Genomic DNA, 70,119 nt, shown 5'->3' with positions numbered 1-70,119 from the left:
AATCCCTCCCCTGTGTTAGGTGCAGTGCAAATGCTTAGAGAGAAAGAAAGTTTCCTTTACAACAGCTTTGCGGTGCAAATAGACCAAAGTAGACACAAAGCACTTCATTGCATTTGGGGATTTGACTGATACTCAGGGATATTAAGGGCCATATTTCCATCATTTATCTTGAAGACTAAAACTGACTGGGAATGCCACTCATGTGGTACCTGAATTCAAGAGGATAAGTTCAGCTGTTTTCCTAGGCAATGGACCCAGAGGGTTGTTCATTATGTTAAATTCTGAGTACCAGGGATACAAAAGTAACTCAAGATCTTGCAGGAGAAGCTAACAGAGAAGGTGTTTGACCTGGGAACAAATGTATCTTAGGCCATTGTTCTAGCTGCAAGGCCCTCCTCTCAGTCCTTTCCTTTGCCCACTTTAATTTGCGCAAGGTATGCCCCATGTGAAAACAGCTTCTTTTTTAACTAAACTCTGCACAGCTATGTCTGTCTCTTGCTGCCTCAGCTGCTGGAGCAGGCAAGGTGACTCAAGCTAATTCATCTATTTTCTTCTCCTTTCTCTAGAACATGTTTTTGGCCATCATCAATGACACCTACTCAGAAGTCAAGGAGGAACTTTCAAGCCAGAAGGATGAGCTGCAGCTCTCAGACATCCTGAAGCAGGTGATGAATAGCAAAAGCTGTTCTACTTTCTAGCCAAATCCTGAAACATTTTCTTGGAGTTCCTGACCTATGTGGAATTTACTAGAGAAAAAAATGGTTGCCAGCTCCAGGTCCACCTTTCTAACATGCACAGTAGCAACAGGAGTCACAGTTCCCTTTGGGATAGATCAAGCTTCCAGATGCTTTGGCAATCGGAAGACGATAAAGCAAAGGTTGGGGGAATCCTGTTGCTTGAGAATGCTGGTAGAGTTTCTCAGTGACTTTCCTTCCCTGGATAGTCTATTGACAAAGCTCCTTCAGTCCTTGATATAGTTAATACTGTGCACTTTGATCAATAACAAATAAAGTGACAGGTTCTGCTTTGATGATCTGAGCATTTTACAGTGATGCAAATCTGGTGGGTTACATCTGGATTTCCCATGGGCAAATTCCAGAAAAGGTCCTGAAAGTTCACAAGTGTCTATGCTTTAGAACCAATATTTTGCAAAGAATGGTATTTGAGACATTATCTTAAGCAGTTGATGAGTGGAAGGTCAGGTAAAAGGCAGATTCGGAAGGAGAAAAGCAGACAACAAATTTTCTCATGGAGACTTTGGGTACCGTGTTGGTGTTGCTTTGAAGAAGTGATGCTAGTTTAGAAATGAGGCATACTTTATCGCGTTATATCTGTACTTCTGGAAAGCTCAAAATCCCCTTGCATTACTCAGCATCTGCTCCACCCATATTGTTTTCACTCATATGTGTTTTCAATTCTTTCTTGTTTTTCACTCTTCTGCCTACATGATTCCATACCCATTTACACCCTTATTAACAGAGTTACAACCGGACACTCATGAGGTTGAAGCTGAAAAAGGAGCGGATTTCTGATGTGCAGAAAGCGCTGCAGAATGGAACTAAAGAACTGGACTTTGAGGACTTCAAGAACAGTTTGAAAGAGTGAGTGAGTCCACCTGAGGGATAACCATTTATCCCTTTCTCTCAGTCACACGTGTAATTTAAATTCTGTGGTATTCAAAACCTAGAGAGCAGTTAGCTCAGACTGGGGCAACGCCAGATGCACACACACACAAAATAGTTCTTATCATTTTTCCTCACATGTTTAATCTCCTGATCTAAGTGGGGTTGTGTTGCTGTCTCCTTCCTATTTGGGATATTTAAGTTTGTCCCTTGCAGGAGGCAGCAATACACTGATTTCAAAACGGGTGTTCCTGCACAGTTAGAGCCTACCTGTGTAATTCAGTGCCTTGAGCTTTCCCTTTCTGTTCTTTTGCAGACTGGGCCATGCAGACCATGAGATCACGGCAGCTTTCTCCAGGTTTGACAAAGACGGCAACCACATCCTTGATGAAGAGGAGCAGCAGCAGATGAAGCATGACCTAGAGGCAAAAAGGGTAAAAGAAGGGCAAGGAAAGAAACTTTCTGTTTGGTAGAGATCATTCCAAAGTGGTCACAGGACTATTGGGGCTTGTGGTGTAAACGAAGCAGGCAACACAGCTCCAGTTTTGTCTGAATAGCAGCTGAGTATGTGACCTGCCTGTGAAGCTATGTGTTATTCAAAGTGAAACTGTCACACAGCTAATATCCAGTTTTGTAGGAGTAACTTTATCTATCTTCCAGGTTGCTCTGAATACAGAGATTGAAAATTTGGGGAAATCCTATGGTGGCAACAACTTAGATGAGAGTCTGACCTATGTGGAAGCAAAGAATAACCATGCCAATAAGGCCAGCTGGGTCTCCAAAGAAGAGTTCCAAGTGTATGTTGGTGCTGGTATTAGTTTAACCCCTCTGCAAATAAGAGTCTGATCCCTGCTGCTTTCTCCCCTGATGTAACTGTTCACACTGGTGCTGAGCAGTTGCAGTAAGATCTTGTCCCTTTTTATCTTGCATACGTGTAACTGATCAGGTCAGGAAATAATCAAGGCATTTCTTGTAATGTGTTTTGCTTGCTCGCATAAAAGATCAGGCTAAGAATTTTTTTTTCTGCCTCTTGAATAAACTCTGCAGCTGTCAGCTGGCCACAAGCAATATGCTGTCATGTTTCAGGTCAGAAGGTAGCCTGGATAACCTGCCCAGGGAAAGTTGATACTTTTACAGAGTCCCTGTGGGAACAAATATCCTTGGTTTATAGCCTAGCTAAATGTCATCCTCCATGCCAGAGAATAACATGTGGCTGCTTGTTCCAAGACAGGAGCATTGGATAAATACAGCACAGAGAATGAGGGTATCCTGATTCTGCTACTGAGAAACACTAAGCAATTCACATAGGGCCACATGAAAAGAGAAGAGGGTAAAACATTAAATAATAATGTGATTATAAGGTGTCTGGACTGTAATCCAAACTGGTTGGGATCCATCCCCTGCAGAATCACTGATTACAGATGAAAATCCAGTGCAGCAGGGAGTTATGTGTTCAGTGAGTATGAATCAGCATCTCTGATGTGGAGCATTCACTCCTGATTGAGATCTGGCCCATTGCCCATGGGATACCTGCTGCAAATCTTAGTGTTCATCGCAAGAAAAAAAGTTGTAAAAGTTCTTCATGTCTTCCCCAGCCTCCTGCAACGTGTGTTGCATCTGGAACAGTCCATAAACAGCATTGGCTCCAAGATTGATGCAGTGGTGAGCAAGCTCGAAGTCCTGGAAAGAAACAAGCTCAAGAGGAAGGACCTGATGGGCAAGCCACTGGATAGTGGTAGGAAGGTTGGTAGCACTCCACCACTCGTTTGAACCAACTTCAGGGTAGGTGACCAGCCCTGCTGTGTGAATGGGCCTGGTATCATCTTTGCTTTTCAAATCCCCATTGATGCAAGACAAAAAGGGTTGGGCAGGGTCAGAATTTTGCATGATCCAGCCTCCTCTGGTCACAAGCAGTGACACAGGATTTCTGTGAACATTATTGTAGAGGACAAAAAGGGTTGTCTCTCTTCTCATCTGTCTAATGCTTGTTTCTATATTCATCAAAGCATTGCAGCAAACGTTATATTGGATCTTTAACAAATGGGTTTTTATTAAGTATCATGTACACCTTGTCTCTCTCCTGGAGTGCTGCTAGACTTCTTGCTATGTTGCTAACAAAGCAGGTCACAATTTCTTCTGGTTAACAGGAGGAAGAACCCAGTCAGGAAGAAGTGCTCCCCAAGAACCTAGACCAGCTGGTGAACAAAGAAGCAGAAGGCTGGGGAGTGGAATGTCTACAGGGAAACAACCCAAGTGGTAGCTCTTCCCAAAATGGGGTCTACCCCATCTTGCCCAGGTCAAGTGTACCAGGGTCTCAGGTGCCCAAGAACATCCAACTGCAATCTGACGTGCACTTCTAGTGAACAGCCCAGTGCTCTCAGTCTGGCTCCCACAGTACTAAGTCACTGTCAGCTCTTTTCCCCGCTGTTAGAATAGTCAGAACAGCTGAACACAGACACCGCTCTTGCCAGGGACTGATGACGGGAAAAATCAGGGATGCTCTTTACCAGTGTAATGAAGTGTGATGTCACAGACCTGAAACTTCCGGCCCCACTGTCTCTGGACTAGGTGGAAATTTGGAACCAGGCATTGTACGAGGTTTCTGTCTCTAAACAGGACAACTTAAAGTACTTTTACCTATACTTTTCCAACATGTAAAGACCTCAGAGCTCTGGAAACACTTCGATCCAAAGTGTGAAATTGCAACTTGTTCTCTACAATGTATGCTTACTCTCAGAACTGTCTGCAGGAAAAGAGGTGGTAAATGTAAACAAGGCAGAATATAATCATTAGTGTGAGATAGAAAGGAGAGAATAGTTATTTGCATCTACCTGGTTACCACCAACTTTGTTCTGTTGTAATTTGTTTCCAGAACACATTGGTAACCCTCTCTGTACCTTAGATTCAGAATTTGAGAAAAGGGGATACAAACATCTAACTCAGGATAATTAAAACGAGATTTGACTCCCAGTGTAACTAGGAGGAGATCTGAAATACAAATGGAGAAACAGCTGTTACTGGTAGAGTCCTGGGTCTGAAAGTTAGGGAACAGACTTCATAGTTTCTAACACAGGTGTTGGCACCAAAAAAAATCTCTATGTTGTCTATTTTGACACTCCTTAAATTGTATTTCAAGATACTGAACAAAACTAGCACCGTATTTACAAGGTTATGACACTTCCCATTTTTCTCAAGGTAATGATTTTGCTTGCAGTTGTGGGTACTGACACCAATTTCAGTTTAGGAATATTGTGAAAATTACGATGAACATAAGTTTCTCAATCACATGCAAGATGCTTCTTTCCCAGGCATTTTTCACTTGGAGACTCCTGTTTCCTTGCAGTTGGGGCAGATTTTGTAGCTAGTATAAGTCAGCACCTGATTTATACCTTTGGAGAATCTGGCCTGTTGTTCTACATTCCAGCTCATCAGTTCAATTTTGTGTTGCTTATGTTATTGTAACCCTAACAAGCACATGAATGGTTAATATATTTGAGGAATGCTGTCACAAGATCATCTTGTGAAATGAGCAGGGGCAAAACTTTACTTGTTGGCTACACTATTTTCCATTTTTTATAGTAAACTTCATCCTAGGGCTGCTGTGAAGTTTAGCTTAGAGATCACTTCACCACTGAAAGGCAACCACCTACAGACTGAAAAAAAAAAAAAAGTCACTTGGGGAAAAAATTCAGGACAGGACCACTGTAAAGGTTATTTGAAGTATGTTAACTGCTGGTATTCCACAATAGTTAACAGAAAGTAGGTTCTGTAGTCTCAAAGCCAATGGAAGTGTGAATTGTACCAGACCACTGCTAACAAGTCAGGTGAATGCTGCGCTGTTTAATGTGCATGCAGCACAGTGAAAGGCTTAGTGGGGATATTGTGCAGTGGCATTTGGTATTGCCATACTTCCAAGATGGATGCGTCCATCTGTTCTGAGAGAAAGCCTCCCTGGGAATGTCTGAGGGACCTCAGGAGGATCAGCCCTGTCCCAAGATGGCCTGAGCTCCAGTCACAGCTATTCAACATCACTGACAAACTGAAGAAGAGGGTCATTCAGCTGCAAGAGCCCAGCAAGAGCTGTGAGACCTTGTCACCCAGCCCACAGGGAGCTTGAAGTTCAGCCAGGAACTGTGGATCCAGGACCTGCAGGTCACACAGCTCTAAGTCCCATCAGCTGCTGCTGGGGATGAGATTTCCCTGTGAGACATTGCCATGGTTCTTGATTCCCAGTTCCATTCAATGCAGAATTGAGCAAGAGCTCTTTGCCTTCAGCTTTTCCAGCTGAACACAGAGCAAGGATACTGCTTATTTCTTTCTACTCTCAGCACTGAAGCTATTGTCTTACTCAGGAGAAAATGGCCTATGTCAGAGACATGAGAAACTCTTGAAAATTTTAATTAAACAGAAAATCTATTTGCAAAATTATAATCCATCAGAACTATGTGCTTCTAATTAGATTGAATAGCACACACAGCCCCTTAAAGATGTGAGAACTGAAGCATGTTTGTGACTGCAGGTGGAAAGTTTGTGGTTAATGAACTGGCTGCTCTGCATCTCAAGAAGTAGAGAGGAAAGATCTTCTTTAAAATCATTTGCTAGACCTTGTTTGAGATCCTGCCTCAATAGCAGACAATGATTACTGAGACCTAACTGAAACAACAACAAACAAACAAGCAAAACACACTACCAAGACGCTCTTTGAAATCTCTGGAGGGGTGCCTACCTCCTCCAGAAACTTAGAATAGCAGGAGAGGGACTGGGCATTACTGCGTAGATATCAAATAATTTGGAATTTGTGAAGAACTAAGCTTGGCACCATGGAAGACATCCAAGCAGCAACTGTCTGCTTCAGGTGGTTGATGCTGTGCTGGTAGAGTCGGTGGAAGATATGTTGTTGGATGAGGCTCTGCTCCTCAGCATAGCAATTACCATGAGGACAACAAGATCCTGCATCCAGGTCCCACCAGAAACAAGAAGGTGAGGCCATGCTCTATAAAGTCTCAGATTTCTCACAGGGGGAGTGTTTCTGCCCAGCCGAGAAGCTGGCATGAGACCTCCTTGTTTATTGGCACCACCCGGTGTTCCTGTTTCCCTCCTGCAACTCACCCACAGGGGCAGGGATGCTGCAGCCACTGCAGGGCAGCACGAGAGCCCTGCTGTCACTGCACACCAGGAGCCAACCTCTACCCAACCTCTCCTCTCTTTCAGAGACCCCTGTAAATGTCAGGGAAGGTAGTTGAGGCAAAAAGATGATGGTGTGGCAACAGGGCAGGGACAATCGTCCTCAGGCAACCAGGTCATGTGTAACATAGGCTGCTATTTAGGGCAGTAGGCTATTGGAGGAGCAAAATGGTGATGTTTCACTATTGGGCTTGTTCATGCCCAAGACCTGGGAAGCCAGCTTTCCCTCCAAAGTGAGAGTGTGGAGTCTCCATACTCCTCTGCTGAGAAACTTTGGCAGGGAATCCTGCCAGGGATCAGATGAGAACCCAGGGTCTCCTGGGTCTCAGCCAGAATCTGGTCAATGAGCTCCTTTCTCCCTGCTTTTAGTCAGAAAGGCCACTCTCCTCACCATGTGCTGTGATTTTGGTTGTGTCAGTGTCACTGGGTGTAAAACCAGCTCTGTTACTATTAGATTCCTGTGCCTGTATTGACTTCTCTTACATGTACATCTCCATGCAATTGTGCCTGGTCTGTTCCTTGACATGCTGTCACGTAAACAATGTGTCCTAGAGCAGAGCAAGGCAATTACTTGTTCCAAGCAATCACTCATGTGTAATACTCAATTGTGTGTTCAAGCTGGTTGAGAAACAACATAAATACACTGAATGGTAAGTTCATGTAGTTGCTGTTTTCAGATGCACATTGTTAGGCCTCCAGCAGCAGCTGGTATTATTTAGATGACAAATGTCTCGTGAGGAAAGTAAAGTGTTTTTTTCCTCAATAGTGGGAGCATGGATGTGTTTTGTTCCAATCTGGAAGGTGCCCCATACAGACTGCAGCGTCCTGCTGGGGAGCTCCTGTCTCACAGAGAACTGCTGTGCATTAGGGTGGTTAATGAGCTCACAGAGCCAGCTGGGAGGAGAAAGCAGTGTCACAACCACAGTGTCAAAGCATGAGTGAGGCATGGGGAGACTCACTGGCTTGTACAGGGGGAGGCATAGCAGCAATGTCTGAAAATGGACTCAGGCTAGTGAGAGGTAGCCCCAGCCAGCAGTGGCCATGAGCAACGGCAGCTCCTGCAGTGTCTCTTTGCTGTGTCTCTCAGGAACATGGCGTGTTTGCCTCACCAGTGAGCAAGTCCAACTTGGCACATTTGAAAGGAACACATGAATCCCCATACCCTGACAAATACAGCTGAGCTTCTGGAGATACCATAAGAAAAGTATTTGGTGTTCCAGCAGACATCATTCAGCACCATTAACAGACACACCTGCGAACTGTCCTCCACTGTTCTCAAAAGACCTCTGCTGCAAGTGTCACGTTTACCTTACTGAGGCAAACTGAGGCACAGAAAAATGACTTTCTCAGTGGCAAAAAGACATAAGCAGAACCCAGGGTTCCCAAAACACACTTTATGATACCAGGTTTTCCCACACACTTCCCACAAACACTTCATAGCAGAAGCTGCTTACAAAGTGACACCAGGGGACAACTAAGAGTATTAAGCTACAGAGTTTGTTAGAGACCTGGGAAAAGGGAGGCGAGAAGCTATCATCATGCGATGAGCCAGCTGATCACAAACCCACATAAAATGCCAGTTAGGGCCTCCAAACCTGAACGCAAGAAGCCAGGTACTGGGAGAGCAGTAGTAGTAGGAGGAGGAATTTCAGTGGGTGCGAGGCCCAGCCTTCCTCCTGAGCTCAGACATCAAGGGGGGCGTTAAAAGGAATGCACTGGATTATGGAGAGGACTTTTTCAGGACTCTTGAACAAGGACACTGCTTGAGAAACTAACTAGGAAGTTTCACTGGTAGCCCGGGTTCAGAGGTGGGAAATGCCAGGCATAGCTGACAGCCAACCACGCAGGTACTGTGAGCTGAAGCGGGCAGCTGAAGGGTGCTGGCCCCTGGGTGCGGTGAGCTGGGGCTGCACCCCGCCTCTGAAAGAGAAACACCAAAGTCAAGCTGGTAAAACAAAATGTAGTGTTTGGTGACAGGCCTCTGGCCTCGGGTCACGCTTCAAAGCCGGGCTTCACCGGGGCACGCCATGGCATGTCACCAATAGAGCCTGCACACCTGGCGTTGTGACAGGGCCCTACAGCACAGGGTGTCCCAGACCAGCTCTGCCTGGTCCTGTATCCTGACCACTGCCATCCCCTGAGGACACCAGCCATTTCTCAGCTGCCATGCTCACCTCCAAGGGCCAGAAGGGGCAGCAGCCTGAGGAACAGCCCATCCAAGCAACAGGCAAGGCCAAGGAGCCTGAAGCAAGCCGGGCTTGTGCTGCCTGAGAAAGGGCTGAGAAGCCATCTCAAGCAATCATTTATGTTGGCTGTGATTACTTTCAGGTTCCCCTTCTGTGAAAGGCACCAGAAATAACAGCAAATGGCTTTCTTAGAGATGGAGAAACTGCATATGCACGTGCTCACATGTTGCTCAAACGTGGCAAAAGGTTGTTCAGACACGTCTGGAGTTAGCCGAACAAAGCAAGATTTGGAACTGTGCACGAAGATTTATAGGACAAACAAAAGGGCAGAACTTTTCCTTAGTTTCATAAGGAATAGACAGCAGTTACATAAATGGGAGATGGCAGTCTTTCAGAATCTTTTCAGGAATCAACCCGTCCTGCCTCAGCAGGTTTTGTCCTGTACAGCCCCAGAAGAGGCCCTGCCACAAGCCTGCCTTCTCCACCACAGCCATGTGGCGACAAAGGCAGTGGACCAGCTGAAGTGACAGAGCGCCAGGGTCTTGTCCCTGAGCTGCTTACTGGATCACACTGAGGTGTGTGACAGGGAGTGTGCCTTTAAAAGAAGAGGTAAACAGTGGTGGAAGGAAACTTGTGGCATCCAACCCACTTTTAGACTTTCCAGAAACATCAAAGGTATGTAGGGCCTTTGATGAAGGCCTTTCCAGCTCTGATTCACCAGCCTTGTCATGTTTATCCAAATGGACTGTTGGCTGTTCAGAATTTGAGCACCAAGACCTGTGTTCAGGTGATGTGGTCAGGGGTGTCCTTGTTGAGGACAGAGAGCAAGGAATGACAGTTGTCGAGTTCTCATGTCTCCTGGTTTCCTCTTAGATGAGTGAAAATGGTTGGTCTTGCAGGTGCATTTTCATAACCATACCCTTAAGAGATGATAGTGTCCAGTTTCTTATCTTGTCATGAGTCATTAATGTGAGTCATTAAGATATTGTCTTGTTTCTCTCCCAGTCTGAGTGCCCAGAGAAGCTACACCTAGATGTGTTGATGTCCTGATGAGTTGCTAAGCTCAGTGCTATCAACACCTGTGACCCCGCCTGGTGTTCCACACTCAGACTCTCATTTACTCTCCATTCATACCTATCTTAGACTTCCTGATATGATTCTTTATTCTCTCTGCCTCTCTTGAATTACAGTCTCCTGCCCTAGGACAGCCGGTTGCCATTCAGTGATCCCTGGGGTCCCTGGGTAGCTCTGGGCTCTCTCTGCTCATTTTGCATGCATTAGTCATCCCCAAAGGGGATGCATAAAGGTTTCCAAACTAGGAGAGAAAATTAGGTCTGGAGAGGAGCAGAATGACAACGTCAAAAAAAAAAAAAAAAAAGAGATTCAGTGGCTAAAACAAATACCAGACAGTGTCTTTATTGAATGAAATTGTTAAGTATTGAGATGCACCTGGGACATAGTAGGGTGTAACCAGTTGGATCAGCCAGAAGGTAAGCACAAAGAGGTCTGGGATAAGTAATGCAGGAGTGTGGAGCTCTTTCCTGTGGCATATCTGGGTGAGCTGTGCAACCAAGTGCTTCTTTCTTTTTGTTCTCCCCATCATCCATGTCACTACCTTCCTCTTGAAGTCAAACATCTAACCTGGCCCACTGTTTTGGATTCTCTTTGATAATGCATGCTACTTGGTGATTCCCTGTCTTTCTGCCTTGGTTTTCATGTTGTTGAATGCTATTTTCCTGCAGTCTGCACCAGAGGAGGGGACAACTGTAATTTCTGAGTCTTTGCACTCTGTCTTCTTCTGCCATCTAATGCAAGGCTCTGTCCTGTGTTGGAAGGATGTGGTGCAGTACTCTGTCAGGGTCATACAGCACTGTCAGGCATCTAGGAAAGTGCAAAAGAAGGGAGAGGTTATAGCAAATCAGAGCTGTTTTTGTTTCTCTCTCCTCTTCCTGCATACAGGCTGTTTACTGTCATGCAGTCTCACGTTCTGCTGTTGTGCAGTGTCCCTTCGGGGAGAGACACTCTGCGCCTCTGGGTGTATAGCACCTATTGAAAAAAAGGTTCAAATCTGTCCAGGGCTGCAGCAGCAAATGCTACTGAATCAGGCCAGGGGAATGTATAAAATTTAAACTGCTTTTAGGAATGGCTGGTAGGGTAGCCTGGACTTTGCTCCTGAGGAAGGAGGTGAAATGCCTGCGTAATGTTGTGTATGTCAACATTCATGCCTAGGGACAGAGCAGACCTCTGGAGAGCTGACTTTGGACAGATAAAACACACTGCAAACCTGTAGACTGCTGCGGGCACTGAAGCACTCAAACGGGAAGCAGAACTGCAGAGTGGCCATGCCTGACTTGCAAATGGCAACATGAACTGCACTTGAGGGAGTCCTGCCCCAGGAGCTCCTGGTGAATGTGGGAGAATTTGTGTGCCTGCCTCTGCTTACCTCAGGTCCGCTTCACCTCCTGGCAGTCTGCAGTCCCAGGCTTCATCCTAAAGATGTAAGAGCATGGGGCAGTCATGGCTGGTGTCTCTTCATATCTGCTTTTTTAGAGAGGACATGGGGGCTTCCTTTCTTAGCAGGCTCTCAAAATTTACCCACCTCATAGCTGCTATTCTGCATGACTAAGAAGTATTCCTGGTCTAGGTTGCTATTTCAAGCTTTCTAATTAAACTTTACCTTTTCTGCTCCTTCTACCTGTTTTATCTCCCTCTCTTCATTTTTCTAGATGGGGGGGAAAGGAGCATCTCTCTATATTTGCATTGTACATCTTATGCTAACCTGAGGTTCTCTGTAACCTCACTAACAGCAGCAAGTTGGTGCTGTAAATATCTGTAAATATTTATGATGTTAGTGTTTTACCCACCAAAGAAGCGGAATGGTGGTTTACATCCTCTAGATACTTTAGACTTCAGATATGCAATCCTTGTCTATCTGCTTTATCCAGATAATGTCTATGTGTAGTTCTATTGATCCTATTGTTTAGCCATTCTTGATTTCTGTCAGTCAAGCCAGTGATACCTGAATGTAGCACACTAGTTAAAGATTGATCTTCTTTACTCTCAGATTTGCTTGAATCCTTTCTTATCTTTAACCTATTAGGGCTTTAGCGCTACTAGGCATTGAGATAATGGACTAAATGATTAACAAAACTCAACAACATCTAATTTCTTGTATATAATCTTCAAGTCTTGCAAAAGCCAACTTCCCCACAGGAAGCAGCACTTTAATCAAGTAAGCTAGCACTGGCTTTGACATGATGAGCACTCAGGGTGGAAAAGGCAAGATGAGATGTCTTTCTGTGCCTAGGGTGGTAAATTTGAAGATGCAGCCAATTCAGCACATATGTACACATCTGTACACACAGGGTGTGTCTTTTAGAATGGTCTACTGGAACTTTTGGAAAAGAAGAGCTCCTCACTCATGCACCACGTCTGATACTACTGTCTTCTCCACTGTTCTCAGAGCTGCTTTTGCACAGTGAGCATTTGGGATCTGCTTCTTGCTGCATTCAATAGAGAAGGAAATAGTACTCATCAGCATGCAATTCCTCCCGCACATGTTTCTCATCCACTCTCTTGCTGGCTTGAGCCCCTGAAATGTTTTATGAGCTTTATGAAATTCAGCATTAGGTGGGATTAAAACAACCTGGATCCTCGGGGCAATGAAGGCAGCAGCCCAAGGAAAGCAATGGAGAAACAGACCTGAAAAATTTCTGTCTGGCAATTCTGCTAGACAAAGCCATGTCTGAGTTAATTAAGGGGTGGCACGTCCCAGGCCCAAGTGTAAAGCTGGACTAGAGGGAACCTCCACCACCCCCTTCAATTAGATGTTTTTGCAAACCTGTACCGCAAGCTGCAGGAAGGAGGAACGAAGAGGCCAGGACCTTCAGCAGAGAGATGAACTCATAGTACTCAGTAACTTCTCCACTCTGTGTGCTGGGGCACATGCAGGACATGTCTAGTGTGACCAGATCCAGTAAGAAAGGAGCAATGTTCAAATTAGCCTCAAATGAGAATAATTCTTTTCAGCAGGCCTCCTCTAAGCCTGACTTTCTGCCAGGTTCCCTTCCCCATGCCCAGGATCAGAGTCTCTCCTCCTCTGCAACCTTGTAGTAACAGACAGGTCAGAAGCTCATGGCAACATCATCTAAGAAGCAAGAATGTAGACCCCAAACGTGTGCTAAAACCTGCATGGGATTTGGCGCATGGCCCAGGCTGGTCTTGCCTTGCTACCATAGTGTATCAAGGCCAAGCTTGTAGCTGAATTTGTTTCACATCTCTCAGTAAAAGCAACAAGGCTTTATAGCTTGGTGCTTGCTAGAAATTTATGCTGGGTTAATAATGCCTTTGTCGTCTTTCTTTGAAGACCACATTATTTAATCAGAAGCAAAGACTGACAATTTGCAAGGCAAATCCCCCTCTCTGTGCATGAGCATCAGAAAGCACCAACCTACAAGTGGTTTGGTGAGAGAAAAATACAGTGTTTGACGTGAGGATCTCCTGGCTTGCTATGAGTATTTGTCTCAAGCCGCAGCTCTGGCCACTGGTTTCTGCTCCTGTGTGGACAGAAATCTGCCTCAGCAGCATTATGATTCAGATCAACTGGATCAGTAAAATGACACAGCAGAAAAACTCTCCCTTCCCTCTTGTTTCTTTCCTGTTGCTAGCTTAATTGCAGCCAGACCCAATTCCTGTGGTACGGTCAGATGTAAGAGGGCAGCTGAGGCACAGCCTGTGTGTGCACCCAGCAAGGGAGAGCGTTTGTCCTCCCCCAGGCTGCCTAGCTGGAGAGGGAGATGAAAAAGTCTGAGGATCAAAAGGCCCTTGAAGAAGCCCAGAAGACTGTTGCTTTAGGAATGGGCTAGAGGAAAGCCAGAGTCTCCAGCCAGATGCTTTAGTTGGCAGATCTGGTTCCTCCCCATATCTCAGTTCTCCATTTCTACGCCATTGGGATGTGCTTAGGTACAGGGGGCAGAGAAGTGTTTTTTTTTTTTTTTTTTTTTTTTCCCCACGAAGTGAAGGGAAGCAGCACCTCTGCTTGAGGAGCAGCCAAGCAACTGAAACCGTCTGTCAAGAGGAACCCGAACCTCTAGTTGTGCTGCTTTAGAGAGCGCTTCTCCTGCACCACTGTGCAGGCACCGTGCGGAGCAGCAAATTTGTGGCTCAGAAGAACACTTCTGCTCCCAAGCACACCAGTTTCTTTTCTCACTGTCCCAGGCATGCGATGAGAGGGCTGTCACCGCAGCACAACGAGGGCAAGGGAGCGTTTGATTGAAATACCCTTGGACACAGATATGCATGCTTGGTGAAGCACTAGGACAAAAGTCTTCAGTGCAGGCAGATTTCCCTCGAAGGGGGAAGTTAAAGTGCAAACTAAACATGAACTTGAGCTGCTTCTGCCCCACAGAGTGACTGCAAGTAACATCCTTATTCAGCAAGCCTGAATCTTGAGTGTATCTATGGCAAAACTTACCCTCTTGACAGATCTCTGAACCTCTTTCAGAACCCCCCAGTCCCCCCTGCTCTTGACTCCTGTCAGCCCTGTAGAGCAGTGCAGCTGCACGGGATGGGAGTATCTGTTCGGCTTACTGCATCAGCATGTCTGGAGGCAGGCAGGCGTCAGGGAGGAGATAGGTGAACCTTTGGAGTTTTTATTACTGGTATTTATTGGGTAGCTAGAGGCATGCTCCTGCTTATCTGACCCTTGAACTGATATAGCAAGAGCTGTTGTTAGGGAAATGCAATTCTGTACAGAGCTGCTGTGCTGAGGGTGGTCAAACCGGAGGCAATTGATAGCGTGACTTGACAGCGCTGATATAAATTATCTTTATAAACCAAAAAAGCAGGCATTTCCTGCACTCGTAACTCCCAGGAGCCTAAGTAGAACAAGCTTATTTATAGTAAGACAATAGTGCTTGGGAACAGGAGGCTGAGGAGAAACTGTGACAGCAAACCAGCGGAAACTGATCTTCCTGCTTTCACACATTCTTGGAGCTGGGGACACACGGCAGCGTGATGGGCGATGGGTGACCCGGGAGGGCTGCTGTGACCCCCCGGGGGGTCACAGGGCCTGTGCAGGCGTGCGACCAGGTGGAATTGTCACGGCGTGGCACCCTCGAAGGGTGACACTGCCAGGACCATCCCTGGCCCCAGCTGAGGATTTCCAGGGAAATCCCCCCTGGGTGTGATGAGCCTTCCAGAGGGATGAGGGAGGGAAGGACGTAGACTGGGGGCTGCCTCCAGCCGTTCCCCCTGAGCTAGGGATGGATGTGCGTGGGCCGTGGGCCACGTACCGGCCGCAACACGGCGTTTTGGCAGCTTCCAACCCTCGGCATCCCGGCGCCGGGGGGCTCCACCGCTCCGCCCCGCACCGCACCGCCCCGCCCCGCACCGCCGGCTCCCCCCGCGCGGCCCCCGGAGCGGGGGGCGGCCCGGCCCGGCGGCACCGCCCCGGGACGGGACGGGACGGGACGGGACGGGACGCGGGGCTTCTCCGCTGCCTTTGCCCGGGTCCCGGCGGGGGTTGCGTGACAGCGCCGGGCACTCCCCGCCGCCGCTTTATATAACCCGCCGCCCGCACCCGGTTATAAAACGCCGCCGAGGCAGCGCCGCAGCCAGAGCCGCGTGTCCGCCGCCCGGAGCGCCGCGGCGGCCCGGAGGTAACGGGCAGGGACCGGGAGCGGGACCGGGAGCGAGACCGGGACCGGGAGCGGGACCGGGACCGGGAGCGGGACCGGGAGCGAGACCGGGAGCGGGAGCGGGAGCGGGACCGGGACCGGGACCGGGAGCGGGACCGGGACCGGGACCGGGAGCGGGGCTCGGACCGGGACCGGGAGCGGGACCAGGACTGGGAGGGTGGCTCCCTGCGGGCGGCGCTGTCCCCGAGCGCTTTGGGGTGCGGTGCTGGTACCGGTGCCGGTACCGGGGTCGGGGGGTGGCTGCCCGCGGGGTGCTGCTGCCCGCGCCCACCTGTAGCCTCTGCCGGGCCGGCTGCATCCTTCTGTCGTCCTCGCTCGTGCCCGCAGGGCGCTGGCAAGGTGGAGCGGTGCTTATCGGTAACTTTGCAAAAACACGTATAAAAGGGCTCGTGGGGTTGTAAAGGGAGAAACCTGGCTATCCGAAGCACACGTGAGGTTTACAAACAGTCGAATGTTCAAAAGTCTAACCGGGTCTTTGCCCTTAGTGTCGTGGTCGTCCTTTTTTTTTTTTTTTTTTTTTTTTTTTTTTTTTTTTTTCTCCTTCTTTTCCCCCGAATGTGTTGTGCAACCTTTATATATGAGCCTTCTCTTGCTGAGGTAAGCTGCAGATCCTTTCTTGCTTCCCACAGGCAAGGCTTTCCCAGGGGTCACCAGCCACAGGATGCGTCCAAGTTAAACAACCCTTCATTTTCTCCCCCCTGCCACTCTTCCTTTACTTATAAAGAAATAAAAACTACTGTGATTTCTTCAGCTTTCACAGAATGGTTGGCATTGGAAGGGACCTCTGGAGGTCATCTGGTCCAACCCTCCTGCTCAGGCAGGGCCACCAAAAGCTGGTTGCCCAGGACCGTGTCCAAGCGACTTTAAGTGATAGGAAAGGGTAGATTCTGTTTTCTGTTTGTTTTTGTATTTTTTTTTCTTTTTTTTTTTTTGGGGGGGGGGGGTTTGTCTTTGTTTTTTAACCCGGCTCTTGGAGCTCCTGTTTCTTAAGAGTGAGACCATCTTGCTTCCGGAGATATCTCTTGCTTCTGCAGTGATCAGTCCTACTGGTTATCACCGTCTCAGTCCTCGAGAGAAAGAAGTGTAATCGGTGGGAAAAGGGTGGTTTGTGGGTGCAGATGGCAGGAAAAAGGTCACTTGTGGAATACATCTGCCTTCCCACAAAACTCAACTAATCAGCAGCAGATGTCTTTGTGCACAGTTCTTTCTTCTTGTTCTTCATTATCCTGGTGAGGGCCTTGGCTCTCCGCACAATCACAGTAACTTTTTAAGCTTTCCAACAAACACCTTCGTGCCAGCAGCTAAAAGGGAAGTAAATGATTAGACTAGTTTGTGTTAGTCTAACCTGTTCCCTTCAGTTTCTGGAAAGGGCACGTAGTGTTTCCCATCTTCCTTGCTGTGATTGCGTGGAAAGGAGACGAGAAGGTTTTTGGCTGCGAGGTCACCTGGATAAAAGGCAGGGTGCAGGCTAAGCCCAGCCCTTGCCCAGGCTGCAGAACGTGGGGACCGCAAGGTTTTGTGTTCTTCTCATGCAATGTCAAGGGAAGAAGTTTAAACTTTTATTTTTTCTCTTTTTTTAAATGAGTGAAGGTGTTCAAACTTGGTCTCAGTCATTTACAGCAACAGAAAGTGAAGCATCCCTTGACAAAATAGCTCTGTTGCTATGACTACTGAGTGAAGCAGTATGAATGGTTATGGCAGTATTGATACTTTCCCTGCTGTGTAGGTGCTGCTGCATGGGCAGGGAGAACAGCTCTTTCCCTTTGCTGGTCTCATGCCCTTCCTTCCAGGTGCTCCCATCCTGCACTACGGAAGCAGCTTATCCGCTTGAATCGGGATGGTTTATAACTTTCCCTGTGATTTCAAACAGATACCATATTTAATCTTCCTTAATATACCCATTTGTACCCTTCTTTTCTTTACTGTGGGACGTCCCAGATCTCTTCCTGTGGAAGAAGGAAATACCTGCAGACTAATCCAAACTTCTCTTCCTCCTTGTATCTGTGAAGCATCTTGATACTGGCATGACTGAAACATGCTAAGTGATATGTGTAACTGCATTTTAATCAAATCGGTATCATTGAAACAAACTTGTGCCAGCAAATAAGGTTTTCTCTGCTGGCTTTGTAGGGGTATGAAGCGGATTAATTGTGTTCTACCTGATGGAGGGGAGCTTCAGTCTCTTTAGCTTAAGCATAGCAGCTTGCATCTGTAGCCCCCACTGTGTCAAGCAAGGCATTGACCATCACAAACAGGCTTGGTTTTTACCTCATCGGATGTTCTTTGAACTAGTGTCACTTCTCCAAGAACATCCATGTCTTGTTCCTAAAGGCTGTGTGCATTGTTCTAAGTGTTTCCATGCCTTTGGGGAGTACTGGATGTCTTCCAGTGCGGACGTCCATCCTTTTGGAAACTTGGCACTTGTATGAATTGGAGTGGTGTGCATGAACGTGCCTTTTCAGGACACCTTCTGCAGGCCTCTTTGCTCACGTCTTCTTGTGTTTTTCTTCGTGTTTTTGTGTTCTTTGTCTCAGTGGATGGGAACTGCCCAAAACAACAGCAGCCCTAAAAATCTTCATGCAGTGGAGTTTGACCTGTGTAACAAGGACACAATGGCAGACACATTTGATCACAGCATCATTTCTGTTGGAGAAGAGGAAGGAGCGGGCAATTTCCAACGTTCTCTTCCAACACGGGAGTCCCTCCGATCCCCTCGGGGCTCTGTTGTGAGTTTCCATAACATCCAGTACTCCGTTAAGCAGTCCAGTGGATTCCTGTGTAGACGGAAGACTGTGGAAAAGAAGATCCTTCAAAATGTTTAGTAAGTTCCTAACTAAAATACCGGAGGGTAGGAATTCATCTGCTGCTGTGAATCAGAGACCTGAGTGTCACCTTCCAGATCCAGCTGTACTGTTGTACAGAGAAATGACAACCCTCCTGCCAGTCTGCCGTTCATGTGAGCACTTGCTAATTTGCCTTAGGCATAAAAATTGGGATATAACTGGAGCAGTTTCAGTTACTGATCTAGGCAAATTAGGACCAAACTTGTGCGAACTCTTCTGCCAGAAGATCTGAGGGTTCCCTTAACTATGGTCTGAGATGTGCTGGGAGGAAATAAGTAACAGAGGGCAATTGTTTCTTCTTTTCCAGACCCAGCTCAGCTGGTAAGATAAATAATTTGCCTTTTGTAGGTTGCTCTTTCTGTCCAGCTCTGGTTTTGCTTTGACTGGCAGTCTGGGACAAGAAAGGAAAATGCTTACTGATTTCAGATTTAAGAAGTTCTTAATAATCTTTAAATTTTGCTTTCAACAATCCTGAAAGGAAAACTTCAATAATTTTGTTCACATCTGACCTCTACTGTGAGCTGCATGTGAACAGTCCTCCATTTGGGAATAACTCTTTCCTTCTTTCAGTGGCATTATGAAGCCAGGCTTGAATGCTATCCTGGGGCCAACAGGGAGCGGTAAATCTTCGTGAGTACTTTCTTTTGCTCTTTAAATGGCCAGTCAGCTGCTCAAAGGGGATGTGGGACTGTTGGGGTTGGGGAAGATATGAGGGAGCCCCAGGCTCAGACTTGCATGTGCCTGGGAGAAATCTGGAGATGCAGCCAGACCTCTTGTCTCTCTGATGCTGGCTTTGCTGGAGTTCTTGCCCTGCAGTGGTGTCACACCCCTCATCTGCTCCACTTGGCAGTCCATATTACTGCTGTCACCGTTAATGGTGGCCTGAGAGAAGATACCAGGCTGAACTGGGGTGACTGGAGCTCAGGTGTAGGCTCTGTCCCAGACCTGCCCTGGGATGGGGATGAGGGCAAGGTCCCTCAGGGGCAGTAGGGAAGTCATCCCAGTGATGTTGCTGTAGCAAGACTTCCTCAGAGATGCAGGGTCAAACCCCTCTGACTGCCAAGAATAGGGTAATGTCAGTCTGTAGGATACCTGCTGGGTTTCATCACCCCAGCCTGGCTGTTGCCTGGTGGTGGGAATGCACATGCTTGAAAACTTTGGATGAAAGCACTGAGAAGTAACTTGCAGGCTATCTCCAGCCACCGCTGATGCTGTTTTCTCTCCTATATAAAAATGTTAAGAGAGTGCTATGTCATTCTTCCTTTGAGACTGTCTTGGACAGGCAGATATGGCCAGGGTTCATGCAGGTGTGTCGTTGTGGTGACCCTTGATCTTCCCCTCTAAGGAGACTGCCAGCTGATCAGGATGTTTGCAAGAGCCAGACCTCATTGGTATTTACATAGCTAGTAGACAGTCTGACCTCTAATTTGCAGTAAGGAGAATCCAGAGATATGTTAAACCAAAATGAATTTATAAAATTAATCTTGACTGTAGTCTTGTTTATACCAATTCGGATTAATTTGCTTGAGATCAAAGTAGTTTCTTCTGTGCTCCTCTGGCTGGAGAGCAGACAGCAGCTGCTTGGCAGGGCGCTTTTGTGTGTGTGTGTCTGAGACTAGCTGTTAGCATGGAGACTGAGTTAATATCTGTAGGGGGCTGATAGCTCTGAGGGTCTGTATATTGCAATACTGCTGTGGCATAGCTGGCACTTGAGAATCCTCCATCTGCATCAGGCTTTCTGTACAAAAAGCTGAAGCCCCCAGAGCAGAGGAAGCCCTTTCAGTGCCTCACGTTTGGTTTGGAGCATGCCATGAGCAGGCTGTAGCTGCAGTCCTGACTGGTGGCACTTACCCGGTCAAACATAAAAGCAGTTGTCACGGCAAAACCTAACGTCTGGTGTCTGTCTGAAGTCTGCTAGATGTGCTGGCTGCCAGAAAGGACCCGGCAGGCCTGTCTGGAGAAGTGCTTATAGATGGCATCCCACAGCCTCCAAATTTCAAGTGCATCTCAGGATATGTCGTGCAGGTGAGTAAATGCCTTCAGTGGAGGCCTGGTAGACCTTGGGAGGGAAGAGCATAGGTTTTGGTGTAAAGCCTTTGAAAAGTGTCCTCCACGAGAAGAGGTGTGTGTGGGGGAATACATTGGATGGAGCTCACCACTACATGAATGAGATAGCATGGTCTTCCCCAGTGAGTGAGTAGGTCTGCTGTGGGAAGAGGAACAGCTTCTCAAGAAAAAAGGCAGGGCTCTGTTGCATAAGATGAGCATGAAGCAAAGATGAGCAAAAGCATGAAAGCATTAAGTAAGGTAATGTTCAATGATCCCTACAGAGTCTAATTTGATAATTCAGGTGTTACAGTGTTGTCCTGTGATACTGAAGACAGAGGAGCAAACTGTTTACTCCAGCCAAGTAAAGCATGGAGGTGTTTGGCTTCCCAAAGCTGCATGGGTGCCCAAGACACCGGGCTACTGTGGCTTGCTTTTGTTTGTGTTTTTTTCTTTCTTTTTTGTCTCTCTCCTGAAGTTCCAGCAAGGGTTCTAAAAATAAAAATTAAATTAAATTTAAAACAGGGGTTGGTTGGTGGGAACCTCTCAACACCCAAAATCTCCTGTTGTAAAACTCAGAGGCAGTTCTAGTCAGCAGAAGTACCTTCAAGCTGTCCAACAATAATTCTAGGAAGTAAGTAGATCTTTGCTGTTCTTCCTCTGATTCTGGCTGGCTGGGACAGAGCTTCGTTCCACTCAGACAGGAAAAGCTGGCTGAATCTGCGGAAGTGGGTGGAGGCCTGGACCAATAATAGACCCTCAAAGCCCTGGGGGAGCTGAGGAGAAGGGGATTCTTGGCAGTTATATGAGCCTCTACATCTGGAATCCATCCAGGCTTCTGTCTGCAGGCAGATAGAAAATATGCAGCCTTTCTGAAAGCTGACAGCTGGGGGGCTTTTGAGAGGATACATGTGACAAGACTTGTGATAAATCTTGATGCTGTAGGTTAAAGATCCCCAAATCCTCATAAATGGCCAGGAAGTTTCTTGTAAGTGTTCCCAGTTTGAGACATCTGTTTCTCCAATGTCAAAAGCAAACAAATGAAACCTTGAAATGATTGGCAACTGGGCAAGACATTAAATGGTTGCTCTCCCCTCCCACCCCTGTGCACTACTCCCTATATTGATAAAAATGACCCAAAGAGTCATAACAAACTGAAGGCCTAAATGCATACATATTTAACATATTATCTGTTCTATGCAGATGGGTGTGTAAACCTGCTGAGTCATGTGTTATCCCTATAAAACTGCTAATGGTCTCTGCACTCATATCTTGCAAATGCTGAGCACTAGCAGCAGAAACAGCTACCTGCTCTACCTCACTACAGCTTGTAAGGAAAGTGCACTTCCATAACAAAGTGGTACCATCTGCACTTACACTCCTGAGCCTGAAAGCAGGCTGAGGTGATGCTGGGCACAAGCTGGGAGCCTGCAGAGCTGCGTTCTCCCTTTGACTTTACTGAGTGATCTTGAATTTTGTATTCTGTATGCTTTGAAGCAGTTGTCACTCAGTCCAGTTTTCCCTGTGATCCACAAACAGCTTATGCAGTAACTGCCACCACAGGGACTCCAGTGCCCAGTCAGGTAGCTGAGGGTGAGGCTTTTCAGCTGTCAATTTGTGCTGCTTTCAGGATGATGTTGTCATGGGCACCATGACAGTGAGGGAGAACCTGCACTTCTCTGCTGCCCTGCGACTCCCCAGCTCCATCAGCTTTCAGGAGAAGGAAGAGCGAGTCACGCAGATAATCGGCGAGCTGGGATTAAGCAAGGTGGCTGATTCTAAGGTGAGCAGTGAGAATACCCATCTTAGAAATCCTACTGCCTCTGGAAACTAAACTACTTGACTCTGGGCAGTATGGAGTATGTAGCGCAGCTACACTAAGCTAAGCAGGAACCTGACAAGATCATAATACACGCAGGAAATCACTCCAGCTCAGGAGGTAGCTTGGAAAGAGGTATGTGTATTTGTTACTAAACAGGGAAGATTTTGGGCCGCATCCAGCATGTTGTATAAGCAGTGGGGAAAAAGTTGCCTAGTCATAGCACCTTGGAACGCTGCGTGGTGGCTTCCTGGCTTTGTGGGACAAGACAAGGGAATTGTTTTTACAATTGCTGAACGCTGTGGGGGTGGGAAGCTGGGCTGTGATGGAGAAGTTTTGTGCAGAGCTTACTCCTCCCAGCTGCATTTTTACTCTTATTTTACCTTTATGTTACTTACCCCCACTTACTTGGGTAGCAGGTGAGCTACCCATGAAAGTCATCCCCAATTACCAAAGCTGCCTCTGGCTGCTTTGGCCTTGTCATGGCTCTTGTCAGTGTCATCTTTGTTTCCCGATGCCAAAGGTGTCTGGCACTACTAAAAAATCAGACTGTCTGCTCACTGCTACACGGTCCTCCACAGTGCCCTTTGAGTCAGACCCATCATCTGCTGCTGGCTCTAAGAGCTCACTGAAGGGACACTGAAAATGAAAAGGTCTGCTTTTCATGGGTTTGGTGAGCCCTGAACTCCAGAGCAAATAGTTGCAAACGCCTGACTTCTTCTGCTTGTAGGTAGGAACTGAATTGATCCGGGGAGTGTCTGGAGGGGAGCGGAAGAGAACCAACATTGGGATGGAGCTCATCACAGAGCCGCCAGTTCTTTTTCTGGACGAGCCAACGACCGGCCTTGATGCCAGCACAGCCAATGCTGTTCTCATCCTCCTGAAGAAGTAAGAGTCAATTCTTCATGGCTCTGCTGAAATTTCTTTGCTAGCTCATTATTTAAAAAAGGAATGTTGCTATGACTTAGTAGCTACAATGTTTGTGTTTTTTTTTCTTAAAGCTAGACTAGCAGACTCAGAAGTGGTTGTAAACTCTTTATCTGGGTCTTGTCCAAAGCTTTTTGAAGTTGATGGGAATCTTTCCACAGCAAGCGTTGGACTGGAGCCCAAAAAGCAGTTGTAGCTTGGACAGCTTCCCTTTGCCACAGAGCGGGGTAGACTGTGAGGTCAAGCCTTATAATCACAATTTATTGGCCTTCCAGCTGAGCCTATTACAAAAGCTTTTCCTCTGTTATGACAATGGCCTGTAACTCAGATCCAACTTCACCTGCATTTTTGCCCTCAGTGTTCCCCGTTACCTGCTTTAGAGATGAACTATCTTCTGCTGCAAAGAGGTCCAAATGAGGCTCATGTAATGAGAATGAGTTCTAACACTCCTCCTGTGTTTGCGGCATGTTGTCTGACTTTGTCCATGGGTACCTCTTACTCTGCTGTTCGTGGATAGAGGGTCTTAATCAGGGGGGATACTTGTTGGGCATCAGTGACAAAGCACTTGAAAAAGCATCTGACAAACCTGAAGAAAAACTAGTTTTGACTTCTGTAAAGAGTAAGTCCTCAGCAGAAGAGCTAGGAGAAATCTCAGCTGGCCAGACTTCAGCAGCCTGCTGTGTAAAGCCTGGCTATGCCACTGAGTGCAATGGGACCTTTCCTGTTAGTCATGTTGAAGCCTAGTACAGAAAACTTATAAGGAAGATTTATATACATACAGCTGTGGTTAACCTGTGTGCTTAACCTTTGCTAGCCGCAAACAACATAACATTCTGCCTACCTGGATTGCAGCAAGTCTCTTGTAATGATGGGTGCTTGAAGGTCTTGCAGGCAGCATCTGACACAGTGAGAGAGAAGAGGGAACTAGAGGTTTACTGGGTTGGGACTCTAGAAAGCTGACAAGCATTTATCTTGGATTTGGATACTTACATTTTGCTTCAGCTACTATGACCCTTCTGAATTGCAAAGTGTGGTGTATTTGAGAGAAGTTTTGTTTCTATTTCAGGCTCTCCAGAAGAGGCCGAACCATCATATTTTCCATCCATCAGCCCCGCTATTCCATATTCAAGCTGTTTGACAGCCTGACGTTACTAGCCTTGGGGAAGGTGCTGTACCATGGTCCTGCAAACCAGGCCCTGGACTATTTTAGTTCTATTGGTAAGCTTTCTGTGCCAAGAGTAACAGTAACCAGCTACCAAGTTTAAACTGTCAGTAGGTTTTTACCCTTGCTCTTGATAAAACTCTCATGCTATTTTATCACTACAATACTAGAGGCTGTACACAGACAATCTGAACAGTGTTAGGATAGAATTAGAAAAAAATGAAATAATAAAAAGAAAAATTTCCAGATAGAATAGAGCATGGGTGTCTCCTGCCTTTGTTTTGACTTGTACCAGGCCAAAGAAACAGAATTGCTTGGACATTTAGAAGCATGATGCACAACAGACAAGATGATGCTTCTAGTTCTGCCAAGCCTAGACGGCAGACCTGGTCAGTTTTGAACCACAGCCTCCAGATTGGCAGCAATCTGTGGAGGCTGATCCAAGAATCTGCTCTAGTCTGAACGCAGGTGGGTGACTGAATGGAAAAAATCATGGTGTGTCTTAAGTTGGATTAATAATTGCAGTGTTGGTTGGCTGCCCCCCCATGGATAAGGAGGATGGGGGTTTCTGACTATAATGGACAGAGAACATGGAGTGAATTCCCAGTCTAGATGCAGTCATGGACATTGGATTGCAAGCTTTGATTGCAAGCTTTTTTCACTTGGAAGAAGGCAAGACTTGTCCATGCTGAGCTCTGTAGAAAGAAGCAAGCTGCAGATTTCTCCTTATCTGAAATCAGCGAGGAATAAGCAGCTCTGAAACTCTGTATAGATACCTCAGTTTCACCATCTCCCAAATCCTGTCCGTTCTACTGTTGTAAACTAATGTTCATGAAAAGCAGTGAAGCAGTGGGTTTCTCTCATAGCAGGGTTGTAGAATAGTGATATAGTATTAAACCTGACTTTTCAAGCTGTGCTCTGTGTAGTACAAACATGTTGTCATATGGAGTTTGTTTATTTATTTATTTATTTTTAAGGATATGAATGTGAACCCTTTAACAACCCAGCTGACTTTTTCCTCGATATCATAAATGGTGATTCAACTGCTGTGGCAGCAAACAAGGAAGTTCATGAACCCGTGGACACAGGAAAAGGTAAATTGTCAAGGAGAAACCCACCTGGGTTAAATGTAGTTATGGCAACCTTTTATTCTCTGGGTTTTCTCCAGTCTAAAGACACTTTACTATCTTTTTATTTTTCCTACTAATAGATATACTTTGCTTTGGGCTTGTTTAAAGATCTCAGAAGACTTAAAAGGGATTTTTTTTCTTCCTTCAGTAATATAGGAGGACAGTGATAGATATTAGTTGTCTGCAAAATGTAGGAAAGACAGAAAAACTAGAATTGCTTAGTCTCAAGAAATAGCTGAGAAAAGAAGACAAGCTTTCAGTCATGTAAGGGGCTGCCATATAGAAGAAGGCAGATAGGCCTAGGAGTAATGGATTTATGTGGCATCAAGAAAGATTAGATAGAACTACATGTGAAAACAAATTCTCTAACAATATTGTGAGTGAAATGTTGGAAAAGATTTGTCTGGGGATGCTTTAGCATGACTATGACTGAAGGATTTTAAAGGAACAGTATTCATAATGGTGTCTTTACGGAAATGGATCACTGCAAATCATTGATTTCCCCAAAATCTCATGAAAGTTTTCTAATGGCTTATTCTAAGACTGTGGCCATGTTTATGTGTCCTGGTTTCAGGTAGGACAGAGTTAATTTTCCTCCTAGTAGCTGGCAGGGTGCTATGTTTTGGATTATGATGAGAAGAGCGCTGATAACATGCTGATGTTTTAATTGTTGTAGAGCAGTGCTTACACCAAGCCAAGGACTTTTCAGCTTCTCGCTCTGTCCTGCTAGCGAGCAGGCTAGGGATGCAGCAGGAGCTGGGAGGGGACAGACCCAGGACAGCTGACCCAAACTGGCCAAAGGGGTATTCCGTACCATCTGACGTCATGCTGAACAATATATAGGGGTGGCTAGCCGGGGTGGGGGGGGGGGGCGGCTGCTCGGGGATAGGCTGGGCATCGGTCAACGGGTGGTGAGCAATTGCATTGTGCATCACTTATTTTGTACACATTATTACTATTAATACTATTATTATTATTATTATTATTATTATTGTTATTCTTTTCCCTGTCTTAATAAACTGTCTTTATCTCAACTCACAGACTTCACTTTCCCGTTTCTCTCCCCCATCCTGGAGAGGGAGGGGGGAGGGTGAGCGAACGGCTGTGTGGTGTTTGGCTGCCAGCCGGGCTAAACCACAACATTATGCCACAAAGGCAGATGATCCAGGCTGATTAAAACTGCAGGGAAACCTTCTCAGTCAAGCTCTTCTCTTAAGATCAGAGCTAAGGCTTGAACTATGCAAATTCTCTGGCTATTCCTGATCATATCTTTGTCCAGCCTCCAGAGCAGACCCATGTTGATGGGCCATGTCTGAAGGTACGGGTTCATGGGGAATCACAAGCCATATCTTGTCTTTGCCACTTAGAGGTGAACAGTGAAAATGGAGCAGTGGAACAGAATGCGGTCAGCAGCGTGGTGGATGTGCTACACCAGAAGTACCTCAACTCCAGCCTGTACCAGAGCACAAAGGAAGCACTGGCAAAAGTGGAGCTGGGATGGGGAAGCAATCGTAAAGTATGCAAGCAGGGGCATGAGATTACCTATGCAAATGGATTCCTCACCCAGCTGTACTGGGTTTCCAAGCGTTCCCTGAAAAACCTCATCAGGAACCCGCAGGCCTCTGTTGCACAGGTTGGTAACAATTGTTAGAAGTCTCAGACTCCTGATCTCAGTCCCACAATCTGCAGTTTGTAGAGCACACTTCTGTTTTCAAAGTCAGTTATGGGAACAGAAAAGTCGTGTGCCACTACCACACAGGTTGTTGCCTTTGGAAAAAAAAAATAGCAGAAGGATTACAGCACTGAATACTGGGGAGTGGAGTAAATGCTCCATGGTTCACATGGGGAACTTCCAGGGTGATATTAATCTTGTGGCTTACTTGACATTTCAAGCTGGGATATTCTTTGAGTGTGCTTCTGCTAGCCTTTATGAGCTAAAGAAGAGCAAACGAAGGAGAAAAGGGAAAAGGATAAATCATGACAATTTGGCAGAAGTTTTTTAATTGTATGTGTTTTATGCTTACATGGACTCACACTGCATAGTTTTAGGTAGGCATGACTGTTAAACCCTGTATATACCTTAATGACCATCTAGTGATTTGTCCCTATTTGCCCATTTGAAGGACTCCATTCTCCCTTTCCTCTTTTCACTTCCAGATTGCAGTGACCGTAATTCTAGCCTTGGTTGTGGGGGCCATTTTTTTTGGTGTGAAACTGGATCAAAGCGGCATTCAGAATCGGTAAGTTGGAAAGATGCAGCTTGCTTATTTCTGTGCCGACAGACTACAGGTTTTGGCCACAAGGAAGGCTCTGGGCTCTGCTTGGACCACAAAGGAGGGTTGGGTTCACCAGCCTGAACACACTGCAGAATAAAGGGACCACAATTTCATTGGGCTTGCACACATGTCTGAAGGAAATGTGCAGGGGAAGACAAGGGAATAAACCTGGCTTTGCAGCTAGGATCTACAGTAGCACAATTAAATATTTCTGTTCTATGGACAGAGACAGAAAAGTGCTGACTTGATCTTGGCTGTTTCTTCACTTCTTGACTGCTGTTTTGCCTTCTAGGGTTGGATCCTTGTTTTTTGTCACCACAAACCAATGCTTTTCCAGTGTCTCTGCAATTGAGCTGTTCATCAGAGATAAGAAACTATTTGTGTAAGTAGAGATGCTCTTGGACTGTTTCCTGCCCTGCAGTGAGGGGGGGAAATATCTTAAAAGCTAACCAAAAATATTTCTACCTATGAGGGCTTGAGAGCTGATTTCTTCTTCCAACGTCAGAATGTAATAGTAGTGCTAAATCAGTCAGTAAAGCAAGGAGCTGAAATGCTAAGAAGTGATGGAAGGAAGGGAGAAATAAAATACTTTTACTTGCTTGCTGTATCACAGTTTACCGAGAAGTGCTTTTTCCACTTCTGGTAACAGCCTGTTCTTGAAGCCTGCATGTGAATCTTGAAGATTGTGAACCCTGCCTGCCCTCTTGCTGGCCTGGTTGAAACAGGGTTTTGCAGTGGTCCCAAAGTGGTAAGACTGGGCAAAGATGAAGGGAGAGTTCTTGGAAAAGCTTCTCAAAGGATGCTTAGAAGAAAAGTGCTGCTGGCTGGCTTGCAAGATCTCTTTAACATTCAAGTGTATCTGTCTATATACATATGTATATTAAATACATATATAAATGTGTGTATGTATATAAGTGTGCATAAAAAAGTGTATATATACATGTTGAAAATGTGGTTTGGAATAGCCTCCAGCTCATGGGACGAAAGGGCAAAAGATATGCAGTAAAGAGGAAATCAGAGATTTGTGCCTGGAAAATGAGCGTGATGTTTTTGTGAGGCACTAGCTTAGATGTGCGCACAACCACTGGCAGCTTACTCAGAACTGCTTAGTATTACCCCTAACAGCTGCTCAGGAATGAATCTATGACATTTCTTGCTAGTCTGGCCTGCTTACCAACTTAGTGGGGATTCTGGCACCTCACCACTTGAGTCTTTCCATGAGCTCCATTATGCAGCAAGGCAATCGTAATGATATTTAATTGCCCTGTGAACTGGAGGTGAGTTAATGTCCTACAGGTGTTTTCTAATTCTTGGCTATCATTCCTTCTCCCTTAGAAACAGTTGTATGAGATAGCTGTGGATAAACTATTCCTCCAGTTAATCTCATACTTTCCCCTGCTCTTGTGTTTAGGATCATTCTCTTTGAACAGACCTTTAGGAGCTTTTTTCCAATATGCTATTTAGTAGTCACATGGCTTCTCATTCATCTTCCCAGAGTACTCCCAGCATTGCTGCAGGGCCTGTGAGATAGATCAGCCCTTACTTTGGAGTGGGAAGTGGCAGCACAGAGCAAATAATCAACTTGCATATAGAGGAGTCAGTGGTAGAAAGAACAAACTGAATCAGGATAAACCAGACACACATACTGAACCTGCTTCCTAGATAACCTCTAAACCTGTACAACTTGCCTCCTTCCTGTCCTCGCAGTCATCAGTACACCAGTGGATATTACCGTGTGTCTGCCTACTTCCTGGCCTTGATGATAGGAGATCTACTGCCCATGAGAACTGCTCCAGCCATCATATTCTCATGCATCACTTACTGGATGATTGGTAATGAACTGATGCTTTCATTGAACCTGTCATCTTCCAACACATTTGATTTCTGACTTAGCCAGAGTTTAATTTGTTTATCTAAATTGAAACTGGTTGAACGCTCAGCTGATTTAAGTGCTTGGCATCATACCTTCTGAGGACTCTGGAGCAGGGGCAGAGACACCAGCAATCAGAGATGGGGACCTGCTTGTCCATGTCTTTTGGTAATGCTTTAGAGCATTCACAGTTGCTGCCAACTCCAGACTCAGCCTTTCTTCCTCCTTTTCATGTCTTGTGTGGAAGCCCAAGGGTACCTCTCTGAGGTTCGTGATGTGGCTATTAACTGGACTTTTTCCTTCTGCTTTTTGACAGGATACCAAGCTGTTGCAGGCCGATTCTTCTTCTTCATGCTGGCCCTGATACTGGTGTCCTACACTGCCACAGCCATGTCTCTGGCTATCAGTGCTGGGATGGAAGTGGTGGCTGTGGCGAATCTGCTCATCACCATTTGTTTTGTCCTGATGCTTGTAAGTACATAAGATGCACAGATGGATTTAGGAGACAGGCTGTCTACACGAATGGGTCCAGTAGCTTGTTACTCTCTGCCTGCAATTTTACTGACACTGTAGTCAGATTTACCTCTGCTAAATTGTAATCTAAGTGTCAAACCATTGCTCAAACACAGTTCTGTAGGTGTGGTGCCACCAGAGCTGTGCTAAAAGTGTGCCTCAAAAAGGTGTTTTTTTTTTAATTGTCCTTAGAAAAAAAGGACAGCATTACAAATCTAAGTGATCAACTAGATTGTTTAAAAGGAAAAAAATGAAATAAACTTTAGATTAGCTGATTTTCTTGCATTAACTTTGGCTGCCCAGTGGGGTTTGCAGGAATGGCATGGTTTGCTGTAAACTGGGTTTGTGACTCATTAGTCTCTTTTGTTCTCTTTCAGATCTTTTCAGGCCTTCTAGTAAACCTCCCTTCTGTAATGGGCTGGCTGAACTGGCTCAAGTACTTCAGCATCCCTCGATATGGCCTCACAGTAAGTAGAATGTAGCATTGGTCTCCTGTGAGTAGTGGCTACCATGCTGCATCCTGGGGAGGTTTTGTGTATAAATGCAGTTCTCTTAAAAGTCTGACTTGGTTTCTTTCCTCACATGAACATGATGAAAGAACAAACCAGCCATCCTCAAAAAGGAAGAAAAATTAATTTGTGTAAAACGTGAAAACCTGAGAGACTGAACAATTAATTTGAACCACAAAATTAGTACTGCTTAGATAGCAGCAGAGCAAACTGTTCAATGAGGTACTAATTCCTAGCCTGAGTAGTTGATCCCTCCTGCTTCATAGTGCTGGTGCTGGGGTGTCAGTATGCAGCCATATGGTTTTCTGGGGGAGGAGATTGACTCGGATAAAGGTAGATAAATGGGGACTTGTAGCTGGCAAGACAGAAACCCATGGCTAAAACACTGAAAGGTAACTCTGAAGTTACAGATTCAGACACCAAATCATCCTGCATGTAGACATTGGAGCAGTTCCTTGGGAAGTTAGTGGTTAAGAGCTTCAAAATAAGTGCTGAGAAGTAACTTTTCTGGGCCACTCAGTTCACACCTAAAATTAACGTATGATTCCAAGAGTGGTGATATATATCTCCTAATAATCATGCACCTTTGAGGCGTTTCAGCTTTAGCACCCCAAGTAACTAGCTCTTTGTAAAAATCTGCTGTCTACCTCTTTCCCTAGGCTCTTCAAGTGAATGAGTTTAGGGATCTCTACTTCTGTGGTGAGAAGAAACCAAATGTTACAGTGTCTGTGGGAGATGCAGGTAGTTGTCCTCCAGTTACTTCAGGAGAAATGTAAGTCTTTACCTCATGGCTGTGTTTGGGTCTGAATTGTAATGGCTTGCTAAAGGACAAGTCAGACTATTTCAAAACTTACTACTACCCAGAGAATAAGTATTTGTGAGAATAAGTGAACCGTTTCTAAGAATAAGAAAATATTCTCACTTATTGTGAGAATAAATGAACCGTGGAGGCCCTGCTGTGGGCCTCCAATCATTGATGCATAAAACTAAATATTTTTGTATGTATCATAGTCTGATGTGGTTATGAGGCTTGCTCATAAACTGCCAGTTATCTGTAAGAAACAATTATGATGCTATGGAATCATCTGAAAAATTATGAGAACAAAAATTCCAGATTTGTTCCTTAAGCTTTATTTTTTCATGATAAGTCACTCTATTTCTGTCATCTCTGCCTTGCAGAATTGTGGGTAGAGAAATCTTTGTAAGACAGGAAAATAAAAGTAACCAACTGAAGACTTATAGTATCTTGCACCAAATATAATATCAACTTCTGCCCCATGCTTTTCTGCAGGTGTTCTGGTGAAGCATACCTGTGCAGCCAAGGAATTGCACCTACCGACTGGGCAATGTGGGAAAACATAGTAGCTCTCTTCTGCATGACTGTTATCTTCCTCATCATTGCCTATGCCAAACTACGGTTTATGAGAAAGTTCACATAGATTCCTGCATTGCCTTGCTCAGCAACTTCTCAGGTCTTAAAACGGCAAAGCTTGTTAAAGCCTGCTGGAGGTTGCCAAAGATTTCAACTGACTTTACTGGACTTAAGATGGAAATCCTGTCCTACTGTTTCTGGACCATGATCTCCATATGATTGTATGATTTTGTTTTTTAAGAGGAAATGTATTACTGTAAGATTGCATAAGGGATCTTTTTCCTTTTTTTTTTTTTTTTTTTTTTTTTTGTAAGGGAATATATTTCTCATAATTCTTAGGTGCTTATCAAACTGTTTATTATAGAGCGTCATTCTTCCATGGTTAAATTGCACAGAAAATATACACACGGAAACATTTTCCTTTGAAAGTGTGAGCTTCTCTACCACATGGCATAAAGTAATGATGACATTTATGCATTGATATATTGCCCCTTGTTAGTGTCCGTCACACCTGAGGAGATCCAGAAACCATTCACAATGAGTTGGACATGCATTCAAGGTTGAAGCCTATACAGTGAATGAGCTCTCAGTGCCAGGCAAGAGTTATACTTCTGGTAGCTCCTCTGTGGAATATACTTGCAGAAGCAGCGTTTGCTGATGGCATCTAAACAGTGGCATAAGCCATAGAACCTAAGAGTGAGAAATATGATAACAGTTGTACTATAAAAATGAATTCTATATTACTTAAGAAGGGATTTTGTTCCCCTTTTTTAAGAAGTGAATAAAAACCTGTATGTATGGTAAACCTTTTTAGCAGGCTTCCTGTTTAGCTGTGCCAACTCTATATAGAGATGCATATATATACTATATACGACATATATACTATGCTATAGTATATACATATACTATATATATACTATGCTATACTATATATACACTATATAGTATACATATACTATATATCATACTATGCACAGAGTAAGACACATACCTACTGCTGTGGTAACTGCAGCAAAGCTTACCGCAGTCACCACGGCACAGACTGCAGCGTGCCAGCAGCTGTCTCCTTACCACACCGTCAGCAAGGAGAGCAGCTTCTAAGCTGCACGAAGACCCTTACACGGCAGTGCAGCTGCTCCGCCAAGGGAAATACTGCAGGCATGCGCTGGAGACGGCTGGGCGAGCCGGCAACCCTTGGAACGGGGCTGGTCTGTCAAAGTGCTCCTGCAGTAAATGTTTGGGTCACGGTGTCACGAGGAAGGAAATAACTACACTGACAGCACAGCTGTGTGAAGTCAAACACTTTCAACGCTGCTTCGCTGCCTCTTACAGCTCATGAAAATTAAAACCGTGACACACTTTACATCTCGGTATTCCTCTTTCTCCCGCTGCCGCTATGCGGGCTGCCCCCTCACGTCCCCGCAGCCCACCCCTGATTACGGTGCAGGGGCCTCCCCTCAGCCTGCGGGGGCAGCAGCGCCCCCGTCGGGCAGCGCCCAGCACTGCGAGAAGGCCGCGGCCCGCCCCGGCCCGCCCCGGTTCTCCAGGGCCGCGCCTGCGCCGCCATGGCGGGGGGCGGGACCGCGGCCTCGCGTGAGGGCGGCGGTGGCGGCGGCGGGGGCCGGGGCAGGGGCCTGTCGCCATGGCGACCGCGGCGGAGGGGCTGCCCGAGGCCGGCGCGCAGCCCGCCAAGCGTAAGGGGCCGGGGGCTGGGGGCGCCCCGAGGCGGTGGGGGGGCGGTGGGGGGGGCGCTGCCTGCTCCCGGCCGGGCTGGGGGCTGGCTGCGGGCGGGCCCCGGGGCTGTCTGTCTGTCTGTCTGTCTGTCCGTCCGTCCGTCCGTCTGTTGGCAGCGTCCTGTCATGTATCTGCGATCCCCCTACGGGCGGGGACCCGGGGTCTCTGCGTTCAGCCCAGAGGCAAGGCAAAAGGTGTCACAAAACAAAGAGCAAGCTTCCGGGTTGTGGGAGAGCAGGGCAAGGGCCAAGCGTGGTAGAAATGGATTTCGAGGAGGAAAGCGCTGGTTATCGTTTTCCGTGGATGGAAATCCGTTTCTTCCCCTTGTGAAACTGGCTTGGGGCAGTTTTCGTATGTTAAGGCAGTGACTAGAAATAAACATCAATGGAATTGTGCACAAAGTTCTTAGAGGCAACATCCCGCAGAAGTTCTCCCCATATTCCTTTCAGAAAGGGCTGGTATTTGTAAATGCAGTCAGGCCAGGTACCTTCCGCTTAAATGTTTCCCAACATATTACTTAAAAATAATCTTGATGCTTCTTTAAGGTAAAGGCTTGGTTTGTTCTCCTTTCGTGCAAAGTAGACAGTTTGTATAGAAAGTAGGTATAGTCAACAACACCAACAAAAACAACAACACCAACAAAAATAAAACACTTGGACCATTTCATTTTTATGGTGTGTTTCTGTACCTGCTAACCTTCCTCTAACCCTATAATGTCTGTACCCCGATTAGAGGATTCAGCTGTTGAAACAGCAGAGGAAGCTAAGGAGCCTGCAGAAGCAGACATCAATGAACTATGTAAAGATATGTTCAGCAAAATGGCCACTTATTTAACAGGTGAACTGACAGGTAAGGCACTGCAGTAGTGACTGGCAAATAAATTTTTGTTTCTTTTCATTTTCTTTCCAGGAACTCTGTTGTGTTGTTTGTATAAACTATACCTATTTTATCATATTTGACAAGGCTGGCAATAACTGTTCTGTTCCTCACAGGTGCTTCACATGCGTGTGTTTTAAAAATCAGCAGTCTTGTCCAACTGCTTTGAGCCTGTAACAGGCAATCATACAATTATATAGGTTGGAAGGGACCTCTGCAGGTCATCTAATCTAATTCCCCGTTAAAAGCAAGGGAAACTTAGCAGTTAGGTCACTTAAGCAGATACCTGCCTAGCTGAGATGCTTCATAAGGTTGATGATCTCTCTGATATGATCGTCCTTCCACCTTGCTGTGAGTGTATAGAAGATCTCTTATCTCTGTTAAACAGATAGGGGACTGCAGGAAGTGGAAACTTGCTAATTTATCTTCTGAATTTCACTGGATTCTGTCTTGAAAATCTGAATGAAAGTGACTTTGGTAAAGTAGGCAAGGAAGTCTGTGAGGCTGAGAAAATGCAGGGATTGCCCAAAACTCTATCTACCATTCTGATCTTTGAAGCATTCTTCCTTTCTATGTTTTGCTGAATTGGAGCCTGTCTTCGGAATGACAGTTTCCTTCCACCTGAAGTTTCTCAAGTTTGCTTGTTTCTTGTTTGTTTGTTAATTTTTTTTGAGAAAAAATTGCAAGTATGTATTCAACAGTCCAGTTGATTTTTACATTTCACAAAACATCATTTCTTTTTGTACATCATTATACTAATACCTCTACTACCACCTAAATTATTCTTCATTATATTTGGCTGTTGTTTTGAAATTTCTTGTCCTCTAGAAGAGTCTGCACTCAGTTCAAACTGCGTGAACATTAAAATGTACTCTGTTGTTTTTAAGCCACCAGTGAAGACTACAAACTCTTGGAAAACATGAACAAATTGACTAGCTTGAAGTACCTAGAAATGAAAGATATTGCTATAAACATCAGCAGAAATCTGAAGGATTTAAATCAAAAATGTAAGTAAACCAAATAAGGGAGGGGTATAATTAACTCTAGACTTGTATGGGAAATTAAGCATCTAAGATTTGATAGTTTACACTCCAATAGGCTCTCAAGGAAAGAAAACTCACTGAAATATACATGCTGTTAGACAGTGACAATCTTCTGTATATCTTTACAAAACTACAGTGTACATAGACTAGCATAAGAGAATTTATGTCCCATTCTACCCCAAATTTTGGACTGATAGGGATTAAATAACAATTCTTTTGATATACATTGTTTTTTTATTTGTGTGGAGTCTAGCCAGTAAGCTTTTGCCAGTAAGCCAGTCTAGCCTCTTAAGCTTTTCATAAGTTGCTGGAATATGGCTATCAGCATCACCACTCAATTTTGGGGTGGGAAAAGGAAGGAGCTTTTGAAGTATTTTATCTGGAGAACATTATGAGAAATTCTTATGTTTGAAGTATGAACTGTTTCCTGGAACTGAATTAATAAGAACTAACAGCTTTTTTTTTTTTTTTTTTTTTTTTTTTTTAAGATGCTGCTCTTCAGCCATATCTGGAACAAATCAATCTAATTGAGGAGCAGGTTGCAGCTCTGGAGCAAGCAGCTTATAAATTGGATGCATATTCCAAAAAACTTGGTAACTATTATCTTCTACTGTTACTACCTAGCAACATATTCTCTTATAAGGAGATTTCACAAGACAAAGTAAACTCTTACTTTATTTAACAAGTCTGAGTGACAGAGTTGCTCGTGTAGCATAATGTTGATCCACTTCCAGTTAATGAACATTAGAAGTGTGTGTGAAATGGTAAGAGTTGATAAAAGATTAATATATCAAGTTACATGGAGGTATAATACAGGTGTTATTGAACTACAACTTATTAATGAAGCTTGATTTCTTTTTTGCAGTGTGCACTGATGCAAATTTTAAAGACAGATGTTTAATCCCACAGATAGAGAGATTCACTGAGTTCCACCAGGCACCCAAGTCTTGGCTTAAGTTAGTATGCGTTGTCTGACTTAGGCATCTAGATCTTGACAATCCCATTTTTCAATTCGATTTGCCTAAGTACTTTAGGAAAAAATGGCCCCAAGTGATTTCTTTAAATTAACTTGGTTGTAAGATGTCTTGTATTGCTGCATACAAGATTTAAGATTTTTACCTGTCGAGTCCTAAAATACTGTTATTTTTCCTCCTGCAGAAGCCAAGTACAAAAAACTGGAGAAACGATGAAATTACAACAATCTTTAAGTTGGAGTTGGGCTATGAGTCAGACCGATCCCTGTTTAAGTTACACAACACCAGTTTTATATGTTGACAAGGATTTGGTAACAGCTAACATCATGACTGGTAATCTTTTGTATCTATCGAATACAGTAAGCTGTATTCATGCTTAAGGCTGAATGGTATTTTCCTTTTCTCAAACGTTCCTGTTGCTTCAGTTGTTACACGGTGAAAAGTTGAAACTTGTCCCTAACCTGTACGTTGATTTTGGCTGTGTGTTAGTCCTGTGTCCCACATGAAACGTTCTACCTAGGAAAAGCCCTGCATAACCTATAAAGATGTTTTCCCGTAGTAGCAGCAGGACCTAAACCTATTTTTTTTCTTTCATTGAGCTCTGCATTAAGAAGATTCCCTGGCCTTTGGAGTTACAAATGCGGTATTGACAATACTCGAGTTTGATATACATCTTTATCTGTTTGAAATAGAGAGACTAGTTATGATAAATTTACAATAAAACAACTTGCTGCATTTGTCTCTCTGGAATCTCAAATTCCTGTTGGAAAGATTATGTGAGTTGTCCTTTTATTTTTCAAAGGGTCTGTTAATAAAGACAAACTCTTTCCAGTTACTGGAGGTCATAGAAGAGAACATGCTTTAAACTCTGTGTCAAGTATTTCTGCACTTATATTCTTTACCTGTCCTGACCTCAGGTGGAATTCTTGTATCACATTATCACATGCTTAGCTAACATAGCACATCCTTTCTCTGCTTTCCCAGTGAAGTTTTGTATAATATTTTGATCCTAGTAGTTTTTGGAGGGGCATGCCCAGCAAATAAATCTCCTTCTCTACAAGATTAGCAATGCTCCAAATTGCTAATTTAACAAGGCCCTTTTCACTGAACAGAAACTCCCACTCAAAGTTTGCGGGTTTTTGGTTCCTATTGACTCATACTAGTTGAAGCTGGCTTTTGAGTGAGTTGCAGTAGATGATGCTACAAGTACTGATGCAGGAAAGAGGAAGTTCAAACTTTTGATGGACTATTTAGAAGAATGGTTAGTCAGGTGACAATATGGTAAAAATCATAATTCTGTCAGTCAGTGTACAGCCACGGATTGACAGTTTTTCCTAGTGCTATTTAAAAGCGGTGAAGCAAGGCCTCTGAGAGCCTCCGGCATTACTTTAAAAATCCTGGTTTTAACATGGTAAATACTATTCTAGGTGGCCTTGACGTAGGATTTGAGAAGGCCAAGTTCACTTTGAAAGATTTTCTTGAATGAGTTTCTTTAAGAACAGGGTTAAGTCTCCCAGAGGCATCCATGCATTTGTGTCTGTTTGCTCTTACCCGTAGTTAGCTACTAAACACTTAGCATCATTATCAAAGCAACATCCTCCAGTCCAACAGGAAGAGATACCAGCTGATGAGTTATTTCTGTGTTGGAGGAAATCATACCATGTAGAACAGCACCTGTGTTCACAGTTATGCTAGACAAGAGGATCTTAGCCAGGCAGATCTAAAATCTTAATTCCTAGAGACTGGCATGAATGACAGTGTGGACAGTGGCCTGTTTGGTGATCTCTGATATGGGGAAGTGTAATATATCAACGGCAATAAGACAAGGTGGTAGAGAGTCTACAAGTCCTGTTTCTCCAGGGTTTCATGCACTTTTAGATTATACAAGAGGTGGACATGATTCAGCCAGACTCACCAGTGTATTTGATAGTACCATCCTTTTTCTTTGCCCTTATAGAGGAGAATCACAGCTGATGATGTAAAATCTCTTGAGGATAAGATGCTGTCTAGAGCATTGTGATCATGTTTATGTGATAGGGAAAATATCAAGCACAAAGTGCCAGTGACTTGTCCTGTCACTATGCAGCAAGCTAAATAAATTCTTCTGCTCCTGGCAGATAACCTGTCAATCAGGTATTGAACAGAGAATGGAACATGATCCAGACAGGCTCCATACTCTAATGGCAGCATGCTGTCGATTTAGGTGCAAATCCACTCCCTTCTTGGATGTGTGCCATGTACTAAGATCCTCAATTGGAGACAGAGTCCACAGAACCAAGCTGGGTGCAGAACTGGATGCGTGGCAGCCCTGCTCTGTCTTTAAGAACTGTTGCAGTCACCATGGCATTTTCCTTAATACGTATGTCCACATTCCAGTTAGTTAAGATGCCAAGGCTCATAGTGTCATGCATAAGAAGAATCCTCTGCTACTGGGATCATTACAGCAGCCTTGCTGTGTAATCTGCTGAACTGACCATGAAGAAAAATGCAGGTTTCCTCTCTGCTTTTGTTTACATCCTTTAATACTTCCTACTGGAGCTGCTTTAGTAGGGCACCTGCTTGTCTTGAGGCTATGGGGAGGCACACAATGGTGAAGAAGTTTCAGGGCTACAAGTCTTTCTTAAAAGAAAATAGGAGACACTCATGTTTCTCCCTCAAGCATTGTTCAATGTACGAAGCTCATCCTGTGCCAGCAAGACTTTCTTCCCCTAATGCATGCATGCAGCACACTATATTGCTAGTGGTAGCTTTGGACATTATGGCAACCCAGTAGGAATTTTTACTAACACAGGAGTTAGATACAGGGATGGCCAGAGTGTTTAGGCAGAAGGGACTGCACTCAAAGATAGACTACTGCTAGGTAAGCAAGAACACATTCTCAGGGGCACAAAGGCTAGAGTTTGTCCTCTGCTCAGCAGATAACTGGAAATTTTTGATTAAGCAGATTATGACTGTACAGAACGACCACTCTGGAGTACGGACCTACTAACTGTAAGCCATAATCAGCACCTTATACGGTCTTCAAAGACATGTCTGAAAGCAGAGGATTCTGTCAATGTCACAACTAAACCTGGAATGAGAATCCTGGAAATTGGAATCCTCTAAACTGGAAACTAAACTGGAATCCTCTAAAGAAGGCATCCACACTACTGGTGTTAACAGGTACTGCTCCTCATCCTTCAGGGCCCAGTGGATCAAGGGGACAGAGTGACAGTGGATACGTAAATATGCTCACATGCAAGCAAAATTATCTTTTACCTCTGCATTTAGCTCAACCTGGAGAATGTTCAGTCTGCATGGAGCTTCCTGGTCTGCCCTATCCCATCTCTTTATAGTCAGAGGTCTAGTGTCTGATTTGTGTCTTTACAGTGAGGCTCAAGAATAGGTTTAAATATACCGCAGGGACACTCCTATTTGGATCTGGTTTTGTAGAACTGCTAGCTTAGCCATGGCTTGTTTTACTCAAAGGTACAATTGATGTGGTGAGATCCACTCACCACATACAAACCAGTATGCTGTTGGAAGTTCTGGGAATCTGTATGATCAGGGCATAGAAAATTCCAAAGAAAAATAATACAGCATTTTTCTGCTCATTGTCTTTTCTTGACAGGATTGCAAGATGGCCACAAGAGGGTGATGTGTCAGTAGAGAAAACTTCCCCAAGATAAAGCAGTTAAGGGAAAGTAAGAACCAGTATTGTTGTGTTGAAATAATTGCTTTTCTGCATGTAGAAAATAGTGGTATTTTAAAATTACAAAGATCAACTCTTTGAACTCTGGAGCCTCAGGAATTCTGAAGATGGAAGTCTGTCTAGCCATGGATTTCACTTAGTGTTTTCAGGTAAGAGAGCTAAGAAATAGCAAACTCTTTCACAAACTTTTGAGTATCATATCTCCAGCAAGCAGAGATGGGAAGAGGAGCTTGTCCAACAAGTGAATTTTTACTGAGAGGAAATTTTAGAGAATGGGTACCTGAGTGTTTGTGTGACAGTGGCACCCCAGTTACACCAAGAGTTGGCAGCTGCGTTCTCAGTTCTGTCTCTAAGTGACCCTTTCCTTCTCTGCCTGAGGGCCCTCTCTGTGACTGGTAGAATCCAAATCATGGCAAGGTTGGCAGGTCCTTGAAAAGCAGCACCACAGAAGAGGCATGGTGAAGTGTGTGTGGACAGCATATTACTAGCGAATTGTATAGTCCAAAAGCCAAGGCACAGCTTGGTTGCTGCTCAAACATTTTTCCTAGAAAGTCCATTAGACATCTCAGAGGAGGCACGAGGGATATTAAAACATCATCTCTTCTCTTCTGTGGCATTTCCTGGTGGAAAAGATAATAAGAAAGTAGCATGTGCTCGAAGGGAAGAACATGGAAGATCACAGAGGAAAGAGGGGGCTGACAGATGAGAGTCAAGGGGCAAAGTATCTTGTCAAAGTGGTTTGTGCAGCCGCTTTGAAGCTGAAGCAGTTCTTGACAAGTCTGTAGTTCTTGACAGGACTGTAACTGCAAACCAGGGACTAATAGCCTAGCAAACACAGCTCTTTAAGCAGGAACAGAAGCATTCAGTTCCAGAGAAGGATTTTTTCCCCAGCACCCTTGAGGCAGTTCTACTCAGCTGCTCCAACAGGTTTTTCAGAAGTTGGACTTAACAGTTGGACTCGATGATCTTAGAGGTCTTTTCCAACCTAAATGATTTTATGATTCTGAGTCTGATCCAACTTTCTGAATAATATTTTGTGGAGATGTCCAGAGTATTCAGGATGGGGTCTTAAATCATTAGTGGAAACTGCAATGTGTTCAACAGCTGAAAAATAGCTCTTCTAGAATGGAGTATACTTTTTTACGTGGAACTCTGTGTTCAATAGAAATGTTAAAAGATATCCAGTGGGGTGCTAATCACAAATGTATATTGGCCTGAAGCTAAATATATAATTATTATATAATAATATGTTGTTGTATGTGAGTGTTACATCTGAGAAAAAACATACAAGCAAAAGTAATAAGCAGAAGACAAGCATGATATTTAAGTATGATGAAGTTTGTTAATGCAAGGTTTGTTAATGATTAGTATTTGTCCCTGCTTTCTGATATTACAGTAGAACAAAGTTGAACCTTGACAGGGGTCAACAAAAATTATAAATTAAAGCAGTTCATCCAGGTCTGTCAGCAGCCAGTGATTTTATCTAGCCAGTTATGTTTAACCTGGAAGAAATGAGATCTATTGATTATCTTTTCACTGTTGTTTTTACCGTAGGCTACCTAAAGTGAGACTTTCAGGATGCAGCATCAGCCCTCCTTTGATCCCACATCCCTGCTTCACATTGCAACAGAACTGCTGGGAGCCACAACCAGTTCCTTGCTAGTTTTCATTGTCTACCTCCTTGTCTCTTCAGCATTGGAGAAGATGTCAGAAACAGGGAAACTACTTCCTGGGACATTTCCTTTGCCCTTCATAGGAAACATGTTGCAGCTAAAGAATAGCTTGCCTGAGTCTGTGGAAGAGGTAAAGGGTATTTGCTTGCAGGGCTTGATAGCTTTTACAAGAGCACTTTCATTTCTATGTAGTGTGACTTGCTCATGTTCTTGTAATTAAATGGGTGTAATTTAAAAGCTGTGTTCTTTTTTGGTAAATTGTTTCAGCTCAGTAAGAAGGATGGTCTCATGTTCACAATATATTTTTGGGCACAGTATGTGCAGTGGTGTTATATGGACCTGATGTTGTGAAAGAGGCTCTGATTGACTAAGAGTTCAGTGGAAGAGGACCTATTCCACTCTCCTAGAAGTTCTCCAGAGGAACGTGTACTTTCCTGAGAGATTCTTGCTGGGTAGAGGAGGAGGATGTAACTGCGAAGTCAGAAGAGGGAAGAGCTGATGTTTCATTTAGTACATTTAGAACAGACCTTTGGCTCACTGGCATTAAATGGTCCCATTCTCTTGCTATTGTAGATGGTGTCTGTTGCATTTTGTAATGTCTGGGTTACCACCTGGAAAACAGATGGCTGTGTTGTCATTCTCACTCAGCTTTCCACCCTAGGAGCTGGGTAGGTCATCTCTATGGGACAAGTATTTCCTGAAACAGTCAGGACTATTTCAGTAGTCAGCCTCAGTGCTCCTCGATCTCTAATTTCTGCTCCGTATCATGGTGGAGTCTCTGGGAGCTAAAGCTGTTTTCTTGCTGATTTGCATAGGCTGCCTGCTCATCTGTTCAGCATGGACGAAGATATCTGGAACAGGGAAGTTGCCCCTTGGGCCATTTACTTTGCTTATTTTAGTCATGGAACAGCTGAAGGGGAAGTACAGGGTGCTTTCTTTTTTTCTTTTTTCTTCTTTTCCTGCCAAGAAGTCTTCTAACAGTTGGTCTTGGTTGTATATGGTTATAAACTAGATGATATTTTCATGTATCTTTTTTTCATTTGTATTTCTGTGATTCTGTAATATTTTTTGCTATGGACTTTGTAATGCCATGCTAACAACTCATGGAAATGCCAGTTCTACATTTGTCCGTCTATGCTTGGCATCTCACATAAACTCCTTTTACCTCTTTCTGCCTAATGGTTGTAAAATTGCTTTAGTGATTTTTACATAGTTCATAAAAGTAATGGGAAGATGCAAGCTGCCATTCAGCTATAAATGACGTCATGGGGATCCCAGTATTATTTTATTTGTCCTCTTTTGCACAATGGTCAGTGCTGTAATCACAGTTCTGGTTCTGATAGGTCTAATAAGGCCAGTTGAGCCTTCTACCACATTGTTACTGAAAATGTAAGTTTTATAGGTTGTTGTAGCTCAGTCTTCAAGCTGTAATGTGTTTCATATAAATGAGTGAAATAAAAGTCAAATACGTACAAATCTTGGAAAACATTTGAGAGTCTAAGCTTTGTGTAGAAAGGTTTTCCACTAAAACATGTCCTTCTAGGATTTTAAGAAAGCAATTCAGTGCATTACTTCTTATTTATTTTGCAGTATAAATTCTAATTTTACAGATCTTCATTATAATCACACGAGAGGACCCATGCGCCCAGCCATCAGATTAACTCCATCCTCATCATATGAGAGGATTTGTACTGGGGCAAGATTACAGTAGATGGTCATCTTCTAACAGAAGAAAATCATTCCATATTGCTTTATGCTTACTTTTACAAGTAGATCACAAACAAACTGAAAACACAGAGGAGAAATGTACCTCAAGCAGGGTCTGTGAAAAGCCTGTAGTGCAAGCATCTGTTCCTGCTGTGCTGAGAGGAGCAGGTGATAGGGACAGCAGCAGCTGGGCTCTCACAGCACTAGTCCACACAGCCTAACACATCAGGATGTCAGGAACCAGATAGGAACCTGAGCTAGGTGAAGGAGACCCTTTATCGTTCAGCATAGGGAGCTGTTTTTGCTATGCGATTACCTACTCTGCCTCTGTTTAGAGCTGGCTGTGGTGATTATCAAAACACCACACTTTTTTTTTTTAAAGCATAACATTTATCTCCATAAAGAATATAACAATGATCTCAGTCTCATCAAGCTGGGAAATGACTGATTCAAGCAGACTTTTCATGAATTTGGGAGCTGCCAACTGTCTTCATTGTCTAACGGGGAACAAAACCAACCTGATAAGGTCGGGGCATATTTGTCAGACTGGTGATTAATGGGGAAGTATCAATGTCCTTCCGATCCAAAACAGGTTTCAAAGTAAAGTTCTGCAGAATGGATGTTAGAAATATGAATATCTCCATCCGGGCCAGACCTTCGCCTGCACAGATGCGTTTTCCTGCAAAGAACAAATAATAAAAAAGGAGGTGATGGTAGAGTAATTTTTCTGGTAACTTATTTTACCCCCTGTTCCTTGAAAGTTCAGACGTCTCAGAATAGATGGGCAGCACTGCAGCATTTTGGGGAAGTGAATTGAATTAAACTAGGGGTTCAGTATCCAAAATAGTGTGAGAGTGCTCAGTGGGGAAAGGCAGTTTGAAGGCTTCAGTTTTTCATGTTCTGCTTCTGTTTGATGGTAAGTCAGGAGATAGAGAACTGGCATGGCTGTGAGTCTCACCTCATTCATCCTTTTGTGTAGAATGCATCGGATGGTCTTTTGTAACTACTAAGAAAGGAAGCCAACTGAAACTCTAGTACAGGGGTTAGGGCTGCTCAGAAGTGACTCTTCTATTCTACGTCACTGTACAGACAGTGGTGACAGAGCCCCTAAAATGTTCGGAGGTTCTAGCAAAGCACAGCCTAGGATCTGAAGTAGAAAGAGCTCTTACCTGCAGAAAACGGCATGAAGTAGTCACTCCTTTTAAAGGTACCGTTTGCATTCAGGAAGTGTCCTGGGTCAAATTTTTCAGGATTTGGAAATTCCTTGCTGTCTTTTAGGATGGGAGACAGCATAGGGAATATCATAGTGTCCTGAATTAGCAAAGAGAGAAGAAAATTCAAGTGGCCAAATTCACATGCCAAAGCACAGCAGTATTGAGCAGTTCCCACAGCTGAACAGCATGGCACTGCTTTGGTTTAACTGCTACGTAGTCTCAGTACATATAACTGTCACTCAGAAGTAGCAAAACTAAAATTTCATGAGAAAGGCTGGTAGAACTCCTCATGAGCCACAAGTGGGGTTCTTGGGTGAGATTTAAAAGGTTTAGGGAAACGGGATTTTTTTCTGAGGAAAGAACTTACAGAAGAGTTGACTGAGATCAACAGTACTCATTCATGTATAGGAGTTAACTGGCTACATTCTTCCACAGAAGCAGTTCATTCAATAACAATTATTTTTATAATAAGTAAAAATCAGGAGGACTATTTCACAAAGGGAAATAAAAACTTAGAGCACTGCAAGTCTTAATGCATAATAACACCTCAAGAGGACCATTTGCATCCTCTAGAATGTTGAAAAATAAATTCTCATGTCAACTGTATCAGCTTTGAAATCATTTGTTATAGAAAGAGAACCCAGTGGCAACGTTTTTATGAGGTCAATATCCTGATAACCCTGAAGCCTGGAACAGGAAGCTCCAGCTCTCATTTATTTAATTCCCCTGTACTTTTGGCCTGGGTAAGCTCTGTGATCATCACACACACTGGCTGGAAAGCAGCAATTCAAAACTTAGCAGACCTCCGGTCGATCCCAGAGCTCCAGATACCTAAGTTTGCACATGCACATGTGATACGAAAATCCTGATGATATAGAAAATTGGTCAAATGAATCTCTATTTAATCCACATATGCTATAATAAGGTTAAAAGCACTCTTTGCCTAAGCAAAAGAGCACAGCTGGAAAGGCATTGTTACTGATAATCGATTCATGATCCTTTACTCCCCTACCTCTTTGAAAGATAACAGAACATATTTTATCTGAGTCAGTGAAGTTTGACCAGTTTAAAATGAGCATTTAATAAATAAAAATATCTGCTATAAGTATGGTAAAGATGTTCTGTAATGAATTTTAATAGCAAGGTTGGTTCGAGTATTTAAGATTGCTTTCAAATAAATTAGAACTTTGTTTACGTTTGTGTGAAAAATAGAAAGCTCCATCTCCTTCTTCACACAGAGGATGGAAAGGCTTTTTTCAAATACAATGGAGGGGGCTAAACTCAATAACTTTCAGGATACTCTCCCACACTAAATTATTCTGATTCTATATATTATTTCAGTGTGTTTGAAAATAAGCAAAGTAAAAGATAATGAATAGAACTCGTCATTGTTTACAAGAGATTATGACCTTTCTCAGAAACAGTGGAACAGACCTTGGGGATAAAATAGTCTCTGAACTTGGTGTCTTTGGTCACAGCATGTGGGACATTAAGTGGAAGGAAATCAATGAATCTCTGGATTTCATGAGTCACAGCATCTGTGTAGGGCATCTGGCTCCGGTCTGCCATGCAGGGACCTCGGTCTTGGCCAATCACACGGTCAATCTCCTGGTGAATTTTCTCTGTTAGGAAATAAGTAAGTGTTGAATGGTCAAGTCTCTTGTCTGTTTGCCTAAACCTCTCCCCAGAGCTGCAGCAAAACTTTTAGAGCCCCAAGAATATATGAACAGACTTAGTACTAATGCCTCTCTCCTATGAATAGAACTAAGACTGATAGACATCTTCATGCTGCAAATACGTTTCTTTACTCAGGGGACCATTGCCACCTGTGGCAGTGACAGGAATTGTACAAATTGAACCCATGTCCTATTAAAAATTTTTCAGGTATTTATTCCCTTTCTTTTACCTTCAACCTCTGGGTATTTTTGGAGTATCAGAAGTCCATATCTCAGGGCAATGCTGGTTGTCCCTGTTCCAGCAAGGAACAAGTCAAGCGTGGTTCTGGTCAAGGTACCAACGGTGAATTCTGAGTGACCGTTCCCTTTCTCCTGAAGGAAGATTTAGCAGAATTCTTTGAATGAGAAAGCTGAGAAGCTTGTTTACAAAGGAAAGTCTTGTTCCTGTAATGTGTGTTTTTAGGTACATCTAATTTTCTTTTGAAAATAAAGCGATCTCCAGAACACCAGCAATTATGGTATTTCTACTGAATGATGTGAACATTTTTGATATGGGAGGAGTGTAATTCAAAATAACATCAGTCAGGTTTGTCACCAGCTCTCCTAGCTTTGTCTAGTGCTGTATGCCAATGTTAGTTCTGTGTTTAAAGATCTTTAAAAAGAAAACGGAGAGGGTAGAATGAAGGTGAGCATAGAACAAAGGTGCCAATGAAAGTGTATTCCCCTCTGTGTTTGCAAAAGCCCAGTGCCCTGCTACAACTGCGAGAAGACACAGGGATTCAATCAGTGGTATTCTTAGTATCCAAAACCTTCTCACTCTGACATCCAGAATCCTTTCACTCTTACATTACCTGTTCCATTTTGTTGATGAAAGCATCAATAAAATCTCGAGGACAACTGGGATCCAGAGATTCCTGGTGTGCTGTTACTATTTCAGAAATAAATCGATTTATATCTTCAACATTTTTTATGAGTGTCTTATGGGGCCCAGGTAAAAGATCAATGACATTTGGGATGAAATTGTATATCTGTAAAAATAAAATGATGGAAAAGCACATTTTGCTCAATGTAGATACAATAATTTTTTTCCTTAACTGTTACTATGAAAATTAGTAATTAAACTGTTTTGGAACAGTAGGTCTGTATTATTCAAGTGGATTTTAATGCCTTTTAGATTATGGTTTCAAAGATAGAATTCACTTGAGCTACTTTTGTAATGATACCCTTCTCTGGACAAACAATTTGGAGTCCATAAATTAAACAAACAAACAAACAAAAAAACACACAAAAAAAAAACACCACACATCAGGACTTGATCATTTAATTGACTTTTTGGTCTTCAAAAGTTTTCTCCATATTTAGGAAAATTTACCCCAATGAAAAATGAATAATGTGAATAAATATTCATTAAAATCATAATAATTAATACATTTACTACTGAAATGAAACTGCACGTACCTGTGTCTGTATACTGTTCTGGAGGCTGTTATTTTCTTCCATCAACTCAATTAAAGTTAGAAATTTCTTGTCCTCATAATCAAACCGATCCCCAAAGACAATAGAGCAGATGATGTTGGAAACAGCATGGACTAAGAAACTGCTAGGGTCGAAAGGTTTCTCTGCAACAAAAATAAAATGGTTCCTTGCTTTCAGTATTTTGGTCACCATTCCCTCCTTTGACACTATGGGGAGGTTTTGCATCTACTATGAGTCTTTGAGACTCAGAGTTGTATAGTTCTTCAAGAAGCTGGTGGAGAGCTAATCCAATTTATTTTTCTCTACTTTAAATGATCCAGTTTTCCTGTTTGAGTGGTTTAAATACCTCTTTTGTCCTGTTCTCACCAGAACACTGGTCTGAGTGGCTTGGTTCCTCTTCAGCTGACACATGCCTCTCTGCATTATAGACTATTAGAAACAGCCTGAATAATCCCTCCAAAATCTAAGAAAAAATTTAAGGACTTTGCATTAGCCATGTCTTTAGGTTATTGCACCCTGTTTACAAACTCTATTAGCGTAACCTCAGTTACCTCTCCTAGGGGTTCAGATACCCATGATCAAAAATTGAGTTTTGATAGCATAGCTGCATAAACTTCTAAGAAAATTACCTAAGTGTGAGAAAAAGTGGTATTAGACCCACGAAAGACAGGAAAGGTAAAATTGCAGACAGTGGTGCATATCAAGGATGGAAGAGGAGAAGCATCAAGATGAAAAGGTATAAAATCTTAAAGGAAAAAAAGGCGACAGAAAATGTCAACTCAGCAGCACTGAGGAGCAGCCTATTCCAAGGAGAACTGCAGCCAACATTTCTCTGCCTGCCTGCTGACTCCCTGGCCAGCAAAGGCCCATCCGATGTCCCATTAGAAGTGGTGAGCATAGTAACCCTAAGCCTAGTAGGTTAGTAGTCCTAGCTATTTATTGTTAGCTTTAAGAATAAATATGCTTTATACTTTTCATTTGCATATCTCTTGCTTGCAAAACCTTTTAGTATGTAGTAAAAGATGCCATACCAAAGTGACCCAGAGGTGGAGGATCACTATTTCCTAGAGGCTCATAGGAAACAGTGATGCATTGTCATCCATTTAGGTCCATCTGCTTTTCCCCCCTTGCAGATTATCACTCATGAAGGTTGGTTGTGGAAAGGAAGCCTGTGGTCCAGGGTGGTACCACTCTCAGGGGAGGTACTTAAAATAAGTAGTCTTAATTTACATACTACTAAAAAATGCATTTGTAGGTTGAAATAGCAGAAATAGGAGCTGTGTGCCCACTTCCTGGGTCACAGGTTTGGTGAAGCAGCCCCACACCCCTCACTGTCCCATTGTGGATTCACAGTGTCCCAGCAGGCACAAAGTCCATGTCCTACCATGTGTGTTCCTGAGCCTCTCCACCAGAAAACCAGCTTCCTCCTGGATTCGCGCCTCGATACTCTTCTTCCCCATCCCAAAGTCACGCAGAGTGGTGAGGGCAAATCGTCGGAGCTGCTTCCAGGTCTCCCCATTGCTGGTTACAATGCCTGACACAGGAAGGAAAAACAGAGGAAACGGATTTTTTCCCCCCTGAATAGGCGTTACGTGGTAAATTCTCAACATGCAAATATGCCTCTCTGTGGCGTTCTACCACAATCACTGTATGCCCCAAACCTAACTTTCCTTCAGTTCCGGAGATGACAAATCTGATCAATATGATCACAACACTTTGAGTAAAACTGAAGCTTATTCACAGAATAAGAGAAACTACATCAGGATGTAAATAAGAAGGCACCACTGGTACTAACCTGAACTTGGCCACCAGCACGTGACCTTTGCACTTAGGTAACTGACCAGATGTTCAGCTGTGCACTTTCACACATCGTATGATCACTTAAAATACCATGGAACAGAAGTACCCTGGAATAACCATTTACGTGGCTAAATGCCATACTGGGAACTGTCCTAGTGAATGGGCCCAGGGCCTAATCCTGAGTGTGACCCTTACTAGGACAGCCGATATTAGCTTGTTGCTATTATGCTCTGGGATTTCCTCTTGCTGGCTCCTGAGCTGTAGGTATCTTGCCAGTACTTTCAGAAACAGGAGAAAGACAGTAAGATCTTAGAGGTGCATTTCATGAACAAGATTTTAGCCAGAACTTGAAGAGTGGTGGAAATAGAAAGGAACTGACCGAAGCCAACCTGGGATCTTAAACAGTCCTCCAGGGGTTCAGTTTACTCAAAGGTCCAAGCAGTGAGTTGGGCTTTTAATCTTTTACTACTAATTTTTATGTATGAAAGTAGTAAATGAAATCCACCACTGCCCTCTCAGCTGTGTTCCTGAAGCACTGACTGCCTGAGCTTTGCATGCTGACATTACCAGGGACACACCTGTGCCTTCAAAGAGTTTTTTAAGCAACGGCAGATTGCCTCTTCCGCTGAAGTTATCTGCCTGATCGATCAGGGCTTCTTTCACAGCTTCATAGCCATACAGCACCACAATCTTTTGGGGGCCTAAATATATTGTGAAGACAGGACCATACTTCTTGCTGAGCTGTCGGAAGAAAGAACACAAAGGCCGCATCTGGATGTTAATCATGCTAAAAAAAAAAAAAAAAGGAGAAAAGAAAAGATTGTAGCTAAGAGGTCTGAAGGGCAATCTAGCATCACTGAGGCATGACATTTCACCTATGGAGTACACCTAGAGGAAAGAGGAATTGTGTGAGAAATAGGGGGTCTGAATAGGAATGGTTACGTGTCAGGTCCAAATCAGAGAAAAGGAAATTAATCTTCACGAGGCTGACAAACAGTCTGAAACACCTTTCTACTGTATGTGGTAGATAGTAACAGTTTGCACGAGCTCAAAAAACAATTATACACACTTGATAAAGCAAGTCCCTAAAGGGTTTTTGAGCATAAAATACTACAGATGTCTCTAAAATCCACAGATCTCTGGAAATTGGATGAGTACACCAGTGAAGAGTCACTGCATCCTTGTGCTTATCATGTACTCTTTCCCAGGCATCTGGTTTTAGCTACAGCTGCAGAATGATTCTTGGGCCACTTGGTTTGAACTGGAACACCTCTTCTGAAGTTCACTTTTTAGGAACAAGCTCACTTTCTAAGAACAATCTAGTCCCAGTATTTTGGGGAAACAAATAACCTAGGGCTCTGAAACAATGCAGGATGCTTGTGATTCTAAACACTCACAAGCAGCAAGGCAAAAAGAAGCTCATATGGATATGGGTGCATCTGCTGATGGACATGGTGATGCTAGCTATTGCCACATTTTTCTCTGAAATAGTGAACACTCAGAAGTGACTTGGTTAACACTAACCTTTCATATGAAAGTTTTTTTTTTTCTTTTTATCCCTGGAAACACTTGCAGATTCCACAATACTGTGACAGACAAGAGGTCTGATATGCACCAATACATTGAGCAGCTTAACTGCACCCCAGCTGGAGGCGCAGTGCCACTCACACTGTAGAAGTGGGAGTGTGCTTTGGTTCAACAGATCCTCATCTCACTCAATGCTAAGGGTATGTGAGATTAGAGTTGGGATAAATATTGATTCAAGTATATTTAATCCACAAGGGTTTCTTTTTAACTGTGCCAGGCACTCACACCTTTGAGCTCTCCAGAGACATGTTTTGAGGAACTGTGCTGCTTGTATGTTGCCACATAGGGTAAAGATAAAAGAAAGCTGAGTGAAAGAAACAGTAGCAGATTGCTGACAATGACACTGAAAAGTCTCCTGTTGCATAACCTAGTGACCTGGTCACCTGTGTTACTGCTTGACTTCCCCAGTATTCATATTTGGCAAAACACTACAGGACCACCATTTCATACTACTGTTAAAACTTGTAGATTCGCTGGGGCTGGACGTGAAGCCTGGAGGTTCTTAACTGCCTGACCTCCCACAGAGATTGGGATTTGCCCCAAAGAGTCTTTACCCTGTGGATAAGAGCCCTGCTCAAAGTGTCTGGAAACTCAGTGACGACTCAGCCCCTTCCCATCCATCTACCACCATCCCCTCACAGTCCCCTAAGGAACAGTTACTACAGCCAAACTGCCTCCACTAAACCCCTCCCAGGCATTGCAACACACCTGTTTTGTTTGACAGATGCATGACATTAGCCAGGGGAGGGAATGGACAGCACGATTCACCTCCAAACTCCTTTGCTTCAGCCCCTTCACTCACTACTTCCCCTCCTAGGAGATTATACCTATAGGCCAGGGAGCAGAGGCAACAAAATGGAGCAGGGTCTTCCCTCAAACAATGCCAGACCCTGCTGCCAGGGTGGCAAGGAGATGGACACAAAAGGAATGTGGTGAATAGTGCAATAACATCAGAGCACTGATAGAAAATCTATTGCAAAATGCAGTACAGCCATGAGGCCAGCACAGGACTCATCATTGGTACGATTACTGTAATACCCAGTATAAGACATCAGAATTATGCATTTCTGGGAAACATTTCCTGTTCAAGTTTGATGTTTGGTCAATGCAGCGTTGACACTGTCTAGTGAATTAAGCTGAGACTATCTGGACTGCACTTCATGCTATAGGCAATGGAGACAACACAGGAAAGGAGACAGACTTTTACCTCCTTCAAGCTTTCAGGCAAGTTCCACGGGTTCAGCTGGAACATGTTTCCAATGATGGGGAGGGCCATAGGACCTGGAGGCTCCTTCTCTGTTCGTGATATGCTTCTCCATGCTGCAAAGAGAAGAAGGCATGAGATGCAGGCCAGCAAGATGATAGTAGTCAGTCCCAGGAGCTCCATGGTGGACTGACAAAGAGATGTCAAGTTTCATAAGAGGCTGAGCTTGGACATCCAAATCCATCCTTAGTTATATGCTGTAGTACAAAAGCACACAGATGAAATTAGCCAATAGCACCTCACTATTCCTGCTGAGATAGGAGATTACTTATTAATCTGTCTAAGATAAGAATGAACAAACTAGTGATGAACTCTCTGTTTGTATACTTGGACTTTTTATGTCTACAGCTTGTGTCCCCTTAGGTAATCATTCATGCAGGACTAAAGAAATCATGGTCTAATGCTGCCAAGCAAACTCAAATGCAGAAATACTAGAGTCTAGCTGCTATGGGTATGCTTAAACTCTTGCTGTTGTCCTTAAGCATAGAGCAATTCCTGCCAGTCACTGCAGTATCACTCCAGTATGTGTCCACAGTCGAGGGAGCTGTGATTGAAAAAAAAAAGGACATCTAGTCCTAAAAGGACCCTAGTTCTTTGATATTTCACCTCCATTTCTGGAATGAAAAAAGGAAATTGTACTCAGGTCACTGTTGTGGTTTAGCCCGGCTGGCAGCCAAACACCACACAGCCGTTCACTCACCCTCCCCCCTCCCTCTCCGGGATGGGGGAGAGAAACAGGAAAGTGAAGCCTGTGAATTGAGATAAAGACAGTTTATTAAGACAGGAAAAATAATAACAATAATAATAATAATAATAATAATAATAATAATAGTATTAATAGTAATAATGTGTATGAAATAAGTGATGCACAATGCAATTGCTCAACACCCGTTGACCGATGCCAAGCCTATCCCCGAGCAGCTGGCCCCCCACGCCGGCTAGCCACCCCTATATACTGTTCAGCATGACGTCAGATGGTATGGAATACCCCTTTGGCCAGTTGGGGTCAGCTGTCCTGGGTCTGTCCCCTCCCAGCTCCTGCTGCATCCCTAGCCTGCTCGCTAGCAGGACAGAGCGAGAAGCTGAAAAGTCCTTGGCTTGGTGTAAGCACTGCTCTACAACAATTAAAACATCAGCATGTTATCAGCGCTCTTCTCATTCTAATCCAAAACATAGCACCCTGCCAGCTACTAGGAGGAAAATTAACTCTGTCCTACCTGAAACCAGGACAGTCACACATGCAGATTTTTGAGGAGTAAAATCAGTTTGTCCTAATCTGTTTTAACCAGACAAGCCACACTGTCTACAGCATTTGCATGATCACTGAGGAGTTTACAAGAGTTTTACAAACCAAAGAGTCCTTCAGCAACCTGCTGTGTTCTTCATTTAATGATGTTTCTAGAAACTAGCTGAAAATCCATAGAAGATGTGAAGAGCCATGAAAGGTAAAGGCTTCCTGATCAGGGAATGACATAATGATTGTCTCTATTAATAGTTAATACAATAGTTATATAATATTTTATCACTTTATTATTTTATAATAATTGTTATATAATAATATTTTTTATTATTTAACACATTATAAAAGCTTACATAAAATATTACGTCCCACTCCTCCTCCCCACAGGAATCCCAAACCCTATAAACAAGATGGGAAATATGTATGTTTTCTGGCAGAGAAGTGGAATGAAACAGTGAATCAGCTACCTGGTAGCAAAGAGCAATACCAAAGAGCTAATCCCAGGACTCTGTTGCCAGATCTTGTCTGTACATCATGCATGGTGTCTCTAAAATGTTAGCAATCTACTGTAGACACTATACTTAGACTCATCAGCCTCTTGGGTCTAACATGCCTCTTCCTTCCATGCCACCCCAACTACAAGGCATGGCATTAGGCTATGTATTTCCTTTTCATGTGACTTTTTACGTGACCCTGTCCTGGAGCACATTTAAACACGGCAGACACACTGCTGTACAAGAGGCTATGAAAAAGGTTGCACATCAGGCTCTCTGTGGGCCAGGGCTATGTCAGTATGGGAAGGAGTCTGAATAACAGGTACCCTTTTCCTAAAAAAAGCTCAGGTTTCAGTCAACCTGCAGTGCTGTAAACCAGTGCAGTATATAGGCGTACAAGGTGAGAAAAGGGGAATTAGTAGGTGCAAAATTATACTGATTTTCTGACACAGCATAAATATTAAGAAAGTGAGCTGCTCTTTGGTTATTAAGGTTAGCAAATATTACTAAACTTGACTTGTGTGAGTCATGTAACAGTCCTAAGTGAAGTTAATTCAGGCTCAATAAAGCCTTAGGAGTGAAACAAATAAATGAGAGAAGTGCGTCAAATGGAGTTGTTCTGGAGTAAGATCTACATGTACAGCTTTGTTTGAAACATCTTTCTTTTTTCTTTTTTTCTTTTTTTTTCATGTTTTTTCTTTTTTTTTCTTTTTTTTTCTTTTTTTTCTTTTTTCTTTTTTCTTTTTCCCCCTTTTTTTTGCTTTCCTTTTTTCTTGTTCCTTTTTTCTTTTTCTTTTTTCTTTTTCTCCTTTTTTTTTTAATTTTAATTTTTAATTTTTCCTTTTTTATGCCTGTCATTGGAAAGCTTTTTTTTTTTTTTTTTTTTTATGTTCCCAGATCCCCAGTGTGGCTGACAAGTCCCCATTTTTGTGCTTGCTGGGTAGCTCATCCCACCTAGAAGTGCATTCTGACTCCCAGATATAGACAACAGAGACAATTCTCAGATTTTTTTCCTTTTATTATTCAGAATCAGAATTTAGAAATCTTGCCCGGCAAAGGAAACTATCAGTACATAAACATTCACAACTTCAGAATATATACCTTCTGGCTAATCATTCAATGGGGAATGTAGTAGATTTCAAGGGATATATAAGAACAGTTTTACACAGACTAGTCCTTAGATAATTCCATACATACCACAAACACTTGATCCAGCTTCTGGAAAGGACAGCTTTACTCTTGAGTCCCAGGCAGTGGGGTATTGTACGGAAAGTTGGAGTGCAAGGATTTGCAACCACATCTCTAGCATCACCAACTGTGCAAGCTCCAGCCCCTTGCAAAAGTCTGCTGGGCTATCTGCTCCAGTCAGGCACTTTGCAAAGGCTGAATAACACTTGTGTATATACCCTATGACATGAAACATTTGAATCTTCCCTTAGCGCTGAGACACGTGTTTGACATGCTTTAGTAAGGAAAGAAATGGGCAAGGAAGGCTGGATGGCTATTACATGTTTTGATGGGGAAAGACCTTCCTGAACTCATGAAGATTACATATCAAAATCCACAAAATTATCAGCTGCATTAGCAGCACTTCATGTAGACCAAGTTTCCCGTCTTTCCTTAGCCGTTACAAGGATAAAGTCTTTCTGCCCTTTCTCTTTTCTAGTCAGAGGCTGGGAGTTGACCGGAAGAAACGAGGCTTGCATCCGGAGTGCACTGCAGCATCCTCCTGCTCCTGCTGCTGTGGGGGGCAGCCCCTCGGCAGTGACACACGAAAACAAGAGGCTCGACCAGTGGTGGTCTGAAGTTTTCCAGCAGCCTTAGATGATGTCCCATACTCTTTGCTTTTTGGCAGATTGATTTCATGGATGAGGAGACTGTGCCAAACATTTTACTCATTATTTTTTCCTCCTTTGCAGGACGGATACTAAGGGGCCTCTATGTCAATCTGGAGGCCAAAAAAATAAAAATAAAAATAAAAATAAAAATAAAAATAAAAATAAAAATAAAAATAAAAATAAAATTGGATATAGTAGACATCTGTGAAACTGTGAGGGTTTTGGAGAATGTAAGAAGGGAATAACTGCTCATATTCTCCTCCTGTGCAGAGCACTAAAATAGCAACTGGCAACATTTAAACAGGCAAAGGAAGGTGGATCTTCACACATCACTTCCTTGAGCTGTGGAACACCATTTGGCAGGATGTAGATGATTTAATTTTATATGTGTTCAAAAGTAATCAGGCAAAGTCATGGCAGAAAAATCCATTGAGGATACTCAAACACAAAGATACCAACTATGGCTCAGGAATCACTAGAGGCTGGAAAGCAATCTGAAAATGATTTGTCTGTGGTTGCCTTACTCTTATCCTGTTCCTTGGGACCTCATTTTGAGTCAATGTGAGCCAGGATCCTGGGTTGGCTTGCCTATAATCATGATCCAGTGTATCCATCCCCAGGCTCCTCTCTCCTTACATTAAAATCTGGCATTTCACTGAATGTTTGCTTTTAGCAGATTAGGCTGTGGAAATCATCTTGCCTGTTCTACTGCAAATAACATCTCGGCTGCTAAAATACTATTTGCAGGTAGGACTCTCCTTAACGCCTTGTAGAAAATCACAGTGTCAACATCTGCTTTACTTCTGACAGGAATTAGACAAAGGCTCTGATGTGTCCAACATATATTAAGGTTCAGCATTCAACAGTTTACATAACATGTTTATTTGCTACATGCTACACAGGCAGTGCTTGAGATAAGATACAAACCCTACCATTGTTTTTCAGATCACCACAGAAATGCCCTTTGACCAACCAACTCAAAGATTTGGTTAAATATTTGTATCCGAACTCATCAGACCCAAAATACAACTCAGATGACTTAGGACCAAGCCAATGAAACAGCTTCTGTTCAGCAGTCGTTTGCAATATGTAGCAAATTTCCATGCTCTTGTTTAGTCTCCAAAAGGGCAAGGAAGTCGAGGTTGTACCAGCCTTTGTGTGACCTGTGCTGTGACTCCAACAGTAAATCACTGTGTTGCTCCTGTTGCTCATCATCTTTGAATAAAGCCAAGAGGCTTAGCTCTAGATTATGGTCAGCATTAAATAAGAACAGCCCTTTCGCTGATCCAGACAGAAAAAAATATCAGGAAATAAGACAGTAAGTCCCAGTGTTATACCTGGTAAAGAAGGCTAATGAATTGCAGGGAAGGGCTGAGCTTAGTAGAGTTTCTGCATCATGGGGAGAGTGCCCGCCATGCCTTTCCAAAGGCCAAACAGGGAATCTGCAGTAGAAAAAGGACCTGAACACAGATCTGCTGAAACCTACTCAAGGCCCTCACCAGGGCATTCAGCAGTTTTAAGAAGTTGCTTATCACCATCACAAAATATAAGAGAAATAGGTCACCAATAGTTCACATGCTCTGAAAACAGTGCATATCATAAGAAAAATGATGACAGACAAATTCACTGACTGACAATTTAAAATCCAAGAAAACTTCAGCAATCATTAAGTAACAAAACGTTTGGCTATACTTGCAGATATCGAGTAACTACAATCATAAATAAAACAGATGAAATATCATTCATTTAAAACACAAAGAAGAAAAGTTAACTGACACTAACACCAAGTGATATAATGTACGCCTTCACTATGCTTTTCAGTCCTGCCAGAGACAGAAGCACAGAGTGGTTTGGGAAGTCAAAGGACGAAATCAAAGAAAAGGAACAGCCCTAAAAATGGTGCCACCACAGTGGCACAGCCAGTGCTGGACCATTTTAGCAGGAGGACAGTTCTTCTTCACTTTGCTGACACTGTCTTCCCATCAATTGTTTAGAAAGTCAGGATATTGCAATTTCTTCAATATCACACATATTCACAACATCACACAAGCCTATAGTGTGATACAACACAGATGTCTGTAGGGGAACACACTACCAGTTATACTTCTCATCAGTCTAATCTTCTGGACAAGTTCTCCCAGATGGGTTTACTTATTTTCTTACTGTCTGGGAATCTTCAGTTTTTGCATGGAGAATATTGCAGAAACCAGTCACATTTTAGTACTGTGTTTACAGACATGCATATCTGTCACATTTCCCAACTTTAAATAGTAACCAAGGAAATGTAGAATAACTTGAGAAAGAAGTACTGTGTCAGGAAATGGAAGGAAACGAGGGAGGTGTACTTAATATTCTTCCTGTCAATGAGCAGTGTAGAGGGCCCAGGACAGGGCGGAGGGCACAGCCTACAAGGGACCTTTCACTGTAGAAGTGAGTGCCAAACCGGTGAGCAAGCAGTGGGACCACAGTGTACAAGGACAGAGGCAGGTGAGACAGGGAGCACTAGTGGCTGCCTTGGCCGAAGACCCAGAGTCGTTTCCTATGTGAGGGGTTACGCCAGCTGCATGGTGACAGAGGGAAATGGAGAATTTGGGAGTTTCTGGGACATTTTTTCTGCTCATCGTGGTGGGAGCCTGTTATGAAATGATCTGGCAAGGAATGATCTGACACAGCCTGACAGTCCTTGACCTGCATCCCATCAGGAACAAGAACTTGCATGAACTCACTGGGGTAGGAGATGACAGACAGTGCTTTACTGGCAGGACACAAGCAGCAGTGGCTTGGAAGATAAGATACCAGATGAACTTATGAATGAGCCAAAACTAGCGTTCACTCGATTAAGGCAAACATCTGTGTGCTTCATGCTGAAGTGAGATTTTTTTATGCTAACTTTTGTATTTCAGTTTCATTTAATGTTTGACAGTGATTGGCCTGTTCTATTCTGTGGTAGCTTTCCTCATTTGGATGTTGATTCTCTTGCTCCATCCCACAGCCAAAGCATGCAACAAGCTCTTCCAGTCCTCCCCCACTATGTTTCATGCAAGGCACCACTGGGTGAGCAATCATAGAATCACAGAATCATAGAATAGCTGGGGTTGGAAGGAACCTTAAAGATCTAACTCCAACCCCCCTGCCACAGGCAGGGATGCCACCCACTAGATCAGGTTGGCCAAGGCCCCATCCAGCCTGGCCTTGAACACCACCAAGGATGGGGCATCCACAGCTTCTCTTGGCAACCTGTTCCAGAGCCTCACTACCTTTACAGTGAAGGATTTCCTCCTAATGTCTTGTCTAAATCTATCCTCTTTTAATTTGAGACCATTTCCCTTTGTCCTATCATTATTTACTCGAGTAAAGAGTCCTTCTCCACCTTTTTTATAAGACCCCTTTAAGTATCGAAAGGCCACAACGAGGTCTCCCCAGAGCCTTCTCTTCTCCAGGCTGAACATCAGCCTTTTTTCATAGGAGAGGTGCTCCAGCCCTCTGATCATCTTTGTAGCCCTCCGCTGGACTCGCTCTAACAGCCCCACATCCTTCTTGTGCTGGGGGTCCCAAGCCTGGACACAATACTCCAAGTGCGGCCTCACAAGGCCAGAGCAGAGGGGCACAATCACCTCCCTCGACCTGCTGGCCACTCCTCTGGTGATACAGCCCAGGATGCAGTTGTCTTTCTGGGCTGTGAGCACGCACTGCTGACTCGTGTTGAGCCTTTCCTCCACCAGAACCCCCAAGTCCTTCTCCTCAGGGCTGCAAGTCCCAGAAAAAGACTCTTCTGCAGCTGTCATTCCTGCCTGCTTTAAGTGTGAAGGGTGGCTCAGCTCCATCTCCTAGCCAGCATCATTTACCATACATATCACGTCCTCTGGAAATGATGGTGCCTAATGCATTCTCTGTCAAACACGACAGATCTCCCCTATCCTTTGGCTTAAGCTCATTTGGAATAGTGGAAGAGGAGGACATCAACTATTATTTATTTTCCCCACTGGAGAGGTATGAAAAATATGACATTTCAACAAAAAATTGTCAATAACAATAACAAAATCTGGTTATGTACTGGTGCTTTCTTCCAATGTGACTTTCAGATCAAGTCATTAACTGAAGTAAGTCTCCTTGTAGTGCTAAGGCAAAAGACACACAGTGATCCATATGTGGTACAGTACAGTATATGCTGTTTGCATGAAATGACAAAACGAAGTATGAACAAGAAACAAATCAGACATATTGCACAGCCTCTCTGCTATTTCATAAGGACTTGGCAAAAAGGATATTTGATTTGTCAGTGCACTTATGTTGGTTAAATATTTCCTGATGAACTCAGTTACCCTAAGAATTGGCTGAAAAGATCTAACATCAGACTTTCTAAATAGCTCTTATTGAAAAGCAACCTGAACTTCCATGCCCTCTTTCAATCTACCTTTCAATCTACCCTAACATCTTGCGTTTTACCTTTCAGTGTAAGGTGCATTGACTCCTCAGACTAAAAGCTATTAAGGAAGGACTCTTACCAATATTTAACTCAGGTGTACTTGAGGGCACCTAAAAATTAGGTGAAGCTGAAGGCCTGCCTAACAGTACTTCACACTTTATAACGGATATAAAATAAAATAAAATAAAATAAAATAAAATAAGAGCGTCACCACCTTCATTTTACATAATAAGGTGTTTTTTCCAAGTCTGAATCGAGTTTTCCCAACTTGGGAATCGCAAGTGAGATGAACTACACCCTTGCAATGATTATTTATGGTCACTCCACTGATGACCACAAAGCCATAAACATATTTGAATGGAGACGTTTTTGATTCTAAAGGTAGAGTTCAAAACCAAATAGGCACCAAGTGACCATGTCACTTTGAGGTTAAACTTTTTTTCTCACTTCATTTTACTGTCTGTCAGCAGAATGCTGCTGCTGGGAGTAAGCCCTAAAGTAGTGCTAGTCATACACCCACAGCCAATGGCACAAATCGGAAAAAAAAATCTTTAAGGAAGCCTGCGCAAGAATTTTTTTCCAATATTGTCTGTTAGTTGTGTGGAAGAGTTTGGAGTGAGGTCAGCAGGCTGCTGTCCTTCTTCTATTTCTACCTGCACAAAGAAAGGCCATCCTTGCAGAGCATCAACGTGAGACCAACCAGTCATGTTAAAAATATTTGCTTCCCGCAACCTTCTTTTTGTTCCCTAAAAAATCCAAACATATTTTTTACTTTCTAAGCAAACCAAAACAATAAATAAGAAGCCTCAGTGACAGGTAACATTGCATAAGGACAATACAACATTTTTCCCCTCTTAAAAGAGAATAAATAACCCCAATGACCTGCAGACCTGTAGTCATGCAGATGCAGCAAGGTAGCCTCCAGCACGACAGGATAATTTCTTAGACTCTGCACTGCACTGGTTATGACCCTAGAGATTTGTTTACTCTGCGTGAGAAGGTCCTGTTTCATTGTGCCATCGTAGAGTGACCCAACCGTCCCAGCCTGAGCAAGAGGTCTGTGTGGAGGCAGCACACCAGGCTTGCTCCTCACGGAACAGGGATAACTGGAGTGGAAGGGTTTCTCATTCTCCTAACTACTCAGAGGTACAAGTCACCAGTAACTATCACTTTGAGAGCTAGGTTGACATAAAATTTGTGAGCAGGCTATTTGCTTAGGAGTCCCTAACAGAGGGGGAGATGAGTTAGAGCTGATCTGGGACATTCCTCCTCTTTTGTTCTAGGCTGGCAGGCCTAGTCCAAGTCCAAAGAATGCTACTCGGATTTAAATCCTCTTGATACAGAAAGTGAACCCTTCAGATTGTTGCTCACCCAGAAAAGGTTTCTGCTGGTGAGGACGAGGTGCTGCAAACACTGCTTTCTCAGGTGCTCTGCTGAGCCTTTCCTCCCAGCTCTCTGGCAGAACACATTATTCACCCCACTCACAGCATCAGGCTGTGCAACCTATCCAGTCACATGCAATGAGGTTACATCAATGGAGAAGGGTCATACGGGCTATATCTGACATACACAAGCCTGCAACACTACAATATATGTACCATGTTCATCAGTGTTACAGAAATCAAGTCAAATCTGTGTAATGTTCACTTAGCACTGGTGGTAGACATCGTATACTCCTTGCCAGAGACATCACAACAAGAGATTGATCATCTTGTGCCCACTGAAGCTGAATGCCTACACAGATATTGCAACACTTAACATCTAGAAATTCTTCTTTCTCTCCCACATGCTGCTCCTAAGACAAGTAGGCCAGACAGAAACTGATCTTTCAGGCCAGACAACAGAGCACATGTTGCAAGCAGACAGAATTGTTCTCAATGCATATACAAAGGTGTCATGGTTTTGGTTGGCACAGAATTAATTTTCTTTGTAGAGGCTCATACGATGCCGCCTTTTGGATTTTTGATGAAAAAAGTGGTGATAGCACACAAATGTTTTAGTTGTTGCAGAGCTGTGTTCGCACAGAGCCAAGGGCTTTTCAGCTTCTCATGCTGCCCTGCCACTGAGGAGGCTGGGGGTGCACTAGGAGCTGGGAGGGGACGGAACCAGGACAGCTGGCCCAAATGTCATGCTCAGCAATAAAAGCTGGGGTAGAGAAGGACATTTGGAGTGATGGCGTTTGTCTTCCCAAGAAACTGTTACGTGTGATGAGCCCTGCTTTCCTGGAAGTGGCTGGACACCTGCCTGCCGATGGGAAGCAGTGAATGGATTCCTTGTTTTGCTTTGCTTGTATGCACAGCTTTTGCTTTACCTGGTTGGTGTCTTTATCTCAACCCATAAATTCATGCAGTTTTACCTTTCCAATTCTCTTCCCCATCCCAGCTGGGGAGAGCGAGCAAGTGATTGGGTGGTGCTGAGCTGCCTGCTGGGGTTAAACCACAACAGGCTCATGCATTCCCAGCTGCTGTCAGACAGCCTTTGGCACAGATGGAGCATTAGCCTGATCCAGGCTTGTCCGCTGGCTCTTCTTACACTCCTCTGCACACATTTGCTGCTTCGTGTTGCTGTACAATGTGGGCTGTGTTTAATTCACCTAATGACAGAGCTGAGAGGGAGCGGGGACAGAAGTGTAACTCTTCAGCAGGCAGCAATTTATTTTTTTGTTTTCTTGTTTTCATGCATATCCACCAACAATCTTTGGAAAACAAACGAACCTTGTTTGCTACCACAGTTGTGTTTCAGTAAACGAAAAACACCCAGTTTTATTCCCCAAGGACATGTACTCATACATTATCATTAAAACTGTGATGTGGTTTTTGTTTGTTTGTTTTTGTCTGTTTGTCTATTTTTAAATGTAATTAAAGTCGAGCAGAAGAAAAGTCCGTTTAGTACAGTCACAGAGGTAGTTTGTGGAACTGGCTGGATTTCTTCCTGCCTCTGATGCATTCTCCTTGCCAGGAGAAATAGTTTGGAAATAGCATCATTTTTAAATGGCCGTTTGAAAGGCTGGTAGGATTTACTATGGAAAAGAGAGAGAGAGAGAGAGACGGAGAGAGAGAGAGAGAAGGACCCTCTATGATAACTGATATGGTGTTATTCTGAGAAAAGAACAAGTGCTGCTGCTTGGCTAGGTCGTTAATTTTTGAGCAGAACAGAAGGATGCAGGAGGGAGGATGTCCCATTTCTTTTCCATCTCATCAGTGACTGTGGAAGGGGTCCAGGCTGCTCCCAGTGTTTTGAGATCCCAGAGCCCTCTGCGGGCTGGTACTGGTCACGCTGGCATTTTCTGGTGCTACGAACCAGGGATTTGCAGAGGTCCAATGTCTTGCTTTTCACACCTTCATTTTTTTTTTTTTTTTTTTTTTTTTTATAGTGACAGATAATGCCAGTATCACCATACCACCCAGTCTCCTTGGCAGTGGCTGTGCTCCTCTCTATTCCTCTTTTTGCCTCAAACACATTAACCATGCCATCCCCATTTGTCTTGTCTGGAGAAACAAATAGCTTTCCCTTCTAGCGGCTGGACCTGGGGAAATAGAAGGGTCCAGCAGGTTGCCAGTGGCCTGCAGAAGACCAGGGCCAGACTCTGCAGCTACACCATAAATACAGCTGCAGGAGCCCTCCTCTGAGGTGCCACTCATGAAGTGAACAATTGTGGCCCTCCATGTCAGCACCAGCAGACACTGCTGCAAGCCTGGCAGCCTCCAAGTTCCTCTGGTGAGAGGAGAGAAAAAGCGGCACCCACATCCTGTCGCTGGGGTGTGACTTGGCTAACCACTGGCCCTGTCCCTCCAGAAGCCTGAAAGGAACATCTCTGCTGGACCCATGGCTAGCTCGCAGCGTCGGTCAGGAGCATTCAGCATCAGCGCATACCCTCCACTAGCACAGAGCACTGCAGGATTTCCTCTCATTTTGGAAAGCCACGGGGTGCTCTGGCAGCAGCATGTGCCTTGGTGCTGTTCCAGTGGCAGCGAGCAGCTGTGCTGATGTGGGTGTCACACACAGCATGCGGTGACACGGAGCCATGCTAGCCTCACTGCAGCAGCCTTATAGTCTTCTAGTTCAGGGCTTTTTTCTTAAGATCAGTGATGTTCTGCTGTAGGCAAGTCCCTACATCTGCTTTCCATACCCTGCACTCAGATTTTGGGAGGTACTTTCCATGAAAAGCACAGACAGAGACAAGCAAAAATCTTTATTGCTGTCCCTTAGGTTAAAGACTGCCTCAGGAAGGCAACCCTGTGGGACAGTGTTTCATGACCATGCCTTAAAAAATACATGCTGAAATTTACCATACTTTAGCATTTAAAACTTTTAATGAGAGCACTTATGGTGTACCTACACGGACACAAGATCTCTTTCCTATTAAGTTGAATGTCAGAAATCCCCATGAGGCTGCTTAGGCTGGGTTTGCCCAACAGAGGGGAGCAATTTCCCTCTTTTGCAGTGACTTGGTGAGCTTGCAAGTGACGCAGACAGGTACCTGTTTTTCTGTTGCTTTACACTATTTGTACATAAGATAATGAGAACAAATATGAACTTCCAAGGAAGCAGAAGGCAAGTTTCTATGCCCAGGGGAATTTGCTAAAGGTAAATGCAGCAAATGGAGCAGTTCCAGAACAACTTCTTCAGCAGGAAAGTGCTATTATATCGTTGGTATCTGAACAACTCTCCTTCTGCTCCTCCTCCTCCCACTGGGAATTTGGAACAAGTTTTGGGCAGATAACTTGAGAATTCTTTATCCAAGTGTGTTTTTTTTTTTTTTCCCAAAATTTATGAGTAGGCAGAGTGTGCTGCAGATGTGCAGGTAGGACAGCACAGGTCTCTCACCATTCTGGGCCCACTTTACCAAGACCTATGTGGAGATCTCCACAAGCCACGCTCCCTGCATGCTGCTCTCCTGCTATAGTGCTGAATCCTCATGAGACAGCACAGCAGTGCCTGAGGGACCAGAAATGCCAGCCAAAATATAAGGGCATTTGTGTAAAATTGTCTCCCCTTTTTTCTTTGCCTCCTCCTCCTGCATAAGTTAAGTTTTTAGCAACACAACTGTTCCGACAAAAACATCAGCACTGGACTTTAAGGCTGTGAGACTTCCCTGGGGAAAGAGCAACCCCTGTGGATATTACTAACCACCCACTATTGGAACTAAACATCCAGTCATAAGACTGTGCAAAAAATAGAAGTGCAATTGAATATTATTACTTGATTGTTTTCCTTTTTGATCGCCTCTAGTATGGCAGAAAATGCAGGTCTCCTGGCGGGGTTGTGAATCCAGCAGGACTTCATGCACGCAATCAGTCTAGCAAACATTGGAAAGCTTAAATCACCAGGGATATTTCCTAACTCTATGAATTTTAGAACCTGTTTTCATTTATGTAGACAACAACAACAACAACAACAAAAAAGCCACATCAGCTTTTTGAGAACTGGTGCCTGGATGCAGAATTTGGCCCCACCAGAAACATGTTAGTAACAAAAAAGACTAGCTTGCACTGCATTGCATAATAATTGCATAAGAAAGAGTAATTTTTATGTGTTAATTGAAGTTAGTAGGAATAAATAGTTCCTTGAAAAGAGGCTTTGCATAGTTGCTATGTAAATCCTTTAGCAATACGCGCGAGTTTACACTGTAGCCTTTTATTACTGAGGGCAATAATCCATTTCTTATCTCTGCAGAGGGAATTATCTCCAAAAATGTTGCAGGAGTTGCACTGAGATCTGTGCCCAGCCATTGCACCAGGTCAACAGGTTGAAAAGTCACTGTGGTGGAAGAAGTGGCAAGGGTGCTGACAAACTGATGGACAGACAGCTATGGCACAATCAGATAGACCTGCTACCCTCAGGCCTGGGCTAAACATATCAGCAGGGAAGGAGAGAGGTTCCCATGAAGCCTGAATACAGTTTACACATGGGAAAATGTAGATGAAGAGAAGAACAGATTATAGGTAAAATGCACATTCTTGTCTAAGAAGGGAATTCCATGACCAGCATTACAGGTGCTACACTGAGAATACGGTGGAATACTTCTCAAATATTGACTGGATTATGGAGAAAATAATAACCCACTGATAAATGGCAACATCCACACTTGGAGTGGGGGAAGTTTTTTTGTTTTTTTTTTCACACAGGAAAGAGAAAAAATGAAAAATGGGTGTTCCCATTCCTAGCAATGCCCAGGTTACAAAGAAGCTGATACTGCCTAGCATCGTGGCTTGAACATGTGCGGGTTGGTCAACTGTGCTGTTAGATCTTCCCATATCATAATCCCCACATTAAAGTTGTCTGATACTGAGGAATAGAGCCTATCATTTCTCACTTCTGGGGCAGCCCTACTGAAGAAATGAACAGGTTATTCATCCAATATATTTCTGTATATTATAGAGCTGAGGGCAAGGCAAAGCAAAGTGGTCCATGGGTTTTGCTGTGGATCCAGAGACTTGAGTTCACACTTTGCATTAGTGGCTATGGCTAATTGACTAAGAGAAGAGGAATGGGTGACAAAGGTGTATCATGAGACACATACCTAAGATACTGAAGAAAAATGTGGGCAAAAGGCACAACAGCATTTTTATCTGTAGCTATAGCTATAGCTATATATTTTTTATATTGCCATAATGTCCAAGTTTTCTGCTGGTCAGCAAGCTACAAGACAGTATCTCTGAAGAAAGAAAAAACTACATTCTTCTGTTTGGACAGGTAAAATGTAGAATACAGAAAACACATCTTTAAAAGAAAACACTCAGCATTTTCCCCATTTTCCATAGGAGCAATTAGACAGACATGGATATTGTAAAACAAGTTAGTGCTAAAGTTGTGGATGAATGAGATAGAGTTTGTGGCGGGAAAATGGGTAGAAAAGAGAGGGGAAGTAAAACATAAAAATGCACCTACCATTTGGCTGAATCTTTAACTTCGAGCACAAGCTTGCTCATGTAAGGCTTAAACAGGTTGTCTTCTGTCCCTGGATGAGGCTGCTCTTCCCCAGTGACCAACTTTTGCCACCACCTTTCAAAAGAGAACAGAAAGGGTGGGGATAGGGCGGGATTTAAATCCATGGCATTTATCCACTCTTTAGGAAAAACAGCATTACAACAGTGCAGGACTTTCTAGACAGTTTTTCTACATTCAGTTAACAGCAACAAGCCCCAGCGCTTCTCAGTACAAGGACGAGTAGTGATGGATTGACCTGGCCTTGATATTCGTCCAAATTAACCTTTCAGAAGTTAAGATAGTCAATACAAGCTTTTTATTCAGCTTACCTCACAGGACAGAGCTGAGCATCTCCAGAAAACAATTAGACACTTCTGTCTTGGAAGCCTACCTTGGCTTATGGTGAATCTCTGCCTGGGATGGCATTCCTCATTGCATTACCATCTGATTAAGAAAAACAACTAAACATTTGCAAATTTCTCTGTTCTAGCACAGCTAAAAATGTATCATTCAACATGTGACAACCCATCTATGACTATAGTTATAGTGCTGTGCTCCTTAATGTCCCTCATGTATTTTCCTGCCCATTTGCTGAGGGCTCACTTTGAACAGAGATCTACCTGGGTGGAAGTGGATTGCAGCTGCAGGCAACAGTGGGCCAAGTGGAGGCAGGAAAAGAAGCTAGGTAATAGTCTGAAACAAGACTGCATGAGTAGAAAGCACAAATACCTCCAGGCAACCGTGACCAGAGTTAAAGTAGATGCAACTGCACTGCAGATTGCAGTGTATGACCTTCCTAGAATGAAGACAGGCCATGGCAGAAGCAACCTGCTCCAGGCAAGTGAGAAGTTTTCATCATCCATGCTAAGATGTGCAACAGTTTCTATCAGGGACCTTGGATTGCCATGGAGAGGCTCAGAGATCTGCAAAAAAAGAGACATGAGAAAATTAGGAAGTGTTGTCAAAGAGCAAATGCTTGTTAGCAAGTTATCACAAAGCAGAACTCTGCCTCCATATGTGTCCCACCCACCAGCTTTCCACCCTCCAGGAATGAATAACAAGACACTGTATTTGGCCCCAGATCTCATTCCTCTATCAACCTAGAGGAACTACCTGGGATCCCACATCAAGACACAACAAACCCAGATGCCAGGTAATAAGTCAAGGAAAATCTCTGTACAGAGAAAGGACTCTTTGCTCCATCCCACTGGTATAAATATGCAGAATTTCTCTTAAAGTCAGAAGAATCACTCCAGATTAACATGGGACTGAATAAGAGAAGAATTATCCAGTAATGTCTTCATCATCTGCCCAAAGACCTCTCCATGATACAAACACAGATTTTCAGCATTGGCCTGGTGGACACCTGGGAAAGGACACTCTATGATCTAGTTCTCAGGTAATTATGAACATCTGTTAATTAGAGAGAAACAAGTCCATTGATGACAGGCTGAAAATCATTATGCTGTGGAGTTACACCTCCACTTTCCTTGCTTACAGGAAAAATAAAAAGCACACATATTCAGTAGCTCCCTGTTACCACTGTGAATACTCCTTTCTGAAGCTTGCATCTCTGCTTTCAGAGAGAAGGAAAATGACCTTTTTCTGCCTGCGTTTGGTAATAGGAGAGCACTCCTACAGTCCCAGAGCTTGGGATAGACCTGAAGGCCCTGTTCTGATCTGTGCACCTCATGGCCACATCACTGCTGCTGTGGGACAGCTTTTACCATTACCCGTGGGATCTCGTTGTGCTAACTCACTCCAGAAATGAGTGGTCTGATGCTTCTGCTGTGTCTGAGAAAGGAAGAAAGCCTTTTGTGTGATTGCACCTGAAGGACAATTTCAACAAATGTTAGCAACATATTTTAAGATTTCAGGCAATAAGGAGTGAACGTGTTTCACTGAGATAAAATAAATGTTGCACCTACCCAAAGAATGGGAATGCTGTCTACACAAAATTACTCCGTGTTTTTATACTGATAACCATGGAATAAGAGATGATAATGATCTGGTAATCAGCCATGGAAAGCCACGTCTGCATGTTTATAACTGGAAAAATCACTGTACCAGGGGAATGTCAGACAAGTCTAGGCAAATACATGACCTTCTGGACACGCTGAACCTGAGCCCAGGGCTGATTCCAAGGGAAATCGGACCAGCAGAGATCACTAGGGACCACCCGATGCCTTTCTGAGAGTCATGAGAGGACTCTTGACTTGCTGGGAGTCAAGAGAGGAGGAGACCTTTGTGCTGTCAGCAGTAAAACTCTATCAGAGAGGAAAATCCCATATAGCTGCTTACACATGCTCTCTTAGGAAT

General features: G+C 43.7%; 4 protein-coding genes across 5 annotated transcripts in view; 3 read left to right on the top strand and 1 right to left on the bottom strand.

Moving 5' to 3' along the window:
* Nucleotides 1-3,982, top strand: part of PKD2L1 (polycystin 2 like 1, transient receptor potential cation channel) — a 14,644-nt gene extending 10,662 nt beyond the window's left edge. The window contains exons 10-15 of the mRNA XM_035544476.1: nt 567-665; nt 1,480-1,601; nt 1,939-2,056; nt 2,283-2,419; nt 3,218-3,365; nt 3,770-3,982. Of these exons, the coding sequence (XP_035400369.1) occupies nt 567-665; nt 1,480-1,601; nt 1,939-2,056; nt 2,283-2,419; nt 3,218-3,365; nt 3,770-3,982 (837 nt within the window). The remainder of the gene's footprint in view (nt 1-566; nt 666-1,479; nt 1,602-1,938; nt 2,057-2,282; nt 2,420-3,217; nt 3,366-3,769) is intronic.
* Nucleotides 3,983-15,417: 11,435 nt separating this feature from the next.
* Nucleotides 15,418-33,010, top strand: LOC118244411 (broad substrate specificity ATP-binding cassette transporter ABCG2-like). Of its 2 annotated transcripts, none has more exons than XM_035539382.2 (16): nt 15,418-15,651; nt 18,225-18,511; nt 19,104-19,163; nt 20,444-20,558; nt 22,210-22,362; nt 23,129-23,286; nt 24,392-24,543; nt 25,465-25,581; nt 26,985-27,250; nt 27,775-27,857; nt 28,186-28,275; nt 29,601-29,725; nt 30,080-30,234; nt 30,654-30,743; nt 31,445-31,557; nt 32,077-33,010. In XM_035539382.2, the coding sequence occupies exons 2-16, from the start codon at nt 18,228-18,230 to the stop codon at nt 32,222-32,224; spliced, it is 2,109 nt and encodes a 702-aa protein (XP_035395275.1). In that variant the 5' UTR covers nt 15,418-15,651; nt 18,225-18,227; the 3' UTR covers nt 32,225-33,010. The 2 variants fall into 2 exon arrangements, with proteins under 2 accessions (XP_035395275.1, XP_050567884.1); XM_050711927.1 differs by having other exon boundaries at nt 15,427-15,651; nt 18,225-18,854.
* Nucleotides 33,011-33,720: 710 nt separating this feature from the next.
* On the top strand, nt 33,721-37,519 carry BLOC1S2 (biogenesis of lysosomal organelles complex 1 subunit 2). Its single transcript, XM_035541964.2, has 5 exons — nt 33,721-33,851; nt 34,624-34,740; nt 35,655-35,774; nt 36,299-36,403; nt 36,969-37,519. The coding sequence occupies exons 1-5, from the start codon at nt 33,800-33,802 to the stop codon at nt 36,998-37,000; spliced, it is 426 nt and encodes a 141-aa protein (XP_035397857.1). The 5' UTR covers nt 33,721-33,799; the 3' UTR covers nt 37,001-37,519.
* A 6,731-nt stretch (nt 37,520-44,250) lies between these two features.
* Nucleotides 44,251-52,995, bottom strand: LOC118245606 (cytochrome P450 2H1-like). Its single transcript, XM_035541953.1, has 9 exons — nt 52,816-52,995; nt 50,600-50,762; nt 49,606-49,755; nt 48,204-48,364; nt 47,597-47,773; nt 46,976-47,117; nt 46,504-46,691; nt 45,025-45,166; nt 44,251-44,534 (listed from the first exon to the last, which is right to left on the bottom strand). Exons 1-9 carry the CDS (start codon nt 52,993-52,995, stop codon nt 44,353-44,355), a joined length of 1,485 nt encoding a protein of 494 aa, XP_035397846.1. The 3' UTR covers nt 44,251-44,352.
* Nucleotides 52,996-70,119: the final 17,124 nt, after the last annotated feature.

This window comes from Cygnus atratus, chromosome 7 (assembly GCF_013377495.2).
Source record: "Cygnus atratus isolate AKBS03 ecotype Queensland, Australia chromosome 7, CAtr_DNAZoo_HiC_assembly, whole genome shotgun sequence".
NCBI classification, from domain to species: domain Eukaryota; kingdom Metazoa; phylum Chordata; class Aves; order Anseriformes; family Anatidae; genus Cygnus; species Cygnus atratus.
The sequence above is the reverse complement of the archived record's forward strand: the minus strand, read 5'-3'. Positions and strand labels throughout refer to the sequence as shown.

Excerpts from the sequence above, each read along its gene's own strand:
- LOC118245606 (XM_035541953.1), bottom strand. The coding sequence starts at position 52,995 with ATGGAGCTCCTGGGACTGACTACTATCATCTTGCTGGCCTGCATCTCA. Across the intron at positions 50,763-52,815 it reads TGCCTGAAAGCTTGAAGGAG|CTCAGCAAGAAGTATGGTCC; the intron begins GTAAAAGTCTGT and ends TTCTTCCGACAG. Across the intron at positions 44,535-45,024 it reads CTTCATGCCGTTTTCTGCAG|GAAAACGCATCTGTGCAGGC; the intron begins GTAAGAGCTCTT and ends TGTTCTTTGCAG.
- BLOC1S2 (XM_035541964.2), top strand. The coding sequence starts at position 33,800 with ATGGCGACCGCGGCGGAGGGGCTGCCCGAGGCCGGCGCGCAGCCCGCC. Across the intron at positions 33,852-34,623 it reads CGGCGCGCAGCCCGCCAAGC|AGGATTCAGCTGTTGAAACA; the intron begins GTAAGGGGCCGG and ends TACCCCGATTAG. Across the intron at positions 36,404-36,968 it reads TGCATATTCCAAAAAACTTG|AAGCCAAGTACAAAAAACTG; the intron begins GTAACTATTATC and ends TTCCTCCTGCAG.
- LOC118244411 (XM_035539382.2), top strand. The coding sequence starts at position 18,228 with ATGGGAACTGCCCAAAACAACAGCAGCCCTAAAAATCTTCATGCAGTG. Across the intron at positions 23,287-24,391 it reads GTTCTCATCCTCCTGAAGAA|GCTCTCCAGAAGAGGCCGAA; the intron begins GTAAGAGTCAAT and ends TTTCTATTTCAG. Across the intron at positions 30,235-30,653 it reads TTTGTTTTGTCCTGATGCTT|ATCTTTTCAGGCCTTCTAGT; the intron begins GTAAGTACATAA and ends GTTCTCTTTCAG.